Source organism: Neovison vison, chromosome 7 (assembly GCF_020171115.1).
Source record: "Neovison vison isolate M4711 chromosome 7, ASM_NN_V1, whole genome shotgun sequence".
NCBI lineage: Eukaryota > Metazoa > Chordata > Mammalia > Carnivora > Mustelidae > Neogale > Neogale vison.
This window is the reverse complement of record NC_058097.1, coordinates 78,847,972-78,920,060: the sequence shown is the minus strand read 5'-3', so window position 1 is coordinate 78,920,060 and position 72,089 is coordinate 78,847,972.

Genomic DNA, 72,089 nt, shown 5'->3' with positions numbered 1-72,089 from the left:
AATTTGGGATTTCTCTCTTTTCTTTCGGATTAGTGTAGCCAGTGGCTTATTGATCTTATTGATTCTTTCAAGAAACCAGATTCTAGTTTCATTTATATGTTCTACTGTATCTCTGGTTTCTCCCTCATTGATCTCAGCTCTAATCTTGATGATTTCCTTGCTTATGTGTGGAGTTGGTTTGATTTGTTGTTGATCCTCCAGTTCTTTAAGGTGTAGAGACAGCTGGTGTGTTCTGGATTTTTCAATTTTTTTGAGCAAGGCTTGGATGGCTATATATTTTCCCCTTAGGACCGCCTTTGCTGTATCCCATAGGTTTTGGACCGAAGTGTCTTCATTCTCATTGGTTTCCATGAATTGTTTCAGTTCTTCTTTGATCTCCTGGTTGATCGAAGCATTCTTAAGCAAGGTGGTCTTTAGCTTCCAGGTGTTTGAGTTCCTTCGGGACTTTTCCTTGTGATTGAGCTCCAGTTTCAAAGCATTGTGATCTGATAGTATGCAGGGAATAATCTCAGTCTTTTGGTATCGGCTGAGTCCTGATTTGTGACCCAGTATGTGGTCTATTCTGGAGAATGTTCCGTGTGCACTTGAGAAGAATGAGTATTCTGCTGTTTTAGGGTGGAATGTTCTGTATATATCTATGAGGTCCATCTGGTCCAATGTGTCATTCAATGCTCTTGTTTCTTTATTGATTTTCTGCTTCGATGATCTGTCTAATTCTGAAAGAGGCGTGTTCAGATCTCCTATGATTAGTGTATTCATATCAATATGACTCTTTATCTTGATTAACAGTTTTCTTAAGTAATTGGCTGTTCCCATATTGGGAGCATAGATATTTACAATTGTTAGATCATCTTGGTGGATACTCCCTTTAAGGATTATGTAGTGTCCTTCTGTATCTCTGACTACAGTCTTTAGTTTGAAGTCCAATTTATCTGATATGAGAATCGCTACCCCAGCCTTCTTTTGAGTCCCATTGGCATGAAAGATGCTTCTCCACCCCTTCACTTTCAGTCTGTGTGTATCTTTAGGTTCAAAATGGGTCTCTTGTAGACAGCATATGGATGGGTCCTGTCGTTTTATCCAATCTGCAACCCTGTGCCGTTTTATGGGTGCATTTAGGCCATTCACATTGAGAGTGATTATTGATAGATACGTTTTTATTGACATCGAGTTACCTTTGAAGTCTTTCTTTCTGTAGACTGTCTCTATATTTCTGTTCAATGCTATTCTTGGGATTTTTCCTCTTTTATAGAACCCCCCTTAATATTTCCTGCAGTGTCGGCTTGGTGGTTGCATAGTCTTTTAAGCCTTGCCGGTCTTGGAAACTCTTTATCTCTCCATCCATTTTGAATGTCAGTCTTGCTGGATAAAGTATTCTTGGCTGCATGTTCTTCTCATTTAGTGCCCTGAATATATCTTGCCAGCCTCTTCTGGCTTGCAGGGTCTCTGTGGACAGGTCTGACGTTATTCTGATGGGCTTCCCTCTGTAAGTAAGGAGCCTCTTTGCCCTGGCGGCTTTCAAAAGATTATACCTACAATTATAATTCCTCAATTTGACTATCAGGTGTCGTGATGTTTTTTTGGAGTGTATAATCTTGGGTGGAGACCGTTCAGCCTCTTGTACATGAACGCTGGTTTCACTCTCGAGATTCGGAAAATTTTCATGAAGGACTTGTTCCACGATATCTTCTAGACTTCTTTCTTTCTCCTCCCCTTCAGGAATTCCAATAATTCTGACGTTGGAACGCTTCATGGCATCATTTATTTCCCTGATTCTGCTTTCGTGGGATCTAAGCTGTTTGTTCCAGGCTTCCTCCTGATCCTTTCTCTCTATCTGTTTGTCTTCCAGATCACTAATTCTATCTTCTGTCTCAGTTACCCTAGCTTTGAGAGAGTTTAGATTGGATTGGAACTCATTGAGAGCATTGTGGACCTCCTCCCTGGTAGCTTTAAGCTCCGCCCTAACATTGTGAACATCCTGTCTGGTCGCTTTCAGTTCGGCCCTAATCAATTCTGTTTGGTCATCCATGGCTTTCTCCAACCTAGCTATTGCCTGGATAATTGTTAGCCTGAATTCTCTTTCCGACATATTGTCTATGTTGATAGCCGTTAGCTCTGTTGCAGAAGGTCCATCCTCTGTATTTTTCTTCTGTTGGGCATTCATCCTCCTAGTCATTTTGGTGGGAGAAGACTGAACAGATGTAGCTGGATGTATCAACTCTGGTGCAGTCAAGGTGCACCCTGGAACACTTCCTGATCTCCGTCTCAGAGAGAAGCCTCAGTCTGGGTGCAGAAGCTGAATAAATTCCCCGTTGGACGCTGGCAGTGCAGGTTCCAAGTTAAAGACCCTTGGGGCGCAGGATCTTTTGGTCGTCCCCAAAGCCAAGGCAGTGGTGGCTCTCTGGGAGCTCCTGACCGCCAGAGAGGTTCCAAGCAGCAGTCGCAAACTGAGATTTTGCCGCCGGCCAGGGCTGCGAGTGCCCGGCTTGCGCGCACCTCTTTTCAGAGACGGCTGTGGGTCGGGCGCGCGTCTGGGGCACTGAGAACGGGGCGCTGGTCCGGAAGCCGCAGGCTGGGCTTTTGCGCGCCTCTGTCCGGGGAAGAGTTTCGCGCATGCGCGGCTTAGACTTTGAAACAATGGCGCAGGTCAAGAAGCGCTCCCGGGCCTTCGAAACCCAGGAGAGCTGGAGGGACGTGCGCGCACATCTCAAGCTTTTTGGTAGGGCTAGCCCGCGTTCTGCAGACCGGCGCAGCTCCCATCCCCTCAGGAGCCGGAACCCCGACGCTCTGGGGCGCGCTGGCAGCTTAGGGACCAGTAGCCGGTTTCTCCGCCGCACTCTCTCTGCCTCCGCGCCGGGGAGGCCGTCTGGGACCGGGGAGTTAAGCCCCTGTCCCTAGCCGCCCCAATTCCCACAATTTGCCCCCACGATCCTTTGCTCTTTTGGAGTGCTTTCAACCAGTCTCCAAGTTAATGCTGGTCCCCAGACGCAGGGCACTCTCGCTCCTATCGGGGTATTACTTTCCCACCGGTCGCCTCTCGTGGCTCCCTCCCCCTATTGTTTATCTTCCGATATCAGTCCGCTGTTCCCATTCCGCTTTACCTGCTCACTGGCGTCTTCTGCCCCTGTAGAGATCCAGACGTGTATAATTCTGATCTCAGGCTGATTTCATGGGTGATCGGAGTTCTTTGGTAGGTAATCAGCTCACTTTGGGGTACCAGCTGAAAAGACGCCTCTTCCTAGTACCCCGCCATCTTGTCCCCCCGGTATACACCTGTTGATCTGAAGGTGTTGGACTCTCTTACTCTGAGCCCCCCTTTGTCACCGTTTGATTCTTTTTGCTAAAGGGCCAGAGGCGTCGTGGAAGCCTGACATGACCTGCCCAGTGAAGGTCGTCTCTTTCTTGAGAGCTCTCCTCTGCCTACATCCTCTGGGCTTTGGTAGACAGCAGAAGAACTTGTCGCTTCCTTCAGGATGTGCCTAGAAATGAGCTGGGCAGGGGGTTTTTCTCTGGAATGTGGGTGTCTGGATACGTGGATTCCAATTCTGTTGGGCTCTCTCATCAGGGAAGTGAGGTCACCACTGCCTGGGGGCTCCTTACCGCACTTCCTGCTCCCACTAGATCTCCCCGAGTTTGCCCCTCCCCCAGCTACTCAAGACTCACCCTCCTCCCCATGCCCTGTCCATCCAGTGAGCCCCACACAGCCTCCGCCCAGCCCCTGGGTAGCCTGGGTGCAGCTGTTGTCCCCGCTGGGAGGGCGCAGAGCTGGGTTCAGACCGGGCTTCTGCTCCTGTCCAGGACTGTGTGCCCACACACACCCTGTGTCTCTCAGCGTCTCCCCAGTCTCCCCGTCTGCACATTGGGGGTGTTCTGGCTTCCTAATTCTAAGGATGCCATCAGGTGTAGAACCTCTCCATACATTCCATCCCCGCTCTATCAGGAGGCTATTGCACACACTTGGCAAGACACGGGTGTGACTGTGGCTGGGCGGGGGAATGGAACACGGCCCAGAGAGGCCTGGATCTGCTCTGGGATCCAGGCAAAGCCACCCTCCTCCTGCCTGTGTCCCATCCCTTTTGGCAAGGTTGCAGTGCATGGCTTCTGACCTTGGAGACACAGACTTCCCGGGGCTTCCAAAGGTTGAGGTCCAAGGGCCTCTTCTATGCCCATGTGCTGGCCGGGTTACCTTTAGGGTTAGGGTTAGGGTTAGGGTTAGGTTTAGAGATACACCCACCCCACCATGTCCTGAAATGTGAGGGAGTTTCTTGGGATAGTGTGCTGCTGTAGGCTGTGGATACCATGGTTTGCGGAGAATGCCTGACCTCTCTACGAACTGGCCAGAGGAGGGCTCACTAGGATAGAGTGGACAGCTGAGGCAGAAGGAGCATTTAAGGAATTACAAACAACTTTAATGCGTGCCCCAGCATTGGCCACCCCACATGTTACCAAGCCCATCCACATTGTCCAGGACACCATAAGGGGACTGATCTGATTTCTAAAGGAAACCACTTAGCAGATCAAGCTGCAAAGCAAGCAGCCTGAAAAACAGTGCAAGAGCTGGTTACACTCCTGTCTCTAGCCTTACCAGAAAAACTGGACTATTCAAAGGAAGATTTAAAGTATTTACCAAAATGGGATAAATTAGAATATGAAGGAGACTGGGCTAAGACTAAAAGAGAAAATTTAATTTTTCTTCGAAGTCTAGGTAAGATGATAATAGATCGGATACATCAGGGTACTTATTTGGGGATACACAAACTCAAGCAACGTATAAGCAAGCAATTCCAGGTACCAAACGTGTGACAACAGGAGTGGTAGGCAAAAAAAGGTTACTAGAAGAAATAATTCCTAGGTTTGGGCTGCCTCTCACGATTCAGTCAGACAATGGCCCTGCATTTGTGAGCTCAGTCTCACAGACATTGGCAAAGGCGATGGGCACAATTTGGAAACTACATTGTGCCTATCGGCCCCAGAGTTCTGGGCAAGTAGAGAGAATAAACCGGATTATTAAAGAGACCTTGATAAAAACAATTCTGGAGACTGGCGGTGGATGGCTGGATCTCCTTCCTTCGCCCTCCTCAGGGCACGATGTACACCCTATTTGAACAAGGTGACCCCATTTGAAATAATGTTTTCGACCCCCCCCGCTCTGTCCTCAACTACAAGAGGTTGCCCTAGCAGAAATTACTGATCAGTCTGTACTCCAGTCACTGCAGGCATTACAGTATGTCTTAAAAAAAAAAAAAAAAGCCTATGCTGGGATCTGGATTCCCCACAGTGGGATGGAGTTGGAGATGGAGCCACATCCTTAACAACCCAAGGACTTGGATTGCATATGTCTCTATCAAGTGGGGAACTTGGGGCCTCGCTGAAAGTGACCATATACTGTTATCCTGACCACCCCCAAAACAATAAAAGTAGAAGGCATCAGGGCCTGGATTCTCGAGGGTCACATCAAACGAGCTGAGGATGAATATGTCCCCCAGAGGTGGAAGCCTCAGCCAATGGACCCTGCTGACCAGAGACTAAAGCAAGACTCAAAAGTCTATGAGTTTATTGTTGCTCTTATTGTTACCTGTTTAGGTAAAGTATAGGTAGGAAATTAGATGAAGCGGTAAATGGCTAACTCATCAGCTGACTGTGCACTAGTGTCATTTGTACAAAAGAAAACTAGAGCGATAAAAATGTTAGACTTACATGCTCAATATAACCCCTTAAAGCCAGAAAACATAGAGCTGGCTGAAAAGTCAAGGATTTGACTAACCTCCAAAGAAAAGAGGGAATGTAAGGGCCTGGTTGGCCAGAGGGTGTCATTTTGTGTTTATGTAGTGAACGTAGATTGACCCTATGCACTAAACTTAGATTGACCCTGCCCCTCCCAGAGGAACTTAATTACAGAGCCTAGATACTAAGGCGGGTCAGTCCAGATGAAGACATCCAATCAGTGGGGCACGCATATATCTCCTAGGGTAAATTGAAATTCAGTTGGGCACACGTGTGTTACTTAACTTTTTTTTTTTTTCTGTGTGAGGCAGACATACCAGGCATGTGCAGTACTCTCTGTGTACTGCAATCTCATTGGCCACCTGTGTATAGCCTGCCTAAACTACCTCTATGAAAGTTAGTCTGTGAGCCTAGGAGGGGTCGCCTCTTTGCAAGAGACGGCCCTGACCAGTCAGTTTGATTCTCGATGCTTGACACGAAATAAAGCTTTTCTTGGCCTTCACTCTGTTTCAGTCCTTCTCCTTTGATTATGGAACCTAACACCCCAATTTGCAGGGATTCAAAGAAAGGACTGGGGAGAGATGCCTGAATAACAAGGATGGGTATAGATGATGGACTTGAGCGATGACCGGTCTCAAATGCTGGGTATGGGCCCTGCTCTCTGGGAGGAGGTCACCTCGTTGGGGCTCAGGCTCTGTCAGACAAAGAACTAGTGGCCAAAGCAGCCTATAAATCGGGGTTCCCTCGAGGGTCGAGAAGATTGATCCTCAAGTGGGGTTTCGGGACAGACTCACCAGGTACCACTTCTTTCTATGGGGATGACAGAATGCTGTGATGTGGTTGGATAATTCACTTGACTTCACATGAAGACTTCGCATTTCTTGCTGATGGGTCTCAATGCTAGTTTGTTACCAGGGAGATCTTAGAATGTGCTGTTGGATAAGGGGCCATGCAGTATTCTCACAACTTGAGGGTTTGACACAGGTCGAAGGGCACAGTTTCCTTCTAGGGAGAGGAGATGTTCTGTTGTGTGGCCCAGGGAACACATGTTGTATCCTAAGTTGGTATTCCAGAACAGGCCTCTGAGGACAGATGCCTGAAAACCTAATCTAGGGTTCCAGTGATGTCCTAGGAGCATGTCAGTTTCAATCTTCTGATTCAGGACCATTGACTTGGGTGTCTGCCTTGATGGAGGTGATCGGGGTGTTTCAGACTCACATTTACTCCTAATTTTCTCCTAATCTGGAGGGTTTGGGCAACTGTGACGGCTAAAGATTTCTTGGGGATGGAGATACAGTCCTGTGGTGTGGCTCCAGAGATCAGATCCTGGAGGCCATGAGAGCCATGGTTTTGAGAGAGAAGTCTGCAAACACAAACTTGAGTTAGGGTTAGTGGCTATGTGATCACAAGCCCAGTGCATAGCCCTGGAGGACAGAATGTCAGGAATTGTAATTAGGGTGACTCTAGGTGATCACACAGGATTTTATATCTGGACTGTGAGTCCACAACGGCCTCAGAATGCAGGTGTTGTCTCATGAATCCATGAGAGGTTTTTCCTCTCAAAGAATCCTGGAAGCTCCCAATGGTTTGGTGGCTTTTTCCAGAAAGGGAAGAGTGTTGTTTTCCATCTTAGAGGTGTCCCAAAACTGGGATTCCAGAGACGGTCTCTGTGTCTGGGCGCCTGGATAATCCAACAATGTGTTATGATTTGGGCCCAGGGGCACCCAAGGCCTACAATGTGGTATCCTGGTGGTGTAACTGAGAGGGCTTGTTTGAAAGCATGCTCACGTTTAGGGTCACAATGCCAGTTTGTACCCACGGCGGCTCTCAAGAGTGGGCGTGGTGTCATTGGCCATGTAGCTGGCTCCCACTTTGAGGGTTAGACACCCATCCCAACAGCCAGGTTTCCTGCCATGGGAAAGGCGGAGTTCTCCATTGTGCTTCCGGTTCCCCCATTGGCAGGGATTCCAGCAAAGGTCTGTTGACAAATGCCTGAATACCAAGGATGAGTAGAGATGATGGCCTTGGGCCATGGACGGTCTTACATGCTGGATTCATACCCCGCTGTCTGGAAGGCTGACATGAGGTCGGGGCTCAGGGTCTGTCAGACACAGCACTAGTGGCCAGGGCAGTCTATAAATCAGGGTTCCCTCAAGGCAGGAGTACATTGATCCTCATTTGGGGTTCCTGGGCAGACTCACCAGGCACTTCTTCTATTTATGAGGAAGGTAGAATGCTGCGTTGTGGCTCCAGAATCCCCTATCAAGTGGGCCTGGGGACAGTAGGGTTAGGATGGAATTGTAAACACAAGCTACAGTTAAATTCAGTGCCAGACAGAAGGCAGTACAAATGGGCTGCTTCTTATTCGAGATATCCATCATGTCAGTAAGGGTGGATGTCAGATGTTTGCTCACCCTGGAGTTTGTGTCTATGATGACCAACAAATGGAGGGTTGGTATCCAGAGGCCATGGAGGATTTCCCACGCTGAGGCTTGTGAGATGCTCCAAACAGCAAGGTTTCTTTCTACTGGACAGTTGGAGTTTGGCGTTTTAGCTCCAGGGTCCCCCATATGGAACTTTGGGTAACAGAGCTCTCTTGCTTGGATGTCCGGAAAGTGTATCTCAATGGACCACGCAGCTGAGGCACATTGCAGTTTTGTTCTGGTGGCTCTGGCATGAAGTACCAAGGCCTTGAGTTGCCATGGAATGTCTTGCACAGGGGTTGCAATGCTGGTTTGTTACCAGGGAGATCTTAGACTGTACTGGTGGCTAAAGTGCCATTCAGGAGTCTCCTAAATTCAGGGTTTGACACAGGTCCAAGAGCACGTTTTCCTTCTGGGGACAGGAGTTTTTCTGCTGTGCAGCTTAGGGAACATATGTTGTATCATAAGTTGGTATTCCAGAACAGGTCTCTGAGGAAAGATGCATGAAAACCTAATTGGGTTCCAATGAGGTCCTAGGGGCATGTGTGTTTCAATCTTCAGACTCCGGACCATTGACTTGATTGTCTGCCTAGATGTCGGGACTAAGGGCATTTCAGACTACGCAGTTGCATCTAGAGCAGCCTCCAATATTGGGGTGGGCTCAGGGGCCTTGCAGGTTTTTCTAATCTGGAGGGCTTGGGCAAGTGGGTTGGGCAAATTTTCCTTGGATATGGCAGGCAAAGTCCTGTGGTGTGGCTCCAGAGACACCATCCTGGAGGGAATGTGATCCATGGTCTGAGAGAGAAGTCTGCAAACACAAACTAGGGTTAGGGTTAGTGGCGATGTGGTCATAGACCCAGAGCATAGACCTGGAAGGCAGTTCGTCAGGAACTGTAATTAGCGTGATGCGAGGCAGTAGCACAAGCTTTTATATCTGGACTCTTGTCCCAGATGGCCTCGGAATGCAGATGTTGTGTCATGGGTACATGGGAGATTTTTCCTCTCAGGATCCTAGCAGCTCCCAATAGTTTGGTGACTTTTTTGGGGAAGTGAAGTGTGCTGTTTTCCATTTAGGAGTGACCCAAAACAGGGATTCCAGAAACAGGCTCTGGTTCTGGGCCCCTGGAATATCCCAACAAGGGTTAGTATTTGTGACTACGGGCATACCAGGCCTTCAATGTGGCATCCTGGTTGTGCTACTGAGAGGGCTTGTTTGAAAGCATGCTCAGGCTGAGGGTCCCAATGCCTGTTTGTGCCCAGGGTGGCTCCCATGAGTGACCGTGGCCTCATGGGCCATGCAGCTGGTTAACACTCGGACGGTGAACACCCATGCCAACAACCAGGTTTCCTGCCATCGGGAAGGAGGAGTACTCCTGTGCTTCAGTTTTCCCCATAGTCAGGGATTTGAGCTATGGTCTAGGGAGAGATGTCTGAATATCCATGTTGAGTAGATGTGAGGGCTTCAAGCCAAAACAGGTCCCACCTGCAGAATATGGGGCCCACTGTCTTCATGGCTGAGTGGAGGTTGTGACTCAGGCTGTGTCAGACAGAGCCTGGGTGCCCTCAGTGACCTATGATATTAAGGTTCCGTCAAGGCTCATGCAAGTGGATCCTCATGTGGGTTTTCTTGTAGACTCACCAGGCACTTCTTTCTGTGGGACAGGCAAAATGCTGCATCATGGCTTCATAATTCCCTATCAAGAGGCCTTAGGGACCAGGAGGGTGAGGATGGAATGGTAAACACAAACTATAGTTCAATCCAGTGCCAATCATAAGGCTGAGCTATCCAGCACCTGAGTAAGAGCAGGTGTCAGATGTTTGCTCACACTGTAGTTTGTGTCTATGACGACCAACAAATGGAGGGGTGGCACAAGAGGCCATGGAGGATTTCCCATGCTGTGATTTGTGAGATGCTCCAAACAGCAAGGTTTCCTTTTACTGGACATGGGGATTTTGGTTTGTTTGCTCCAGGGTCCCTCATATGGAAAGTTTGGGTAGCAGAGCTCTCCCATGTCGATGCCTAGAAAGCATACCCTCATGGTCCATTGCATCTGAGGAAATGGCAGGTTCGATCTGGTGGCTTTGGGGCTAAGTTCTAAGCAGCCTGAGTAGACATGGAGTTTCTTGCTGTTGTATCACAATGCTTGTTAGGGATCCATGGAGAAGTTAGAATATTGGTGTGGTCAGAGGGCCATGCAGGATTCTTCTACACTGTGTCTTGGTTCCACCTACCAAGAGCAACGTATACTTCTGGGGACAGGAGGGGTTCTGTAGTGTGGCTTAGGGACCACATGTTGGAATATAAGTTGGTATTGGGTAACAGGCCCCTGAGGATAGGCACCTGAAAATCTAAGCTCTGGTACCTATGAAGTCCTAGAGTCATGTCAGGTTCAATCTGCTGACTCAGGGCCTTTGACGTAGATGTCTGTTTAGAGGCAGGTGCTCATTGTGTGTCAGAATGCGCATATGGGTCCAGAGCGTTCTTCAAAATGGAGGTGTGCTCAGGGGTTTTATACTTTGCTCCTAATCTTCAGGGTTTTGGCAACAGTGAGGATAGAGTTTCCTTCAGGAGGGTAGACACAGTTGTGCGGTGTGGCTCCAGAGGCCCCATCCTGAGGGCATGTGGGCCAGGGCATTGGGGACAGAAATATGGAAATGCGAGTCAGATCCTTGTTCTGGGCACCTGGAAAACACGAATGTGGGTGAGGATTTGGACCTAGGAACCTGGCAGGCCCACTCTGCAGGCTCCAGGTCTAGCTACCGAGGGAGTTTGTTTGAAAGTAGGCTCACGCTGAGAGTCACAATGCCTCTTTGTGCCCAAGGCGGCTCCCATGAGTGGCCGTGGTCTCATGGGCCATATAGCTGGTTCCCACTCTGAGGGTTGGACACCCATTTCAACAGCCAGGTTTCCCGCCATCGTGAATGATGAGTATTCTTTTTTTTTTTTAAAGATTTTATTTATTTATTTGACACAGAGAAATCACAAGTAGATGGAGAGGCAGGCAGAGAGAGAGAGAGGGAAGCAGGCTCCCTGCTGAGCAGAGAGCCCGATGTGGGACTTGATCCCAGGACCCTGAGATCATGACCTGAGCCGAAGGCAGCGGCTTAACCCACTGAGCCACCCAGGTGCCCAATGATGAGTATTCTTGAGCTTAATGATCCCCTATAGGCAGGGATTTGAGCTATGGTCTGGGGAGAGAGGCCTGAATACCCAGGTTGAGTAGAGATGATGACTTCAGGCCATGGCATTTCCCACCTGCAGAATACAGGGACCACTGTTTGCATGGCTGTCTGGAGGTCATGGCTCAGGCTGTGTCAGACAGAGCCTGAGTGCCCATAGCAGCCTTTGATATTAAGATGCTGTCAATGGCCAGTCAGGTGGATCCTCATGTGGGGTTTCAGGCAGACTCAACAGTCAACGTCTTCTTTCTTTGTGATAGGCAGAATGCTGCATTGTCCTCCAAAGTTCCCTATCAAGAGTGTTTGGGGATGAGGAGGGTGAAGATGGAATTGTAAACAAAATCTACAGTTCAATTCAGTGCCAAGCGGAAGGCAGTCCCAGTGTGCAGATGCTGATGCGTGGTATCCAGGACCAGAGTAAGGGCGGATGTCAGATGCTTGCTCACACTGGAGTTTGTGTCTACATTGACTGCCAAATGGAGGGGTGGCATCAGGAGGTCATGGAGGATTTCCCACCCTGGGGCTTGTGAGATGCTCCGAATAGCAAGGTTTCTTTATACTGGACAGGGGGAGTCTGGTTTGTTTGCTCCAGTTTCCCCCATATGGAAAGTTTGTGTGAGGAGCTCTCCCGCATGGATGCCTGAAAAGCACAACTTCATTAACCACTGCATCCGAGGAACATGGCAGGTTCGATCTGGTGGCTCTGGGGTGAAGTTCCAAGTGACTTGAGTTTACATGGAGTTTCATGCTGTTGGATCACAATCCCGGTTTGTATCCAGGGATCATTAGAATGTTGGGGAGGTCAGGGTTCATGAAGGACTCTCCTACACTGAGTAATGGACACACCTACCAAGAATAAGGGATCCTTCTGGGGATAGCAGGGATTCTGTTGTGTGGCTCAAGGACCACATGTTGGAATGTAAGTTGGTATTGGAGAATATGTGTCTGCGGACAGGCGCCTAAACATCTAAACTAGGGTATTGATGAAGTCCTATAATCATGGCAGGTTAAAACTTCTGATTTAGGGCTTTTGACTTGGATGTCTGCCTGTAGGCAGGGGCTCATTCTGTGCCTGAACGTGAATCTGGGTCCAGAGCCTTCTTCGAAATTGAGGTGGGCTCTGGGGATTTTTACTTTGCTCCTAATCCTCAGGGTTTGGGCAACCGTGAAGGGCAGAGTTTTCTTCGGGAGCGTAGTGACAGTCGTCTGTTGTGGAACCAGAGGACCCATTCTGGAGGGCATGTGAACCAGTGATTTGGGAACAGAAATCTGCAAAAGCTAATTAGGGTTAGAGTGAGGGCTGAGGTGATCACAGGCCCGATGTGCAGGCCCTGAGGGCAGCTCATAGAGTACTGAAATGAAGGTGTCATGGAGGTGGTAGCACAGGCTTTTCTGTCAGGTGTATGTCCAGGATGGTCGCAAAAGGTAGGGGTGGCTTCATGAGGCCATGGGAAATTCTTCGTCTCTGGGTATTCTGCTCAGATCCCAAGAGTGTGGTGTCTCTGGGGGAAGGGAAGACTGTTGTTTCCGTCTCAGAGGACACCCAAAGAGGGATTCCAGAGACAGGTTTTGGTGTGGGCGCCTGGAAAACACGAACAAGTGTGATCATGTGGCCCTAGGGACCTGGTAGTCCCACTCTGTGTGCTCATGATCCAGCTACTGTGGGGTTTTGTTTGAAAGCAAGCTCACGCTGTGGATCACAATGCCTGTTTGTATCCAGGGAGTCTTCCATGTGTGACCATGGTCTCATGGGCCATGCAGCTGCTTCCCACTCAGAGGGTTGGGAAGGGGGAGTACTCTTGTGTGTCAGGTTCCCCCATAGGCATGGATTTGATCTACGGTCTGGGATGAGTTTTGAATATCCAGGTTGAGTAGAAATTTGGTTTGGGGCCACAGGAAGTCACACCTGCAGGAAATGGGACCCACTCTCTGGATGGCTGACTGGAGGTCATGGCTCAGGCTCTGTCAGACAGAGCCTTGGTGCCCATGGAAACCTATGATATTACAGTGTTGCTGAGGGTCATACAGGTAGATCCTCATGTGGGGTTTCTGGGCAGACTCACCAGGCACTTCTTCTTTTGATGGAGCATGTGGAATGCTGTGTTATGTCTCCAGAATTCCCTATTAAGAGGGCATGTAGACTAGGAGGGTGAATTGTAAACACAAGCTACTGTTAAATTCAGTTCCAAGCGGAAGGCAGTTCCAGTGTGCAGCGGTTGATTCAAGTTACCCAGCACCTGAGTAAGGGCGGATGTCAGATGTTTGCTCACACTGGAGTTTGTGTCTATGATGACGGACAAATGGTGGGGTGGCGTCTAGAGACCATGGAGGCTTTCCCACTCTGTGTCTTCTGAGATGCTCCAAAGAGCAACGTTTCCTTCTACTGGACAGGAGGAGTCTGGTTTGTTTGCTCCAGTGTCCCCAATATGGAAAGTTTGGATAGCAGAGCTCTCCCACATTGATGCCTGGAAAGCACACCTCCATTGACCATTGCAGCTTAGGAACATGGCAGGTTCGATCTGGTGGTTCTGAAACGAAGTTATAAGGGGCCTGAGTTGACATGGAGTTTTATGCTGTTGGATCACAATGCTGGTTTTTAACAAGGGAGACGTTGGAATGTTGAGGTGGTCAGGGGCCCATGCAAGATTCTCCTATACTGAGTCTTGGACACAGCTACCAAGAGCAATGTATCCTTCTGGGGACAACAGGGGTTCTGTTGTGTGGCTCAAGTACCACAAGTTGGAATATAAGTTGGTATTGGAGAACAGGCCTCTGGGGACAGTCGCCTAAAAATCTAAACTAGGGTAATGATGAAGTCCTATAGTCATGGCAGGTTAAAACTTCTGATTTAGGGCCTTTGACTTGGATTTCTGTCTGGAGGCAGGTGCTCATTATGTGTCAGAATGTACACTTGGGTCTGGAGCATACTGGGAAATTGAGGTGGTCTCAGGGGGTTTTTACTTTGCTCTTAATTTTCAGGGTTTGGGCAACCGTGAAGGGCAGAGTTTCCTTCAGTAGAGTAGGCACAGTATTCCATTGTGATTCCAGAGGCCCCATCCTGGAGGGCATGAGGGTCAGGGTTTTGGAGACAGAACTTGCAAACGCAAACTACAGTTAGGGTGAGGGCCGAGGTGATCACAGGTCCGATCTGCAGGCCCTGAGGGCAGCTCATAATGTACTGAAATTAAGGTGTCATGGAGGCTGTAGCTCATGCTATATTGTCTGAATTCTGTGTCCAGGATGGTCGCAAAAGGTAGGGTTGGCTTCATGGCGCCATGGGAGATTTTTCGTCTCTGGGTATTCTGCCCAGCTCCCAAGAGTTTGGTGTCCCTGGGGGAAGGGAAGACTGCTGTTTTCAGTCTCAAGTTAACCACAAAAAAAAAAAAATATTCCAGAGACAGTTTCTGGGTCTGGGCGCCTGGAAAACACCAACGAGAGAGATGATTTGGCCATAGCCACCTGGCTGGCCTGCTCTGCGGACTCCTGGTCCAGCTACCAAGGACATTTGTTTGAAAGCAGGCTCACGCTGAGGGTCACAATGCCTGTTTGTGCCCAGGGAGACTCCCATGTGTGACCATGATCTCAAGGCCCATGTAGCTGTTTCCCACTCTGAGGGTTGGACAAGCATCTCACAGGCTATATTTCCTGCCGCCGGGAAGGAGAAGAACTCTTGTGCTTTAAGTACTCCCATAGTCAGGGATTTGAGCTACGCTCTGGAGACAGATGCCTGAATAATCAGGTAGAGCAGAGATGTTGATTTTGTGCCAAGACAGGTCCCATCTGCAGGATACGGGACCCACTGTCTGCGTGGCTAACTGGATGTCATGGCTCAAGCTATGTCAGACAGAGCCTTAGTGCCCATGGCGGCCTATGATATGAGGGTTTCGTCGAGGGTCATGCAGGTGGATCCTCATGTGTGCGTTCTGGGCAGACTCACCAGGCAATTCTTCTTTCTATGAGGCAGGCTGAATGCTGCGTTGTGGTTCCAGAATTCCCTATCAAGAGGGCTTGGGGACCAGGAGGGTGAGGATGGAATTGTAAACACAAGCTATGGTTAAACTCAGTGCCAAGCGGAAGGCTGTTCCAGTGTACAGCGGCTGATTTGAGACATCCAGCACCCGAGTAAGGGCAGATGTCAGTTGTTTGCTCACACTGGAATTTGTGTCTATGATAATGGACAATGGTGGGGTGGTGTCAAGATGCCATGGAGGATTTCCCACGCTGTGGCTTGTGAGATGCTCCAAAGAGCAAAGTTTCCTTCTACTTGACAGGAGGAGTCTGGTTTGTTTGCTCCTAATCCTCAGGGTTTGGGCAACAGTGAAGGGCAGTTTCCTTCAGGAGTGCAGGCACATTCGTCCGGTGTGGGACCAGAGGCCCCATTCTGGACCGCGTGTGGGCCAGGACTTTGGGAACAGAAATTGCAAATGCGAACTAGTGTTAGGGTGAGGGCTGAGGTGTTCACAAGAAAGTTCAGCAGACCCTGAGGGCAGCTCATAGTGTACTGAAATTAAGGTGTCATGGAGGTGGTAGTGCAGGCTTTTCTGTAGGGATTGTGTGTCCAGGACAGTCGCAAAAGGTAGGGGTGGCTTCATGAGGGCATGGGAGATTCTTCGTCTCTGGGTTTTCTGCCCAGCTTCCAGTGTTTGGTGTCTCTTGGAAAAGGGAAGACTGCTGTTTTCCATCTCGGGGACCCACAGACGAGGGATTTGAGAGACAGGTTCTGGGTCTGGGTGCCTGGAAGGCACAAACGATGGTGAGGATTTGGCACTAGGGACCTGGCCAGTCCACTGGATGGACTCCTGGTCTAGCTACCAATGGTGTTTGGTCAAAAGGAGGGTCACGCTGAGAATCACAATGACTGTGCCAAGGGCGTCTCCCATGAGTGACCCTGGTTTCATGGGCAGTGCAGCTGATTCCCACTCTGAGGGTAAGACACCCATCTCAACAGCCAGGTTTCCTGCCATCAGGAAGGAGTAATAATCCTGTGTTTCAGGTTCCCCCATAGGCAGGGATTTGAGCTACGGTCTGGGACAGATGTCTGAATATCCAGGTTGTGTAGAGATGATGGCTTCGGGCCATGGCAGGCCCACCTGCAGGATATGGGGTTCACTCTATGCGTGGCTGCCTGGAGGTCGTGGCTCTGGCTGTGTGAGACAGAGTCTTAGTGCCCATGGTGGCCTATGATATTATGGTGTTGTCGAGGGCCATGCAGGTGGTTCCTCATGTGGGGTTTCTGGGCAGACTCACCAGGCACTTCTTCTTTCTGTGGGGAAGGCAGAATGCTGAGTTGTGGCTCCAGAATTACGATCAAGAGGGCTTGGTGACCAGGAGAGTGAGGACGGAATTGTTAACACAAGCTATGGTTAAACTCAGTGCCAAGCGGAAGGCACTTCCAGTGTGCAGGGGCTGATTTGAGACATCCAGCACCTGAGTAAGGGCGGATGTCCGATGTTTGCTCACACTGGAGTTTGTGTCTATGATGATCGACAAATGGAGGGGAGGCGTCATGATGCCGTGGAGCATTTAACACCCTGGGGCTTGTGAGATGATACAAACATCAAGGTTTCCTCTTAGTGGACTGGTGGAACCAAGTTTGTATGCTCCAGGGTCCCCCATGTGGAAAATCTGGGGAGCAGAGCACTCCTACATGGATGCCTTGAAAGCACAACTCCAGTGTCCATTGTAGATGAGGAAATGACAGTTTCGTACTAGTGACGCTGGGGCGAAGTTCAAAGTCGCCGGTGTTGACATGGAGTTTCATGCTGTTGGATCACAATGCTGGTTTGTATCCAGGGAGACGTTAGCATGTTGGGGCGGTCAGGGGCCATGCAGGATTCTCTTACAATGAGTCTTGGACACAGCTACCTAGAGCAAGATAGCCTTAAGGGACAGGAGGGTTCTGTTGTGTGGCTCAGGGACCAGATGTTGGAATATAAGTTGGTATTGAAGAACAGGCCTCTGGGGACAGGCACTTGAAAATCTAAGCTAGGGTACTGATAAAGTCCTAGAGGCATGTCAGGTTCAATCTTCTGGCTCAGGGCCTTTGACTTGGATGTCTACCTGGAGGCAGGGGCTCATTGTGTGTCAGAATGCACCCTTAGATCCAATGTTTTCATTGGAATTAGGTAAGCTCATGGGCTTTGTACTTTGCTCCTAATCTCCAGGGTTTGGTCAACTCTGAAGGTCAGAGTTTCCTTCGGGTGTGTAGGCACAGTCGTCTGGTGTGGCTCCAGAGGCCCCATCCTGATGGGCATGTGGAACAGGGCTTTGGGACAGAAATCTGCAAACACGAACTAGGGTTAGGTTGAGGGCTGAGGTGATCATAGGCCCGATCTGCAGGCCCTGTTGGAAGCTCATAGTGTACTGAAGTTAAGGTATCATGGAGGCGGTAGTGCAGGCTTTTCTGTCTGCTTTCTTTGCCCTGGACTTTTGCAAAATGTAGTGGTGGCTTCATGGCGCCATGGGAGATACTTCAGCTCTGGAGATTCTGCTCAGCTCCCAAGAGATTGTTGTCTTTGGGAGAAGAGAACACTGCCTTTTCCATCTCAGGAAACCCCCAAAAGAGGGATTCCAGAGACAGTTTCTGGTCGCCTGGAAAACACCTACGAGGGGGAGTGTTTGGCCCTAGGGTGGTAGGCACTCTCTGGGGGCTGCTTGTCCAGCTACCAAAGGGTTTTGTTTGAAAGCAGCCTCACGCTGAGGGTAACAATGCAAGTTTGTTCCCAGAGTGGCTCCTATGAGTGGCTGTGGTCTCATGGGTCATGCAGCTGGTTCCCACTCTGAGGGTTGGACACCTATCTCAACAGCCAGGCTTCCTGCCTTCGGGAAGGAGGAGTACTCTTGTGCTTCAGTTTCCTCTGTAGTCAGGGATTTGAGCTACAATCTGGGAAAGATGTTTTAATATCCAGGTTGAGTAGAGATGATGGCTTTGCGCCATGACAAGTCCAACCTTCAGGATATGGAGCCCACTATCTGCAAAGCTGACTCTAGGTCATGGCTCAGGCTGTGTCAGACAGAGTCTTAGTGCCCATCTCAACAACCAGGTTTCCTACCATTGGGAATAAGGATACTCCTGTGCTTCAGGTTCCCCCATAGGCAGGGATTTGAACTACAGTTTAGGAAAGATGCCTGAATACCCAGGTTGAACAGAGATGACAGCTTCCAGCCACAGCACGTCCCACCTGCAGGATATTTGGCCCACTCTCTGCGTGGCTGCCTGGAGGTCGTGTCTCCAGCTGTGTCAGACAGAGCCTGAGAGCCCATGGTGGCCTAAGATATTAGGGTGCCATCGAGGGCCATGCAGGTGGATCCTCATGTGGGGTTTCTGGGCAGACTCACCAGGCACTTCTTCTTTCTATGGGGAAAGCAGAATGCTGCGTTGTGTCTACAAAATTCCCTATCAAGAGGGCTTGGGGATCAGGAGGCTAAGTATGGAATTAAATACACAAGCTACGGTTCAATTCAGTGACAAGTGGAATGCACTTCCAGTGTGCAGCGGCTGATTCGAGACATTCAGCCCCTGAGTAAGGGCGGATGTCAGATATTTGCTCACACTGGTGTTTGTGTCCAGGATGACAGTCAAATGGTGGGTTTGCGACAAGAGACCATGAAGGATTTCCCACTCTGCTGCTTGTAAGATGCTCTAAACAGTAAGGTGTCCTTCTCCTGACAGGGGGAGTCTGGTTTGTTTGCTCCAGTGTCCCCCATATGGAAATTTTGGGTAGCAGGGCTCTCCTGCATAGATGCCTGGAAAGCACACCTCCATTGACCATTGCAGCTCAGGAATATGGCAGGTTCTATCTGGTAGTTCTGGGGTGAAGTTCCAAGGGGGCTGAGTTGACATGGAGTTTGATGCTGTTCGATCACAATGCTGGTTTGTATCCAGGGAGGCACTGGTATGTTGGGATGGTCAGGGCAATGCAGGATTCTAATACACTGAGTATTGGACACAGCTACCAAGAGCAAGGTATCCTTCTGGGGACAGGAGGGGTCTGTTGTGTGGCTCAGGGACAACATGTTGAAATATAAGACGGTGTGGGGAACAGTCGTCTCGGGACAGGTGCCCGAAAACCTAAGCTAGGGCATCGATGAAGTCCTAGGGGCATGCCAGGTTCCATCTTCTGACTCAGAGCCTTTGACTTAGATGTTTGCCTGGAGGCAGGTGCTCACTGTGTGTCATAATGTACACTTGGGTCGAGACCATTCTTGGAAATTGAGGTGGGCTCAGGGGCTTTGTACTTTGCTCCTAAGCTTCAGAATTTGGGCAACAATGAAGGTTTCCTTCAGGAGGGTAGGCACAGTCATCCGGTGTGGCTCCAGAGGCCCCATCACGGAGGGCTTGTGTGACAGAGTTTTGGAGACAGAAATCTGCAAATGCGAACTAGGGTTAGGGTGATGCCCGAGGTGATCACAGCCCCGATCTGCAGGCTCTGAGGGCAGCTCATTGTGTAGTGAAATTAAGGTGTCATAGAGAAAATTGGGCAGACTTTTCTGTCTGGATTGTGTGTCCAGAACGCTTGCGAAATGTAGGGCTGGATTCATGGGGCCATGGAACATTACTCATCTCTGGGATTCTGCCCATCTCCCAAGAATTTGCGGTCTCTGGGGGAAGGGAAGACTGCAGTTTTCCATCTCAATGGACCCCCACAAGAGGGATTCCAGGGACAGTTTCTGGGTCTAGGTGACTGAAAAACACCAACGAGGGTGAGATTTGCCCCTAGGGGCCTGGATGTCCCACTCTGTGGGCTCCTGGTCTAGCTATTGTGGGGGTTTGTTTGGAATCAGGTTCACGCTGTCAGTCTCAATGCCTGTTTGTGCCCAGGGTGGCTCCCATGTGTGGCCGTGGCCTCGTGTCCATGCAGCTAGTTTCCACTCTGAGGTTTGGACACACATCCTAACAGCCATATTTCCTGCCATCAGGAAGGAGGAGTACCCTTGTGCTTCAGGTACCCCATAGGCAGGGATCTGAGGTATGGACTGGACACAAAGGCTTGAATATCCAGGTTGAGTAGAGATGACAGCTTTGGTCCACACCAAGTCCCACCTGCAGGAAATGGGGCCCACTGTCAGGGTGGCTGACTGGAGGTCGTGGCTCAGGCTCTGTCAGAGAGAGCCTTAGTTCCCCTGGTGCCCTAAGATATTAGGTTGTCGTCGAGGGCCCTGCAGGTGGATCCTCATGTGGGGTTTCTGGGCAGACTCACCAGGCAATTATTCTTTCTGGGGGCAGGCAGAATGCTGTGATGTTGCTCCAGAATTCCCTATCAAGAGGGCTTGTGGACCAGGAGGGTGAAGATGGAATGTTAAACACACACAACTGTTAAAGTCATTACCAAGCCGAAGGCAGTTCCAGTGTGAAGCGGTTTTTCGAGCTATCCAGCCCCAGAGTAAGGGCAAATGTCAGATGTTTGCACACACTGGAGTTTGCTTCTCTGATGAGCGACAAATAGAGGGTGGTGTCAAGAGGTCATGGAGGATTTCCTACGCTGGGGCTTGTGAGATGCTCCAAACAGCAAGGTTTCCTTCAACCGGACAGGGGGATTCTGGTTTGTGTGCTCCAAGGTCCCCCATGATGAAAGTTTGTGTAGCAGAGCTCTCTAAAATGGATGCCTGGAAGGCACACCTCCATTGACCATTGCAGCAGAGGAACATGGCAGGTTCGTTCTGGTGGTTCTGAGGCGAAGAACCAAGGCATTGAGTTGACATGGAGTCTCATGATGGTGGGTCACAATGCTGGTTTGTTACCACGGAGATCTTAGAATGTGCTAGTGTCTAAGGGGCCATGCAGGATTCATCTACCCTGAGGGTTTAACACAGGTCCAAGAGCACGGTTTCCTTCTGTGGATAGGAAATGTTCTGTTGCGTGTCTCAGAGACCACATGTTGAATCATAAGTTGGTATTGCAGAACAGGCCTCTGAGGACAGGGGCCTGAAAACCTAATCTAGGCTTTCAAAGAAGTACTAGGGGCTTGTCAAGTTCAAACATACGACTCAGGCCCATTGACTTGGGTGTCTGTCTAGATGTAGGTGATCAGTGTGTTTCAGACTGCACATTTGAGTCCAGAGCGGCCTCCAATATTGGGATGGGCTCAAGGGCCTTGCAGATTTCTCCCATCTGGTGGGTTTGGGCAACTTTGACGGTACAGTTTCCTTGGGGATGGCAGGCACAGTCCTGTGTTGTGGCCACAGAAATCCCATCCTGGAGGGCATGTAAATCATGGTTTTGGGAGAGAAGTCTACAAACACAAACTTGGCTTAGGGATAGTGGTGAGTTGATCACAGGCCCAATGCATAGACCTGGAGGGCAACTCATCAGGAACCGTAAATCGGGTGACTCGAAAATGGTAGCACAGGCTTTTGTATTTGGATTGTGTGTCCAGGATGGCCTCAGAATGCAAGTGTGAACTCATGGGTCCATGGGAGATTTTTCCGCTCTAAATGTCCTGGCGGCTCCCATTATTTGGTGGCTTTCTCGGGGAAAGAAATAGTGCTGTTTTCCATCTTAAGCATGCCCCAAAACAGGGATTCAAGAGATGGGCTCTGGATCAGGGAGCTTGGAAAATCCCACCAAAGCTTAGGATTTGGGCCAAGGGACATACCAGGCCTGCAATGTGGGAACCTGGTGGTGCAACTGAGAGGGCTTGTTTGAAAACATGCTCAGGCTGAGGGTCACAATGCCTGTTTGTGCACAACGTGGCCCTCAGAAGTGGGCGTGGTTTCATTGGCCATGCAGCTGACTCCCACTTTGTGGGTTGGACACTCATCCCAACACCAGGCTTCCTGCCATGGGAAGGAAGAGTTCTCTATTGTGCTTCAGGTTCCACCATTGGCAGGAATTCCAGTAAAAGTTTGGGGACAGGTCCCTGAACACCAAAGATGGGTAGAGATGACAGACTTTGTCCATGACCAGTCTCACATGCTGGATATGGGGCCCGCTCTCTAGGTTGCTGACACTAGGTAAGTTCTCAGGCTCTGTCAGACACAGCACTAGTGTCCAGGAAGCCTATAAAGCAGGGTTCTTTTGAAGGCCAAGCAGATTGAATCTCATCTGGGGTTTCTGGGCAGACCCACCATGTACTTTTTCTTTCTATGGGGAAGGAAGAATGTTGCGTGGTAGCTCCAGAATGCCCTATCAAGAGGGCTTGGGGACCAATAGGGTGAGGATGGTACTGTGAACATATGCTAGGGATCAATTCAGTGCCATGCAGAAGGCAGTTCCTTTGTGCAGCGGCTTATACAGGATATCTAGTACCTAAGGGTGGATGTCAGATGTTTGCTCACACTGGAGTTTGTATCTATGATGACCGACAAATGGAGGGGTGGTGTCAAAAGGCCTTGAAGGTTTTCCAACTCTGAGGCTTGTGAGATGCTTCAAACAGTAAGGTTTCCTTCGACTGAACAAGTGGAGTTAGTTTGTTTGCTCCAGGGCCACCATGTGGAAAGTCTCGGTAGCAGAGCTCTCCCGTATTGATACCTGGAAAGCACACCTCCATTGATCATTGCAGCTGAGGAACATGCAGATCTGTCTGGTCGCTCTGGGGTGAAGTATCAAGGCCTTGACTTGACAGGGAATCTCTTGCAGAGGGGTCACAATGGTGATTTCTTATTAGGGAGATCTTAGAATGTGCTGTTGGTTAAGGTGCCATGCAGGATTTTCCTACTCTGAGGGTTTGGGAGAGGTTGAGGAGCACGGTTTCCTTCTGGGGACAAGATATCTTCTGTTCTGGGGCTCAGGGACCACATGTTGTATCATAAGTTGGTATTCCAGAAACTTCACTGAGGACAGATGCCTGAAAACCTAATCTAGTGTTCCAATGAGGTCCTAGAGTTATGTAAGTTTCAAACTTCTAACTCAGGACCATTGACTTGGGTGTCTGCCTGTATGTAGGTGATCAGGGTGTTTCACTCTGGGCATTGCATGCAGAGGGACCGTCAATATTGAGGTGGAATCTGGGGCCTTGCAGGTTTCTCCAAATTTGAAATATTTGGGCAACTGAGACAGGCACAGTTTCCTTGGGGATGGCAGGCACAGTCCTGTGCTCTTGCTCTAGAGACACCATCCTGGAGGGCAAGTGAGCCATGGTTTTGGGAAAGACGTCTGCAAGCACAAATTTGGGTTAGGGTTAGTGGCGAGATGATTGCAGGCCCAATACGTACACCTGGAGGGTAGCTCATGAGGAAATGTAATTAGGGTGAATCGGAGACGGTAGCACAGGCTTTTGTATCTGGCTTGTGTGTCCAGGATGGCCTCGGAATGCAGATGTGGTCTCATGGGTGCATGGGAGATTTTTCCCCTCTTAGGATCCTGGTGGCTCCCCAAGTTTGGTGGCTTTTTCAGGGACAGGAAGTGTGCTGTTTTATGTCATTGGGTTGCCCCAAAACAGGGATTCCAGAGACGGGCTCTCAGACTGGGTGCCTGGAAAATCACACCAAGAGTGATTATTTGGGCCTAGGGGAGTACCAGGCCTACAATGAGGGATTCTGGCTGTGCCTCTGAGAGGGCTTGTTTTAAAGCATGCTCAGACTGAGGGTCACAATGCCTGTTTGTGCCCAGGGCGGCCCTCAGGAGTTTGCATGATCTCATTGTTCATGAAGCTGGCTCTCACTGTGTGGTTTCGACAAACATCCCAACTGCCAGGTTTCCTGTCATGGGGAAGGAGGAGTTCTCTATTGTGCTTCATGTTCCCCTATTGGCAGGTATTCCAGCAAAAGTCTAGGGAAAGGTGTCTGAATCCAGTGATGGATAGAGATGACGGACTTGGGCCATGGCCGGTCTCACATGCTGGATATGGGGCCCGCTCTCCCGGTGGCTGACACTAGGTCGTGTCTTGGGCTGTGTCAGACACAGCACTAGTGTACAGGACAGCCTATAAATCAGAATTCCTTCGAATGCCAAGCAGATAGATTCTCATGTGGGGTTTCTGGGCAGACTGTCCAGGCAATATTCTTTCTATGGGGAACGCAGAATGCTGTGTTGTGGCTCCAGATTCCTCATCAAGTGGGCTTGGGGACCAGTAGGTTGAGGATGGAATTGTCAACACATGTTACGGTTCCATTCAGTGCCAAGCGGAATGTGCAGTGGCTAATTCGAGATACCCAGCACCTGAGTATGGGCGGATGTCAGATGTTTGCTCACACTGGAGTTTGTGTCTATGATGACTGACAAATGGAGTAGTGGCATCAAGAGGCCATGGAGGATTTCCCACGCTGGGGCTTGTGAGATGCTCCAAATAGCAAGGTTTTCTTCTACCAGACGGGGGGCGTCTGGTTTGCTAGCTCCAGAGTCCCACATGTGGAAAGATTGGGAGCCGAGCTCTTCTGCATAAATGCGTGGAAAGCACACCCCCAATGACCACTGCAGCTCAGGAACATGACAGGTTCCTTCTGGTGGCTCTGGGGCGAAGTACCAAGGCCTTGAGTTGACACTGAATCTCTTGCAGATGGGTCACAATGCTGGTTTGTTACCTCGGAGATCTTAGAATGTGCTGGTGGCTAAGTGGCCATGAAGGATTCTCCTACCCTGAGAGTTTGACACAGGCCCAAGAGCACAGTTTCCTTTTGGGGACAGGAGATGTACTGTTGTGTGGATCAGGGACCACATGTTCTGTCATAAGTTGGTATTCCAGGGAAACCGTGCTCTTCAACCTGTGCCAAACCCTCAGTGTAGGAGAATACTGCAGGGCACATTAGTCACCAGCACATTCTAAGATCACCCTGGTAACAACTAAGCATTGTGCCCCATTCCTGAGGACAGTTGCCTGGAAACCTAATCTAGGGTTCTAATGAGGTCCTAGGAGCATGTCATGTTCAATCATCTGACTCAGAAACATTGACGTGGGCGTCTGCCTTGATGTACGAGATCAGATGTACAGACTGCACATTTGCGACCAGAGCAGCCTCCAATAAGGGGGTGGGCTCAGGGGCCTTGCAGGTGTCTCCTATTCTGGAGGATTTGGGAAACTGTGACAGGCAAATTTTCCTTGGCAATAGCAGGCACAGTCCTGTGATGGGGCTCTAGAGAGCCCATCCAGCAGGGCATTTGAGCCATGGTTTTGGGAGAAAATTCTGCAAACAAAAACTCCGGTTAGGGTTAGTGGTGAGGTGATCGCATGCTGAATGCATAGACCTGGAGGGCAGTTCTTCAGGAACTGTAATTAGGGTGACTCGAAGACAGTAGCAAAGGATTTTCTATCTGGATTGTGTGTCCAGGAAGGCCTTGGAATGTAGGTATGGTCTCATGGGTCCATGGGAGACTTTACCTCTCTAAGGCTCCTGGAAGCTCCCAATAGTTTAGTGGCTTTTTCGGGGAAGGGAAGAGTGCTGCTATCCATCTTAGGGGTCGCCCAAAACAGAAATTACATAGATGGGCACTGGGTCAGTGTACCTAGAAAATCCCACAAAGGGTTAAGATTTGGGCCTAGGGGCGTACTGCGCCTACAATGTGGGATCCTGGTGGTGAAACTGTGAGGGCTTGTTTGAAAGCATGCTCAGGCTGAGGGTCACAATGCCTGTTTGATCCCAGGGCGGCCTTCAGGAGTGGGCGTGGTCACGTTGGCGATACCTCTGGCTCCTACTCTGAGGGTTGCACACACATCCGAACAGACAGGTTTCCTGCCATTGGGAAGGAGGAATTCTCTATTGTGCTTCAGGTTCCCCCATTGACTGGGATTCCAGCAAAGGTCTAGGGACAGATGCCTGAACACCAAGGATGGGTAGAGATGACAGACTTGAGCCATGGCTGGTCTCACATGCTGGATATGGTCCCCGGTCTCTTGGTTGCTGAGGCAATTTGGGCTCAGGCTCTGTCAGACTCAGCACTAGTGGCCAGGGCAGCCTACAAATCCGGGTTCCCTCGAGGGTCGAGCAGATTGATCCTCATGTGGGCTTTCTTGGAAGACTGGCCGGCACTTCTTCCTTCTATGAGGAAGGCACAATGCTCTGATGTGGCTTGAGAATTACTTATTCAGAGGCCATGGAGACCTTGAGGGTGAGGATAGAACTGTAAACACAAGCTACGGTTAAATTCAGTGCCAAGCGGAAGGCTGCTCCAGTGTGGAGTGGCTTTATCGAGATATCCAGCACCTGAGTAAGGGTGGATGTCAGATGTCTGCTCACACTGGAGTTTGTATCTATTATGACCGAGTAAAGGAAGGGTGGTGTCAAAAAGCCATGGAGAATGTCCCACGCTGGGGCTTGTGAGATTCTCCAAACAGCAAAACTTTCTTCTACTGGAGTTGGGGAGTCTGGTTTGTTTGCTCCAGTGTCCTCCATGTATATAGTTTGGGTTTCACAGCTCTCCAGCATGGCTGCCTTGAAAGCACACCTCCATTGTCCACTGCAGCTGAGGAACATGACAGGTTCATTCTGGTGGCTTTGGGTGAAGTACCAAGGCCTTGAGTTGACACTGAATGTCTTGCAGAAAGGCCACAATGATGGTTTGTTACCAGGGAGATATTCGAATGTGCTGGTGGGTAAGGTGCCGTACAGGATTCTCCTACCCTGAGGGATTGGCACAGTTCGAAGAGCACAGTTTCCTTCTGGGGACAGGAGATGTTCTCTTGTGTGGCCGAGGGCCCAAATGTTGTATCATAACTTGGTAATCCAGAACAGGCCCCTGAGGACAAATTCCTGAAAACCTAATCGAGGGTTCCAATGTGGTCCTAGGGGCATGTCAGGTTTAATCTTCTGACTCAGGACCATTGACTCTGCTGTTTGCCTGGATGTAGGCGATCAGGCTTTTTTCAGACTGTGCATTTCCATCCAGAATGACCGCTGATATAGGAGTGGGATCAGGGCCTTGTTGCTTTCTCCTAATCTGGAAGGATTGGGCAACTGTGACGGGCACAGTTTCTTTGGGGATGGCAGGCATAGTCCTGTGCTGTGGCTCCAGAGACCCCATCCTGGAGGCCATGAGAGCCATGGTTTTGCGATTGAAGTCTGCTTACACGAATTCGGTTTAGGGTTAGTGGAGTGGTGGTCGCAGGCCCAATGCATAGACCTAGAAGGAAACACGTCAGGAAAAGTAAATAGGGCGGCTGGAAGGCGGTACAGCAGGGTTTTCTATCTGGATTGTGTATCCAGTATGGGTTGGGAATGCAGGTATGTTCTCATTGGACCATGGGAGACTTTTCCTCTCTAAGGATCCTGTGGCTCTCCATAGATTGGTGTCTTTTTTCAGAGAAGGGAAGAGTGCTCTTTTCCATCTTAGGGGTGCCACAAAACAGGGATTCCCGAGATGGGCTCTGGGTCTGGGCTCCTGCAAAATCCCACCATATGTTAGGATTTGGGCCTAGGACATACCAGGCAAGCAAAGCAGGATCCCACTAGTGCAATTGAGAGGGCTTGTTTGAATGCATGCTCAGGCTGAGGGACACAATGCCTGTTTGTGCCCAGGCCAGCCCTCAGGAGTGTGCATGGTCTTATTGTCCATGCAGCTTTCTCCCACTTTGAGAGTTGGGCACCCATCCCAACAGCCAGGCTTCCTGCCATGGGAAAGAAGAGTTCTCTATTTCTCTTCAGGTAACCTCATTGGCAGTGTTTCCAGCAAAGGTCTGAGGACAGATGCTTGAATACCAAGGATGTGTAGAGATGACGGACTTGGGCCATGTCCTTTCTCACATACTGGTAATGGGACCCATTCTCTGTGTTGCTAACACTATTTCGGGGCTCATGCTCTGTCAGACACAGCACTAGTGGCCAGGGCACTCTTTAAATTGGGGTTCCCTCGAGGGCTAAGCCGATGATCCTCATGTTAGGGTTTCTGGGTAGATTCACCAGGCACTTCTTTCTATAGTGCAGGCAGAATGTTACGTTGTTGCTCAAGAATTTCCTATCAAGACGGCTAGGGGACCAGTAGGGTGAAGATGGATGTGTATACACAAGCTGCAGTTGAATTCGGTGCCATGCAGAATCCACTTCCAATATGCAGCGGCTTATTCGAGATACCCAGCAGCCGAGTAAGGGCAGATGTCAGATGTTTGCTCACACTGGAGTTTGTGTCTATGATGACCGTCAAAAGGAGGGTTGGCGTCATTATCCCATGGAGGATTTCCCACACCAAGGCCTATGATATGCTCCAAACTGCAAGGTCCTTCTCCTTGACAGGTGGAGACCGGTTTGTTTGCTCCAGGGTCCCGCATGTGGAAAGTATGGGTAGCAGAGCTCTCCGACATGGATGCCTAGAAAGCTCATCTCCATTGACCTTTAAAGCTGAGGAACATGACAGGTTCATTCTGGTGGCACTGGGGCGAAGTTCCAAGGCCTTGATTTGACATGGAATCTCTTGCAGATGGGTCACAATGCTGGATTGTTACTAGGGAGATCATAGAATGGGCTGTTGGCTAAGGTGCTGTGCAGGATTCTCCTACACTGAGGGCTGGCAAAGGTCGAAGATCATGGTTTCCTTCTGGGGACAGATGTTCTGGGGTTTGGCTCAGAGAAAACCCGTTCTATCTTTAGTTGGTATTCCAAAACAGGCCCCTGAGGACAGATGCCTCAACACCTAATCTAGGGTTCCAATGAGGTCCTAGGGTATGTAAGTTTCAATCTTCTGACTCAGGACCATTGATTTGGTTGTCTGTCTGGATGTAGGTAAGCAGGGCGATTTAGACTACGCATTTGCATCCAGAACGGCGAACAATATTGGGAAGGGTTCAGGCGCCTTGCAGGTTTCTCCTAATTTGGAATGTTTGGGCAACTGTGACGGGCACCGTTTCCTTGGGGATGGCAGGCACAGTCCTGTGGTCTGGCTCCAGGGACCCTATCCTGGAGTGCATGTGAGCCATGGTTTTTTTTTTTTTTTTTTTTAACGAAGTCTGTAAACAAAAATTCGGTTTAGGGTTAGTGGTGAGATTATCACAGGTCCAATGCATAGACATGGAAGGCAGCTCGTCAGGAACTGTAAATCAGATGACTCGAAGGTGGTAGCACAGGCTTTTGTATCTTGATTGTGTGTCCAGGATGGCCTCCCAATGCAGGTGTGGTCTCTTGGTTTCATGCCAGATTTGTCCTCTCTATGTTTCCTGGTGGCTCCCCATAGATTGGTGGCTTTCTCTGGGAATGGAAGAGTGCTGTTTTCCATCTTAGGGGTGCCCCAGAACAGGGATTCAAGGAAGGGCTCCGGGTTTGGGCCCTTGTAAAATCCCACCACGTGTTAGGATTTGGGCCAAGGGGCATACCAGGCCTGCATTGTGGGATCCTGAAGGTGCAACAGAGAGCGTTTGTTTGAAAACATGCTCAGGCTTAGGGGCACAATGCCTGTTTCTGCCCAGGGTGACCCTCGTCAGTGGGTGTGGTCTCATTGGCCATTTAGCAGTTCCCACTCGGAGGGTTGGACACCCTTCCCAACAGCTAGGATTCATGCCATGGGGAAGGAGGAGTTCTCTATTGGACTTCAGGTTCCCCCATTGGCAGGGATTCCAGCAAAGGTCTGGGGACAGATGCCTGAATACCAAGGATGTGTAGGGGTGATGGTATAGGGCCATGGCCAGTTCCACGTGCTAGATATGGGTCCCGCTCTCTGGGTGGCTGAGACTAGGTAGGGGCTCAGGCTCTGTCAGACGCAGCACTAGTGGCCAGGGCAGCCTACAAATCGGAGTTCCCTCGAGGGTCGAGCAGATTGATCCTCATGTGTGCTTTCTGGGCAGACTCACCAGGCACTTCTTCTTTCATGGGGAAGGCAGAATGCTTCGTTGTGGCTCTAGAATTCCCTATCAAGAGGCTTTTGGTACCAGTAGAGTGAGGATGGAATTGTAAACACATGCTTTGGCTCAACTCAGTGCTAAGCCGAAGGCAGTTCCAATGTGCAGCAGTTTATTTGAGATATCCAGCACCTGAGTAAGGGCGGCTGTCAGATATTTGCTCACACTGGAGTTTTTTTCTGTGATGACTGAGAAATGGAGGGGTAGCATCAAGAGGTCATGGAGGATTTCTCATGCTGAGGCTTGTGAGATGCTCCAAACAGCAAGGTCTTTCTCCTGGACAGGTGGAGTCTGGTTTTTTTGCTCCAGTGTCCCCCACGTGGAAAGTATGGGTAGGAGAGCTCTCCCATATTGATGCGTGGAAAGCACACCTTCATTGTCCTTTGCAGCTGAGGAACATGACAGGTATGTTATGATGGCCTAGGGCGATGGACCAAGGACTGGAGTTGACATGGAATCTCTTGCAGATGGGTCACAACGCTGATTTGTTACCAGGGAGTTTTTAGAATGTGTTGGTGGCTAAGGTGCCTTGCAGGATTCTGCTACCCTTAGGGTTTGGTACAGGTCAAAGAGCACGGTGTCTTTCTGGGGAAAGGAGATGTTCTGTTGTGTGGCCCAGGGGGAACATGTTGTATCCTAAGTTGGTATTCCAGAAAAGACCACTGAAGGACAGATGATTTAAGATTTAAGTTTAAATCTTAAACTAGGGTTCCAGTGCGTTCCTAGGGGCATTTCAGTTTCAATCTTCTGACTCAGTACCATTGACATGGGTGTCTGTCTGGATGTAGGTGATCAGGTCGTTTCAGACCGTGCATTTGCTTCCAGAGCGGCTGCCAATATTGGGGTGGGATCAGGGTACTTGCAGGTTTCTCATAATCTGGAAGGTTTGGGCAACTGTGATGTGCACAGTGTCCTTGGGGACGGCAGCAGTCCTATGGTGTGGCTCCAGAGACCCTATCCTGGAGGGCATATGAGCCGTGGTTTTTGGAGAGAAATCTGCAAACCCAAATTCGGGTTAAGGATAGTGGGTTGGAGGTCGCAGGCCCAATGCATAGACTTGGAGAGGACCTCATTAGAATCTGTGATTAAGGTGATGGGAAGGCGGTAGCACAGGGTTTTCTATCTGGATTGTGTGTCCAGGATGGCCTCGGTATGCAGGTGTGGTCTCATGGGTCCATGGGACACTTTTCTTCTCTAAGGATCCTGGTGGCTCCCCATAGTTTTGTGGATTTTTCAGGGAAGGGAAGAATGCTCTTTTCCATCTTAGGGGTGCCACAAAACAGGGATTTCAGAGACCAGCTTTGGATCTAACTCAGAATTCTGCATGCCCCACAGGAAGAAGAATTGTGTTATGAGTATGCCCAGAAACCCACATGGGGATCCACCTGCATGACCCTCGATGGCACCCTAATATCATAGGCCACCAAGAGCACTCAGGCTCTGTCTGACAGAGCCTGAGCCACAGACTATAGTCTGGCATGTGGTAAGTGGGACCCATAACCTGCTGGTGGGACCTGCCTTGTCCCGATGCCGTCACATCTACTCAACCTGGATATCCAGGCATCTCTCCCCAGACTGTAACTCAATTCCTGAGTATGGGGGAACCTGATGCACAAGAGTACTCCTCATTCCAGATGGCAGAAAACCTGGCGGTTGAGATGGGTGTCCAACCCTCAGAGTGGGAAACAGCTGCATGGCCCATGAGACAACGGCCACTTTTGGTAGCCACCCTGGGCACAAACAGACATTGTGACGCTCAGCATTTGCCTGCTTTCAAACAAACGCCATTGGTAGCTAGGCTAGGACCCAGCCAAGGGTTCCTGCAGGGTCCCTAGAGCCACATCCTCACCCTCGTTTGTGTTTCATGGCACTCAGACCCCGAAACTCTCTCTGGAATCCCACTTTTGGTATTTCCTGAGATGGAAAACAGCAATCTTCCCTTCCACCAGAGACACCAAACTCGTAGGAGTTGGGCAGAATCCCCATAGACGAAGAATCTCCCATGGTGTCATGAAGCCACCGGTACAATTTGCGACCGTCCAGGACATACAATCCCGACAGAAAATCCAGCGCTACCGCCTCCAAGACACAGTAATTTCAGTACACTATGCACTGCCCTCAGGGCCTGCATATCGGGCCTGTGATCACCTCAGACCTCACCCTAACCCTAGTCCGCGTTCGCAGATTTCTGTCCCCAAAGCCCTGGCCCACATGCCTTCCAGGATGGGGACTCTGGAGCCACACCAGACAAGTGTGACTAACCGCCTGAAGGAAACTCTGCCCTTCACTGTTGCCCAAATCCTGAAGTTAGGAGCAATGTACAAAGCCCCTGAGTGCACCAAAATTTAGAGGAAAACTCTGGACTGAAATGTGCATTCTAGCACACCATGAGCACCTGCCTCTAGGCAGATATCCATGTCAAAGGCCCTGAGTCCGAATATTGACCCTGACATGTCCCTAGGACTTCATCAATACCATAGATTAGATTTTCAGGCGTCTGTCCCCACAGGCCTTTTCTCCAATACCAACTTAAATTCCAACTGGAGGTCCGTGAGCCATACAACAGAACCCGTCCTGTCCCCAGTAGGATAGCTTGCTCTTGGTAGCTTTGTCCAAGACTCAGTGTAGGAGAATCCTGCATGGACCCTGACCACCCCAATATTCTACGTCTCCTGAATACAAGCCATCATTAAGATCCAACAGCATGAAATACCATGTCAACTCAGGCCACTTGGAACTTCGCTCCAGAGTCACTGGAATGAACCTGCCATGTTCCTCAGATGCAATGGTCAATGGAGGTGTGCTTTCTAGGCATCCATTTTAGAGAGCTCTGCTACTAAAATGTTCCATATGGGGACTCTGGAGCAAACAAATCAGACTTCCCCTGTCCAGTACACGAAAACCTTGCTGTTTGGAGCATCTCACAAGACCCAGCGTGGGAAATCCTCCATGGCCTCGTGACGCCACCACTCCATTTGGTGGTCATCATAGACAGAAAGTCCATTGTGAGCAAGCATCTGACATTAGCCCTTACTCAGGTGCTGGTATCTCGAATCAGCCACTGCACACTCGAACTGCCTTCCACTTGGCACTGAATTTAAACGCAGTTTGTGTTTACAATTTTATCCTCACCCTCCTTGTCCCCAAGCCCACTTGACAGGGAATTCTGGAGTCAAAATGCAGCATTCTGCCAACCCCACAACAGATGTGCCTGGTGAGTCTGCCAAGAAACCCCACATGAGGATCCACCTGCATGGCCCTCGATGGCACTCTAATATCATAGGCCATCATGGGCAATCAGGCTCTGTCTAACACAGCCTGAGCCTCGACCTTTAGACAGACCCACAGACAGTTCACCTCATATCCTGCAGGTGGGACCTGTTGTGGCCCGGGGCCGTCACATCTACTCAACCTGGATATTCAGGCGTCTCTCCCCAGACCATAGCTCAAATTCCTGCCTATGGAAGAACTTGAAGCCCAGGAGTACTCCTCCTAACCGATGGCAGGAATCCTGGCTGTTTCGATGGGCATCCAACCCTCACAGTGGGAACCAGCTACATGTCCCATGAGACCACAGCCACTTATGGGAGCCAACCTGGGCACAAACAGGCATTGTGACCCTCAACGTGAGCCTGCTTTCAAACTAACCGCCTTGGTAGCTGGACCAGAAGGACACAGGACAGGCCTGACAAGTCCCTAGGGCCAAATCCTCACACTCGTTTGTGTTTTCCAGGCACCCAGACCCATAAACTGTCTCTGGAATCCCTCTTTTGTGGGTCCCCTGAGACGGAAAACAGCAGTCTTCCCTTCCTCCAGACACACCAAACTCTAGGGAGCTGGCAGAACCCCCAGAGACGAAGAATCTCCCATGGACCCATGAAGACTCCCCTACATTTGGCGACTGTCCTAGACACACAATCCAGGCAGAAAAGTCTGCGCTACTGCCTCCATGAAACCTTAATTTCAGTACACTATGAGGTTCACTCACGCCCTGCAGATTAGGCCTGTGATCACACTGGCCCTCACACTAACCATAGTTTGTGTTTGCAGATTTCTGTCCCCAAAGCCATGGCCCACATGCCCTACAGGATGAGGCCTCTGGTGCCACACCGGACAAGTGTGCCTACCCTCCTGAAGAAAACTCTGCTCTTCACGGTTGCCAAAATCGTGAATATTAGGAGCAAAGTACAAAGCCCCTGAGCCCAGCTCAATTTTGAAGAATGCTCTGGACCCAAGTACATATTCTGACACACAATGTGCACCTGCCTCCAGACAGACATCCAAATAAAATGCCCTGAGTCAGAAGTTTGAACCTGACATGGCTCTAGGACTTTATCGATACCCTAACTTAGGTTTTTAGGCTCCTTTACCCAGAGTCCTGCTACCCACTACCAACTTATATTCCAACATGTGGTCCCTGAGCCACACAACAGAAGCCTTTTTGTACCCAGGAGGACACCTTGCTCTTGGTAGCTGTGTCCAAGATTCAGTGCAGAACAATACTGCATGGGCCCATGATCACCCATACATTCTAACGTCTCCCTGTATAAGAGCCAGCATTGTGACCCAAAAGCATGAAACTCCATCTCAACTAAGACCTCCTGGAACATCGCCTCAGAAGCACCATATAGAACCTGCCATGTTTTTCAGCTGCAATGGTCAATGGAGTTGTGCTTTCAGGCATCCATGAGGAGAAGCTCTGCTACACAACCTTTTCATATTGGGGACACTGGAGCAAACAAACCAGACTCCACCTGTCCAGTAGAAGTAAACAATGCTGTTTGGGGCATCTCACATGTCACAGAGTGGGAAATCCTCCATGGCCTCATGAGGGCACCCTTCCATTTGGCAGTCATCATAGACACAAACTCCAGTGTGAGCAAATATCTGATATCCACACTTACTCCAGTGCTGGATATCTTGTATCAGCTGCTACACACTGGAACTGCCTTCTGCTTGTCACTGCATCAAACCGTAGATTGTGTTTACAATTCCATCCTCACCTTCCTTTTGCACATGCCCTCTTGATAGTGAATTCTTGAGCAACAACACAGCATTCTGCCTGTCCCACAGAAGAAGAAGTGCCTGGTGAGACTGCACAGAAAACCCACATGAGGATCTACCTGCGTGGTCCTCGACGGCACCCTTATATCATAGGCTGCCATGGGCACTGAGAATATGTCTGACACAGGCTGGGCCACGACCTCAAGACACCACTTAGACAGTGGAACCCATATCCTTCAGAAGGGACCTGCCGTGGAGCGAAGCCATCACATCTACTCAACCTAGATATTCAGGCATCTCTCCCCATACCGTAGCTCAAATACCTGCCTATGGGGGAACCTGTAGCCCAGGTGTACTCCTCCTTCCCGATGGCAGGAAACATGGCTGATGAGATGGGTGTCCAACCCTCAGAGTGGAGCCAGCTGCATGGGCCATAAGACCACGGTCACTCACAGGAGCTGTCTTGGGTACAAACAATCGTTGTGACCCTCAGCATGAGTCTGCTTTCAAAAAAACCCCCAATAGCTGGTCCAGGAACCTGCAGACCAGGCCTTCCAGGTTCTTAGGGCCAAATCCTCACCATCTTTCATTATTTCAATGCTCCCACCCAGACACTGTCTCTGGTATCCTTCTTTTGGGAGTCCCCTGAGACCGAAAACAGGGAGTCCCCTGAGACCAGGAGGACACAGGGCAGGCCTGACAAGTCCCTAGGGCCAAATCCTCACACTCATTTGTGTTTTCCAGGCACCCAGACCCATAAACTGTCTCTGGAATCCCTCTTTTGTGGGTCCCCTGAGACGGAAAACAGCAGTCTTCCCTTCCTCCAGACACACCAAACTCTAGGGAGCTGGCAGAACCCCCAGAGACGAAGAATCTCCCATAGCCCCATGATCCACCCCTATATTTTTCGACCGTCCTGGATACACAATCCAGACAGAAAAGCCTGTGCTACTGCCTCCATGACACCTTAATTTCACTACAATATGAGCTGCTCTTAGGGACTGCAGATCGGGCCTGTGATTACCTTGGCCCTCACCTTAACCCTAGTTCGCATTTGCAGATTTCTGTCCCCAAAGCCCTGGCCCATATGCCCTCAGGAAGGGGACTCTGGAGCCACACCAGACGACTGTGCCTATCCTTCTGAAGGAAACTCTGCCCTTCACTGTTGCCCAAACTCTGAAGATTAGGAGCAAACTAAAAGCCCCTGAGTCCACCTCCATATTGAAGAACATTCTGGACCCAAGTGCACATTCTCACACACAATGAGCACCTGCCTCCAAGCAGACATTAAAGTCAAAGGCCCTGAAAGAGAAGATTGAACCTGACATTCCTCTAGGACTTAATCAATACCCGAGCTTAGGTTTTCAGGTGGTGTCCACAGGGGCCTGTTCCCCAATACAAACTTATATTCCAACATGTGGTCCCTGTGCCACACTAAAGAGCTCCTCCTGTCCCCAGAAGGATACCTTGCTTTTGGTAGATTTATCCCAGATACATTGTAGGAGAATCCTGCATGGCCTTCTGATCAATCAACATTCTAGTTTTTCCATGGATACCAACCAGCATTGTGATCCATCAGCATGAAACTCCATGTCAACTCAGGTGGCTTGGAACTTATCCCCAGAGCCACCAGATCGAATATGCCATGATACTCAGCTGAAATGGACCATGGAGGTGTGCTTTCCAGGCATCCATCCGGGTGAATTCTACTACCTAACTTATCACATGGGGGACCCTGGAGCAAACACACCAGACTCCACCTGTCCAGTAGAAGGAATCCTTGCTGTTTGGAGCATCTTACAAGCCCCAGCGTTGGAAATCCTCCATGGCCTCTAGACGCCACCTCTCCATTTGTCGGTCATCATAGATACAGACTCAAGTGTGAGCAAACATCTGGATATCCTCCCTTACTCAGGTGCTGGATATCTCACAGAATATGCTGCAGATAGGGAGAGCCTTCCACCTTGCACTGAATTTAACCATAGCTTGTGTTTACAATTCCATTCTCACCCTACTGGTCCCCAAGCCCTCTGGATACAGAATTCCAGAGTCACAACAAGGTATTCTGCCTTCCCCATAGAAGGAATAAGTGCCTGGTGAGTCTGCCCAGAAAACCCACATGAGGGTCAATCTGTGAGGCCCCTGAGGGAACCCCGATTTCTAGGCTGCCCTGGACTCTCGTTCGGTGTCTGTCAGAGCATGAGCCTGAAGCACAACAGAGAACTTGACCTTTTCCATGGCAGGAATCCTAACTGTTGGGATGGGTGTCCAGCTCTCAGAGTTGAAGCCAGCTTCATGGCCAATGAGACCACAACCACACTTGAGGGCCACCTAGGGCCCAAACAGGCATTGTGCCCCTCAGCCTGAGCATGGTTTCAAACAAGCCCTCTCAGTTGCACCACCAGGATCCCGGTTTGTAGGCCAGGGACACCCCTAGGCCCATACCTAGCCCTGGTGGGATATTCCAAGCATTCAGACCCAGAGCCCGTCTGTGGAATCCTGTTTTGGGACTCCCCTAAGATGGAAAACAGCACTCTTCCTTTCCCTGAAAAACCCACCAAACTATTAGGAGAGGCCAGGATCCTTAGAGAGTAAAATCTCCCATGGACTCATGGGACCACAACTGCATTCCAAGGCCATCCTGGATACAAAATCCAGATATAAAAGACCGTGCTACTGACTTCGTGTCATCCTAACAGTTCCTGATGAGCTGCCCTTGAGGTCTACGCATTGGGACTGCGATCACTTTGCCATTATCCCTAACCCGAGTTTGTGTTGCAGACTTCTCTCCATATCCATGGCTCACATGCTCTCCAGGGTGGGGTCTTGGAATCACACCACAGAACTGTGCGTGCCATACCCTAGGAAAATGTACACATTGCAGTTTCCCAAAACTCCAGATTAGGAGAAACCTGCAAATCCCCTGAGCACACCGTAATATTGGAGGCTACTCTGGACGCAAATGCACAGTCTGAAACACTCTGATCACCAACATCTAGGCAGACACCCAAGTCAACTGTCCTGAGTCTGAAGATTGAACCTGACATGCCCTCAGGACTTCATTGGAACCCCAGATTAGGTTTTCAGGCATCTGTTCTGTTCTGGAGGCCTGTTCTGGAATATGAACTTATGATACAACATGTGGTCCCTGAGCCACGCAACACTACATCTCCTGGCCCCAGAAGGGGACACAGCTCATCGACCTGTGTTAAGCCCTCAGGGTATTAGAATCCTGCATGGCGCCTTAGCTACCAGCAAATTCTAAGATCTCCCTGGTAACAAACCAGCATGGTGACCCATCTGCAAGAGATTAAATGTCAACTCAAGGACTTGGTACTTCGCCCCAAAGCCACCAGAAGGAACATGCCATGTTGCTCAACTGCAATGGTTATTCGGGTTGTGCTTTCCAGGCATCCATGCGGAAGAGCTCTGCTATCCATACTTTCCACATGGGGGACTCACGAGCAAACAAACCAGACTCCTCCTGTCAGTAGAAAAAACAACCTTGCTGTTTGGAGCATCTCACAAGCATCAGCGTGGGGAATCCTCCATGGCCTCTTGATGCCACCTCTCCATTTGTCAGTCATCATAGACACAACCTCCAGTGTGAGCAAACATCATTCATCTGCCCTTATTCAGGTGCTGGATATCTCGTTCGTTGGCCATCATATATACAAACTCCAGCGTGAGCAGACATCTGACCTCGCCCATACTCAGGTGCTGTAGATCTTGAAAAAATCGCTGCACATTGGAACGGCAATGTGATCGGCACTGAGCTTAAATGTAGCTTCTTTATTCTGACTTCTGTCCTCACACTCCTCGCCTGTAGGCCCCAATGTAGCCTTCTGCCTGCCCACCAGATAGAAGTGCCCTAAGGGTCTGTGAAGAAAATCCACATGAGCATCCACCTGCATGGCCCTCTATGGCACCCTAATATAATTGGCCACCCTGTGCACTAATGCTCTGTCTGACACAGCCCGAGCCCTGAACACCTGGCAGCTACACAGATAATGGACCCCATATCCTACAGGTGTGAGATTCCTTGACCTGAGTCTTTCATCTAAAACGAACCTGGGTATTCGGGTACCTGGTCCAGAACATAGCTCAAATTCCTGCCCATGGGGGACCCTGAAACACAACGGATTACTCCTCCTTCTCCATGGCAGGAAAACTAAATGTTGAGATGTCTGTCCAACCCTCAGATTGGGATCCAGGTCAATCAGGATGAGGAACTGGGCACAAATAGGCATTGTGACCCTCACCCCGAGAACCATTTCCAACAAGACCCTCCGGGAGCTGGATCAGAACCCCACAGAGCGGGCCTGTCAGGCCCCTAGGCTCAAATCCTAAGTCTTGGTGTGGTTACCTAGGCTCCAGGACCCAGAAACCATCTCTGGATTCCATGTTGTGACAGGAACCCTGACATGGTAAAATGCAGTCTCCCGTTCCCCAGTAAGACACCAAACACTTGGGTGCTGGGCAAAACCCCAGATAGGAAGAAACTCCCTTGGGCACATGAGAACACCCATCCATTCCATGGCCATTCTAGACGCAATCCAGACAGAAAAGCCTGTGCTCCTGCCTCCCAGCCGCCCGAATTTCAAATCCAAGGAGCTGTCCTCAGGGTCTGCAGATCGGGCCTGCCATCACCTCACCCCGAACTTGTACCCAATTTTGTGTCTGAAGATTTTGGTCCCAGAGCCCTGAACCACATGCCCTCCAGGATGGGGCCTCCAGAACCACAGCACATCACTGGGCCTGCTCTTCGGAGGAAACTCTGCCCATCTTAGTTGCCCAAACTCTCCACATTAGGAGAAACCTGCAAGGCCCCTGAGCTCACCCCAATTTCATAGGTCGCTCTGGAAAAAAATGCACTGTCTGATACAGCCTCAGCACCTACCTCCAGAAAGACAAAAAGGTCAATGGCGCTGAGTCCGAAGATTGAATCTGCCATGCCCCTAAAATCTCATCAGAAGATGAGGCCTCTGTCCCTAGAGGTCTGTTCTGGAAAACCAATATATGGTCCAACCTATGGTCCGTGAGCCATACAAGAGAACCCCTCCTGTCCCGAGAAGGAAACCTTTCTCCTGGGAACTGGGTCTAACACTTTGGATAGGAGAATCCATCATGGTCCCAGGGCCTCCGCTACATTCTAAGGTCTCCCCGGACATGAAGCAGCATTGGGACCCGTTAGTCTGAGAATTTCTGTCAACTCAGATCACTTGGAACTTGGAAGCAAAGACAGAGAATCAAGCCTGCCCTGTTCCTCAGCTGTAATGGTAACTCGAGGTGGGCTTCCCAGGCCTCCATTCAGAGACCTGTGCTATCGAATCTTCCATATGGGGAACCTGGAGCTCTCTAAGCAGACTTCCCCTGTCCTGCACTAGGACACCTTGCTGTTTGGAGCCACTCACAAGCTCTAGTTGGGAAAACCTCCAAGGCTTCTTGAGAAAACCCCACCATTCATTGGCCATCATGGATACAAACTCCAGCTGAGCAGACATCTGACCCTCGACCATACTCAGGTGCTGGAGATCTCGAAAGAAGCGATGTACATTGGAACGGCCATGTGCTCGGCACTGAGCTTAACCATAGCTTGTGTTTTCAGGCTTCTGTCCTCAGATTCCTCACCTGCAAGCCCTCCATATTAGGAATTCTGGAGCAACAACGCAGCCTACTGTCTACCCACCAGAAAGAAGTGCTCTAAGTGTCTGCGCAGAAACCCCACATGAGGATCCAGTGGCACAGCTCTCAACGGCACCCCAATAACATGGGCTGCCCTCTGCCCGAATGCTCTGTCTGACACAGCTCGAGCCCCGACCTCCCGTCAACCACCCAGACAGTGTTCCCCATATCCAGCAGGTGGGTCCTGCCTTGGCCCGAGGCCGTCATCTTGAATCAACCTGCGTAATCAGGTACCTGTCCCAAAACGTAGAACATATTCCTGCCCATGGGGGACCCTGAAGCAGAAATTAGTACTACTCCTTCCCCATGGCAGGAAAACTGAATGTTGAGATGACAGTCCAAGTCTCAGAGTGGGAGCCAGGTGCATGGCCCATGAGACCACGCCCACTCAGGATGGGCAGCTGGCACAAGCAGGCATTGTTACCCTCACCCTAAGACCCTTTCCAACAAGCCCCCTAGCGAGCTGGACCAGGAGCCCACAAAGTGGGCCTGTCATGCTCATAGGCCCAAATCCTAAGCCTTGGTGGGGTTATCCAGGTGCCCGGACCCAGAACCAATCTCTGGAATGCCTGTTTGGATGGGACCCCTGAGATGGAAAACCATGCTCTCCAGAAAGACACCAAACTCTGGGGTGCTGGGCAGAATCCCCAGAGAGGTAGAATCTCCCATGGACCCATGAGGCCACCCCTCCATTTCGTGGCCATCTTAGACACACAATCCAGACAGAAAAGCCTGTGCCTCTGCCTCCCAGCCGTCTGAATTTCAAATCCTGAGCACCTTCCCTCAGGGTCTGCAGATCGGGCCTGCCATCACCTCCCCCCTAACTCTTACTTGAGTTTGTGTCTGAAGACTTTGGTCCCAAAGTCCTGACCCACATGAAATCCAGGATGGGGCCTCCAGAACCACATCACATCACTTGGCCTGATCTTCTTAGGAAACTCTGTCCGTCTCAGTATCCCAAGCCTTCCAGATTAGCAGAAACCTGCAAGGTCCCTAAGCCCACCCCAATACCATAGGCCACTCTGGAAAAATGCACAGTCTGACACAGCCTCAGAGCATACCTCCAGGAAGACATTCAGGTCAATGGGAAGGGATGAATGCCCTAAGACCATGGTGGGTCCAAGGTGCCTCGTGTGCGGCCAACTGTGTCGGTATCTATCGGGAGATCTGGGCTCAGGCTATGTAACATAGAGCATTAGTGCTTAGGGTAGCCTATGCAATTGGGGTGTTGCCGAGGGACGAGCAGGTTGATCCACGTTTTGGGTTTCTTGGCAACGCCATAGAACATGAATTTCTTCCGGTGCGCAGGCAGAGTGCTTCGTTTTGGCCCCAGTATTCCCAATCAGGAGGGCTTGTGGGCCAGGAGTGTAAGGATGAAAGTCTGAAAACAAGCTAGGGTGAGGTATGGGGCCAAGGGCACGGCAGGCACACTCTGCAGAGGCTGAATTGAGATCTCCTGCATCTGAAGTCAGGGTTAGGGTCAAACCTTGGCTGAGGCTGGAGTTTGTTTCCATGATGGCCATTTCATGAAGCGGGGACCTCATGAGGCTAAGGAGGTTTTCCCATGCTAAGTTTGTGAGTTGCTCCAAACCACAAGGTTTCCTACTGAGTGACAGTCGAGTAGTGTTGGATGGCTCCAGGACGTCCCATACAGAAGGACTGGAGAGCAGGGATCGAAGGATGGATGCCTGTACAGCATACCTCACATTTCCATTGGCTATTTGGGACAAGACATGTGTGAACTGCTGGCTCTGGGGCGAGCTACCCAGGGGGCTGAGTTGAAACGGACTCTCCTGAGGATGGGTCATAATGTGGGTTTGTGTCCATGGAGACCTGGGAATGTGCTGGTGGCTCAGGGGCCCTGCAGAGTTCGCCTACCTGAAGGGTTTGATACAGCTCCAATAAGGAAGCTCCCAATGTGGAGACGAGAGAGGTTCTGTTTGGTGCCTCAGAAAAGCCACAGATGCTGGTCTTCAAAACCAGTCCTCTGAGGAGAGACACTTGGAAACCAAAGCTAGGGTTCAGATTAGGGCCTAGGGGCCTGTCTTTTTCAATCTTCTGTCTCTGGGATACACCGTCTGAGTATCTAGCTGGAGATAGTTGCTCAGCTGGTGCCAGAGTGCCCCTCTTAGTCCAGGGCAGCCTACACTATTCAGATGACATTGGGAGCCTTGGATATTTCTCCCTAATCTGTAGGGTTATGGCCAATTGATTGGGCACAATTTCCTTGGAGAGGATAGGCACAGTCTTTTGGTGTGGATCTATAGACGCTAGCCTGGAAGGTGTGTGGGTCCGTGCTGTGAGCACAGAATTCTGAAAACAGAAATTCGGTTCAGATGTGGCACCGAGCGTATGACAGGCCTGATCTACAGACCATTAGGGGAGCTCCTCGGCTATTGAACGAAGGGCAAGTGGAAGGGTGTCCCTCAGGCTTTTGTCTCTGGATGTTGTGTCCAGGATATCCGTGAATTGTAGGGTGGCCTCAGGGGCTATGGTTGAGTCTCCCTCTCTGGGGATTTGGCCCAGCTTCCAAGAGTTTGGGGTCATTTTGTGGGAAGGGTGGAGTCCTGATGTCTTGCTCAGGTGTCTCTCCAAGAGAGGGATTCCAGAGCAGAGCCCCAGGTACAGGCAACTGGAAAACCCGAACTCTGGTGAGGATTGGGAACACAGAGGCTTGGTAAGCTCCAGATGCTGTCCATTGGTCCAGGCTCTGAGATACCTTACTTCGACATGGGGCTCATGCTGAGGGTCACAATGCGAGGTTGTTCCCAAGAAGGCACTGAAGTTTGGGCGTGGCCTCAGGAGCTAAGAAGGTTTCTCCTACCCTGAAGGTGTGCCTCCATGCCAACAGCAAGCTTTACAGCCATGGGGAAGGAGGAGTTCTGATTTGTTTCAGGTACCCACCTGTGTGGGGATTTGATATAATGTCTAGGTTTCGATGTCTGAAAATCCAGGTTGGCAAAAGATGACGGCCTAAGGCCATGGCGTGTCTGAACTGCTGGGTGTGGGGCCAGCTGTCTCCTTGTCTGGCGGGACGTTTGGGTTCAGGCTGTGTCAGACAGAGCATTAGTGCCCAGGGCAGCCTATCCAATTGGGGTGCGGTCTAGGCTCGAGCAGATGGATCCTCATTTGGGGTTTCTGGGGAGCCCCATTGGACAACGTTTTTATTCTGGTGGACAGGCAGGGGGCTGCATGGTGGTTCCGGAATTCCCAGTATGTAGGACTTGTTTCCCAGGAGTGTGAGGAAGGAAGTCTGAAAATACAAGCTAGTGTGAGGTTTGGGTCTGAGAGAATGGCAGGCCCACTCTGCAGAGGCTGAATCGAGATGTCCTGCATCTGAAGCCAGGGCGAGTATCAGACGTTGCCTCAGGCTGGAGTTTCTGTCCATGATGGCCCCTTCCTGAAGGGGGAGGGGCTGTCATGAGGCCAGAGACATTTCCCTCTGCTGGGAGTTGTGAGCTGCTCCAAACCTCAAGGTTTCCTTCTGCAGGACAGTTGAGTCTTTGGATGGTTCCAGGACGCCCCATATGGTAAGTCTCGAGAGCAGGTGTCTAAGCATAGATGCCTGGAAACACCACCTCACTTTCCCAATGATTGGATGGGATAAGGTAGGCTCAATCTGCGGGATCTTGGGCGTGCTACCCAGAGGGTCATAATATGGGTTGGTGGCCATGGAGACCTTGGAATGTGGTGGTGGCTCAGGGTCTTTACAGGATTCTCCAAACCGAAGGGTTTGACACAGCTCCAACAAGGTAGCTTCCCATGTGGAGACAAGAGGTGTTCTGTTTGGTGCCTCAAGCCCCATATGCTGTTCTTCGAACCCAGCCCTCTGAGGAGTGACACCTGGAAACCAAAGCAAGAGTTCAGATTAGGGCCTACGGGCCTGTCCGGTTCAATCTACCATCTCTGTGGACATCTGTCTCCCTGTCTGCGTGGAGGTAGTTGCTCAGCTTGTGTCAGGATGCCCCTGTGTGTCCAGGGTGGCTTACAATAGTGGGATGTCCTCGAGGACCTTGAGGTTTCTCCTATTTTGTAGGGTTGTGGCCCATGGAATGGGCACAGTTTCCTAGGAGAGAGCAGGCACAGTCCTGTGGTGTGGATCCAGAGGCCCCATCCTGGAGGCTGTGTGTGCCAGGGCTGTGGGGACAGATGTCTGAAAACACAAACTCGGCTCAGGTTTGGGACGGAGATTATGCCAGGCCTCATCTACAGTCTGTGAAGGGATCACCTCGGGATATGAAAGGGGAGTGCATGGGAGGCGGTTCCTCAGGCTTTTGTCTCTGGATATTTTGTCCACAATGGCCATTTAATAGAGGGGTGGCATCATGGGCCGAGGAAGAGTATTCCCTCTCTGGTGATTTGCCCAGCTCCCTAGAGTTTAGGGTCATTCTGTGGAAAGGGAGGAGTCCTGTTTTCTGCCTCAGCTGTCCCCACCAGTAGAGGAAATCTAGAACAGAAGAGTGGGTACTGATAACTGGAATACCCACCCTCTGATTAGGCATGGGGTCCTATGGTCATGGTAAACCCCATATGCGAGCTAGTGGTCCAGCCACTGAGTGGCGTTACTTGAATACAGAACTCATGCTGAAGGTCACGATGCGTGTGTGTGCCCAAGGCGGCCCTCAAGCATGGGCATGGCCTCATGGGCCATGCAGGTTTATCCTACACTGAAGGCTTGACTCCCTGGCAACAGCAGGTTTTTTCATGGGGACGGAGGAGATCTGGCTTGTGCATCAGATACCCCCCTGTGCAGGGATTGGAGAAAAGGTCTAGGTGCTGATGCCTGAAAAACCAGGTTGGGAAAGGATGATGGCCTAAGGCCATGGCGGGTCAGATGTGCTGGGTGTGGGGCAAGCTGTCTCAGTGTCTGTTGGATGGTCTGGGCTCAGGCTATGTAAGACAGAGCATTAGTGCTTAAGGGTAGCCTAAGCAGTTGGTGTGTTGCCAAGGGCTGAGGAGTTTGATCCTCATTTGGGGTTTCTGGGCAACACAGAATATGCGAGATATTGGTCCAGCCACTGTGTGGCTTTACTTGTATACGGAACTCACGATGAGGGTCACAATGCGTGTGTGTGCCCAAGTCGGCCCCCAAGCACTGGCCTGGCCTCTCAGACCACACAGGTTTTCCTGTTCTGAGCATTGGACAACATGCCAACAACAAGGTTTCTTGCAATGGAGAAGGAGGAATTCTGATTTTTGCATCACGTTCACCCCTGGACAGTGATTGGAGATAAGATCTACGTTATGAAGACTGAAAACCGAGGTTGGGAAGAGAGGACTACCTAAGGCCATGGCAGGTCCGATGTGTTCAGTTCGGGGCCAGCTGACTGCGTGTCATTTGAGATGTCTGGTCTCTGGCTGTGCCAGACAGGGCATTAGTACAAAGGATAGGCTGTATAATTTCTTTACAGTCGGATGGAGTGCATTAGATAACCTTTTGGGGTTTCCTCATTAGCAGCATAGGGCAAAGTTTTTCTTCTGGAGGGCAGGCAGAGTGCTGCATTGTGGCTCTGGAATTCCCAAACTGGAGGGCTTGTGGGCCAGGAATGTGAGGACGCAAGTCTGAGAACACAGGCTTGGCTTGGGTTTCTAGGCAAGTGCACGGCAGGCATACTCTGCTGATCTGAATCAAGATCTCATGCATCTGAAGTCAGGGTGAGGATCAGACATTGGCTCAGGTTGGAGTTTCTGTCCATGTTGGCCCCTTCATGAAGGGGGGGGGGTGCATTGCGAAGCCATGGAGGTTTTCCCACGATGGGAGTTGTGAGATGCTCCAAACCGCAAGGGTTTCTTCTGCGGGATAATTAAGACCTGTTGGATGGCTCCAGGACATCCTTTAAGGAAGTTCTCCAGAGCAGGGTTCTAAGGATGGATGCCTGGGCAGCCAGCCTCACATTCCAATTGTCTCCTAGTGACAAGCCACGTTTGATCTGCTTGCTCTGGGGTAGCAACCGAGGTGGCTGAGTTGAAATGGACTCTCCTGAGGATGGGTCATAATGTGGGTTTGAGTCCATGGAGACCTTGGAATGGGGCAGTGGCACCAGGGCCCTGAAGGATTCTCCTAACCAGAGGTTTTGGCACAGCTCCAATGAGCAAGCTTTTCATGGGGTGATGATAATTGTTCTTATTTGTGCCTAAGGAAACCACCGTATGCTGGTTTTGGAAACCAGGCCTCTGAGGACAGATGCCTGGAAACCAAAGCAATGGATCGGATTAGGGCCTAGGGGCCTTTTCGGTTCAATCTTCTTCTCTGGGGACATCTGTCAACGGGTCTGAGTGGAGGTAGCTGCTCAGCTGGTGTCTGATCACACCTGTTTGTCCTGGGCAGCCTATAATATTGGGATGGCCTCGGGACTTTGGAGTTTTCTCCTAATCTGTATGGTTGTGACCAATGGAATGGGCAGAATTGGCCTGGAGAGGGCAGGTACAGTCCTGAGTTGTGGCTCTAGGTGCCCCAGCCTGGAGGGTGTGTGGGCAGGCCAGTGGGAACAGAGTCTGAAAACATAAACTCCGCTTAGGATTTGGGACGTAGGTAAGGCACGCCCGATCTACAGACCATGAGGAGAACTCTTCAGGATATGAAAAAAAGGTGAATTTGAGGTGCTTGCTCAGATTTTGTCTTTGGATTTGTGTCAACAATGTTGGTGGAATGTTGCATGGCCTCATGGGCCATGGACATTTTTCCTTCTCTGAGAATTTGGTCCAATCCCAAGAGTTTGGGTACATTCTGTGGGATGGAAGGAGTCCTTTCTGTTTTTTTTTTTTTTAACCTCCTGTGTCCCACCAAAAGAGGGATTCCAGAGCAGAGCCCTTGGGAGGGGCAACTGGACATCACCACCTCTGGTTAAGTTTGGGGGCCTAGGGGCATGGCAAGTCCCATATGCGTGCTCTTTTTCCAGACACTGAGAGGCATTCCTTGAGGACAGAGCTCACTCTGAGGGTCACAGTGCCTATTTGTGCCCAACGAGGCCCTCAAGCATGGGTGGGGCCTCATGGGCCACGCTGGTTTCTCCTACACTGAATGTTGGAGAACATGCCAAGGTTTATGGCCATGAAGAAGGAGGAGTTCTGATTTCTGCATCACATTCACCCTTGGACAGTGATTGGAGTTCAGGTCTAGTTTCTGAAGCCTGAAAACCGAGGTTGGGAAGAGATGAGGACCTAAGGACCTGGTGCATCCGATGAGCTCAGTGTGCAGCCAGCTGTTGAGTGTTTGTCCGGAGGTGCAGGGTCAGGCTGTGTCAGACAGGGCATTAGACAGGGTAGACTGTATAATTGGGGTGCATTCTAGAGGCATGCAGGTTGATCCTCATTTGGGGTTTCTGGGTAGCTCCATAGGGCAAATATTTTCTTCTGGAGGGCAGGGAGAGTGTGGCATTGTGTCTCCAGAATTCCCAAACTGGAGGGCTTGTCGGCCAGGAGTGTGAGGATGGAAGTCTGAGAACACAAGCTAGGCTTAGGTTTTGTGGCGAGGTCATGGCAGACACACTCTGCAGAGCTGAATCGAGATATCATGTACCTGAAGCCAGGGTGAATATCAGACATTTGCTCAGGTTGGAGTTTCTGTCCGTGATGGCCCCTTTATAAAGTGGAGCATCTCTAGAGGCCATGAACATTTTCCCACAATGGGAGTTGTGAGATGCTCCAAACCGCAAAGATTCCTTCTGTGGGACACTCGAGACCTGTTGGATGGCTCCAGGATGTCCCATATGGAACGACTCCAGAGCAGGGTTCTAAGGATGGATGCCTGGGCAGCCTGCCTCCCATTCAGTTGTCTCCTAGCAACAAGACACATTTGATCTGCTGGCTCTGGTGGAGAAACCAAGAGGGTTGAGATGAAATGAACTCTCCTGAGAATGGGTCATAATGTGGGTTTGTGTCCATTGAGACCTTGGAATGATGCACTTGATCTGGGGCCCTTAAATATTATCCTAACGGAGGTTTTGACAGAGCTCCAAAGAGTACGTTTCCTATGGGAGGTGAGATTTTTCTGATGAGTGCCTCAGTAATCCCCCATATGCTGGTATTGGAAACCAGGCCACTGAGGACAGATGCCTTAAAACAAAAGCAATGGATCCGATTAGGGCCTAGGTGCCTGTCCAGTTCAATCTTCTTCTTTGGGGATATCTCTCTCTGGGTTTGAGTGGAGGTAGTTGCTTAACTTGTGACCAATCACCCCTGTTTGTCCTGGGTGGCAGACACTATTGGGTTGGCCTCGGGAAGTTTGGAAGTTTCTCCTAATCTGTAGGGTTTTGGCCATTGGAATGGACAGGATTCCTCCGGAGAGGGCAGGCACAATCCTGAGGTGTGGCTTCAGGGGTCCAAAGTTGGAGGTTTTGTGGGCCAGGACTGTGGGGACAGAAGTCTGAAACGCAAACTCGCTTATATTTGGGGACGTAGGTATGGCAGGCATGGCCTACAGACCTCGAGGAGAACTCTTGGGTATATGAACAAAGGGCGAGTGTGAGGCGCTTGCTCAGGTTTTTGTCACTGTATTTTGTGTCGACAATGGCTGTGAATGTCGGGGTGGCACCAATCAGGACAAATTAGGAGAAAACTCCAACGTCCCTGAGAGATGGACACCCATTCCAATGGCTAGGTTTCTAGCCATGGGGAAGGAGGAATTCTCTCTTGTGCTTCAGGTTCCCCCATTGACAGGGATTCCAGCAAAGGTCTTGGGACAGATGCCTGAAAACCAAGGATGCATAGAGATGACAGATTTGGGCCATGGCCATTCTCACATGCTGGATATGGGCCCTGCTCTCTGGGTGGCTGACATGAGGTCTGGGCTCAGGCTCTGTCTGACATAGCACTAATGTCCAGAAAAGCCTATAAATTGGGGTTCTCTCGGGGGCCGTGCAGATTGAGCCTCATGTGGGGTTTCTGTGCAGACTCACGAAACACTACTTTCTATGGGGCAGGCAGAATGCTGCGTTGTGGCTCCAGAATTCCCTATCAAGAGGGCTTGGGGACAAGTAGGGTGAGAATGCAATTGTAAACACCAGCTATGCTTAAACTGAGTGTCAAGCGGAAGTCAGTTCCAATGTGCAGCAGCTTATACGAGATATCTAGCACCTGAAAAAGGGCAGATGTCACATGTTTGCTCACAGTGGAGTTTGTGGCTATAATAACCGACTAATGGAGGGGTGGCTTCAGGAGGCCATGGAAGATTTTCCACGCTAAGGATTGTGAGATGCTCCAAACAACAAGGTTTCCTTCTAATGGACAGGAGGAGTCTGGTTGGTTTCCTCCAGGGTCCCCCATGTGAAATGTTTGGGTAGCAGAGCCCTCACACATGGATGACTGGAAAGCACACATTCCATGACCATTGCAGCTGAAGAACATGACAGGTTCGTTTTGGTGGTTCTGGGACCAGGTACCAAAGCCTTGAGTTGACTTGGAATCTCTTGCAGAAGTGTCCCAATACTGGTTTGTTACAAGGGGGTTCTTAGAATGTACTGTTGGCTAAGGAGCCATGAAGGATTCTCCTATTCTGAGGGTTTGGCACAGGTCGATGTGCACAGTTTCCTTCCTGGGAAAGGAGATGTTCTGTTTTGTGGCTCAGGGTACATATGCTGTATCCTAACTTGCTATTCAAGAACAGGCCTCTGAGGACAGATGCTTGAAACCTAATCTAGGGTTTCAATGATGTCCTAGGTGCACGTCAGGTTCAGTTATCTGACTAAGGACCATTGACTTTAATGTCTGTCTGGAAGTAGGTGATAAGAGTGTTTCAGACTGTGCATTTGCATCCAGAGCTACTTAGAATATTGGGGTGGGCTCAGGGGCCTTGCAGGTTTATCCTAATTTGGAGGCTTTGGGCAACTGTGATTGGCACTGTTTCCTTGGGGATGGAACACCTAGTCCTGTGTAAGGCTCCAGAGACCCCATCCTGGAGGACATGAGAGCCATGGTTTTGGGAGGGAAGTCTGGAAACACAAATTTGGGTTAGGGATAGTGGCAAGGTGATCACAGGTCCAATGCATAGACCTAGAGGGCAGCACATCAGGAATCGTAATTAGGGTGACTTGAAGCTGGTAGCACAGGCTTTTCTATCTAGATTGTGTGTCCAGGATGGGCTTGGAATGTAGGTGTGGTGTCATGGTTCAATGGGAGACTTTTCCTCTCTAAGGATCCTGGTGGCTCTCCATAGATTGGTGGCTATTTCAGAAAAGAAAAATGTGTTCTTTTCCATCTTAGGGGTGCCCCAAAACAGGGAAGAGTTCTGTTTCCCATCTTAGGTGTACCCCAAAACAGAGATTCCAGGGATGGTCTCTGGGTCTGGGCACCTGGAAAATCCCACCAAGTCTTAGGATTTGGGCCTAGGGGCATTCCAGGCCTGCAATTCAGGATCCTAGTGGTGTAACTGAGAGGGCTTGTTTGAAAGCATAGAGAAGGGCCTGGTGAGTCTGCCCAGAAACTCCCCATGAAGATCAATCTACTCGGCCCTCGAGGGAACCCAGATTTATACTTTGCCCTGCCTACTAGTGCTGTGTCTAACAATGCCCGAGTCCTTACGTCATGTCAGCAAACCACAGTGCGGGGTTCATATCCAGCATGTGAGACCTGCCATGGCCCAGGGCTGTCATCTCTACACATCCTTGGTATTCATGCAACTGCCCCAGTCCTTTACTGAAATCCCTACCAATGGGGGCACCTGAAGCACAAAAGAGAACTCCTTGTTCCAAAATGGCAGGAATCCTGACTGTTGGGATAGGTGTCAAACCCTCAGAATGGGAACCAGTTGCATGTCCTAGGAGACCACGTGCACACTTGAGGGCTGCCCTGAACACAAGCAGGCATTGTGACCCTAAGTCTGAGCATGCTTTCAAACAAACACTCTCACTTGCAACTCCAGGATCCAGCATTGCATGACTGGTATGCACCTTGGCCCGAATCCTAAATCTTGGTAGGATTTTCCATGGGCCCATTCCCAGAGTCTGTCACTGGAATCCCTGTTTTGGGGTACCCCTAAGATGAAAAACAGCACTCTTTGCTTCCCTTAGAAAGCAACCATACTATTGGGAGCCACCAGGATTTTTCAGAGAAAAAATCTCCCATGGACCCATGAGACAACACTTGCATTCAAGGCCATTGTGGATACAAAATACAGATACAGTAGCCTGTGCTACTGCCTTTGAGTCACCTGATTTACAATTCCTGACGTGCTGCCCTCCAGGTCTATGCACTGGGCCTGTGATCACCTCACCACTAACCCTAACCCAAGTTTGTGTTTGCAGACTTCTCTCCCAAAACCATGGCTCACATGCCCTTCAGGGTGGGGTCTCTGGAGTCACCCCACAGGACTGTGCCTGCCATCCCCAAGGAAACTGTGTCCATCACAGTTGCTCAAACCCTCCAGATTAGGATAAACCTGCAAGGCCCCTGACCCCACCCCAATATTGGAGGCTGCTCTGGATGCAAATGCGCAGTCTGTAACTTCCTGATCACCTCCATCCAGGCAGACACCCAAGTCAATGGTCCTTAGTCAGATAATTGTACCTGACATGCACCTAGGACCTCATTGGAAGCCTAGAATGGCTCTCAGGCATCTGTCCACAGATCCCTCTTCTGGAATACCAACTTATGATACAACGTATGGTCCCTGAGTCCCACAACAGAACATCTCCTGTCCCCAGATGAAAGCCACACTCAGGACCTTAGTCAAACCCTCAGGGTATATGAATCCTGCACAGCCCATTTGCCACCAGAACATTCTAAGATCTCCCTGATGACAAACCAGCATTGTGACACATCTTCATGAGACTCCATGTCAACCCATGGCCTTGGTATTTTGACCCATAGCCACAAGAACAAACCTGACATGGTCCTCAGATGCAATGGTCAATGCAGGTGTGCTTTCCAGGCATCCATGCCGAAGAGTTCTGCTATCCAGACTTTCCACATGGGGAAACCTCGAACAAACAAACCAGACTACACCTGTCCAGTAGGAGGACACCTTACTGTTTGGAGCATCTCACGAGCCTCAGCGGGGGAATCATCCATGGCCTCTTGACGCCACCCTCCATTAGTCGGTCATCATAGACACACACCCCAACATGAGCAAATATCTGACATCCACCCTTACTCAGGTGCTGGATATCTCGAATAAGGCACTGCGCATTGGAACTGCCTTCCACTTGGCCCTGAATTGAACCGTAGCTTCTGTTTAAAATGCCATCACCACCCTACTGGTCCGCCAGCCCTCTTGATAGGGAATTCTGGAGCAACAACCCAACATTCTGCCTTACTCATAGAAAGAAGTAGGGCCTGCTGCATCTGGCCCAGAAACTCTACATGAAGATAGATCTGTTCAGCACTCGAGGGAACCCCGATTTATACACTGCTTTGGTCACTAGTACTGTGTGACAGAGCCAGAGCCCTGACCTCGTGTTAGCCACCAAGGATGTGGGACCCATATCCAGCATGTGAGACAGGCCATGGACCAGGGCCATCATTTCTAGCAATCCTGGGTATTCAGGCATCTGTCCCCAGACCTTTCGTGGAATCCCTACCAATGGGGTACCTAAAGCACAATAGAGAACTCCTTCCCCATGGCAGAATTCCTGGAAGTTGGGATGGGTATCCAACCCTCTGCGTGGGAGCCAGCTGCATGTCCAATGAGACCATGCCCACTCCAGAGGGCTGTACTGGGCAGAAGAAGGAATTGTGATTCTCCGCCTGAGCATGCTTTCAAACAAACACTCTCAGTTGCACCTCCAGGACCCGCATTGCAGGCCTGGTAGGCCCCTAGGCCCAAATATTAAAATTTGCTGGGATTTTCCAGGTGCCTATACCTAGAACCCATCTCCGGAATCCCTGTTTTGGGGCACCCCTGTGATGGAAAACAGCACTCTTCCCTTCCTCGGTTAAGGCACCAAACTATTGGGAGCCGCCAGGATCATTAGAGAAGAATAATCTCCCATGGACCCATTAGACCACACTTGCATTCCGAGACCATCCTAGACACAATATACAGACACAAAAGCCTGTGCTTCTGCCTTCGAATCATCCGTTTTACAGTTCCAGACGAACTGCCCACAAGGTCTACACAATGGGCCTGCGATCACCTTGCCATTAACCCTAACCTGAATTTGTGTTTGAAGACTTCTCTCCCAAAACCATGGCTCACATGCCTTCCAGGATGGGGTCTCTGAAGCCACACCACAGGACTGTGCCTTCCATTCCAAAGGAAAAAGTGTCCATCACAGTTGCCCAATAATCTTCAGATTAGGAGAAACCTGCAAGGCCCCTGAGCCCAGCCTAATATTGGAGGCCACTCTGGACACAAATGCACAGTCTGAAACAGCCTGATCACCATTTTTCCAGGAAGATGTCAAGTAAATGGTCCTGAGTCAGAAGATTGAACCTGACATGCCCCTATCACCTCATTGGAACCCTAGATTAGGTTTTCAGGCATGTGGCCTGAGAGTCCTGTTCTGGAATATCAATATGATACAACATATGGTCCCTGAGACCCACAATAGAACATCTCCTGACAGCAGACAGAATACGTGCTCTTGGACCTGTGTCAAACCCTCAAGGTAGATCAATCCTGCACGGTCCCTTAGCCACCGGCGTTTCTAAGGTCTCCCTGGTAACACACTGGCTTTGTAACCCATGTTCATGAGATTCCATGTCAAAATAAGTCCTTGGTAGTTCTCCCTAGAGCCACCAGAATGAACCTGCCATGTTCCTAAGTTGCAATGGTCAGTGGAGTTGTGGTTTCCAGGCATCCATACTGGAGTGCTCTGCTACACAAACTTTCCACATGGGGGAACCTGGAGACAACAAACCAGAATGCCCCTGTCTGGTAGAAGGAAATCTTGCTGATTGGACCATCTCACAAGCCCCAGCGTGGGAAATCCTACATGGCCTATTGACGCCACCCCTCTATTTGTTGGTCATCATAAACGCAAACCCCAGCATGAGCAAACCTCTGACATCCGCCCTTACTCAGGTGCTGGATTTTCGATTCAATCGCTGCACACTGAAACTGCCTTTCGCTTGACTGAATTTAACCATAGCTTGGGTTTAAAATTCCAACCTCAACCTCCTGGTCAGTAAGCCCTCTTGAGAGAGAATTCTGGAGCCACAATGCAACATTCTGCCTTCCCCATAGAAAGAAGAAAGGCCGGGTGAGTCTGCCCAGAAACTCCACATGAGGAGCGATCTGCTCGGTTGTCGAGGGAACCCCGATTTACAGACTGCCCTGGGCACTAGTGCTGTGTCTAACAGAGCCTGAGCCAAGACCTAGTGTCAGCCACCCAGAGATCAGGGCTCATATCCAGCATGTGAGACTGGCTATGGCCTAAGTCCGTCATCTCTTCCTATCCTTGGTATTCAGACATCTGTCCCCAGACCTTTGCTGGAATCCCTGCCAATGGGGGAACCTGAAGTACAATAGAGAACTCCACCTTCCCCATGGCAGGAATCCTGGCTGTTGGGAGGGGTGTTCAACCCTCAAAGTGGGAGCCAGCTGCATGGCCAAGGAGACCAAGCCCACTCATAAGGACCACCCTGGCTCAAGCAGGCATTGTGACCCTCAGCCTGAGCATGCTTTCAAACAAACACTTTCTGTTGTACTACCAGTATCTCGCATTGCATGCCTGGTACACACCTAATTCCAAATCCTAACCCTTGGTGGGATTTTCCAGGGGCCCAGACACAAAGCCCGTCTCTGGAATCCCTATTTTGGGGCACCCGTAATATGGAAAACAGCACTCTTCCCTTCCCCGTAAAATCCACCAAACTACTGCTAGCCACCAGGATCCTTGAGAGGAAAAATTTCCATGTACCCATGAGACAACACCTGCATTCCGTGGCCATCCTGGACATACAATCCAGATAAAAATCGTGTGCTACCACCTTCGAGTCATCTGATTTACAGTTCCTGACGAGCTGCCTTCCAGGTCTATACATTGGGCCTGCAATCACCTCGCCATTAACCCTACCCCGACATCACCTTACCTGATTTCAACCTTTATTACAAAGCTGTGATCACCAATACAGCATGGTACTGGCATAAAAACAGACACATAGACCAGTGGAACAGAGTAGAGAGCCCTGATATGGACCCTCAACTCTATGGTCAATTAATCTTCGACAAAACAGGAAAAAATATACAGTGGAGAAAAGACAGTCTCTTCAATAAATGGTGCTGGGAAAACTGGACAGCTATATGTAGAAGAATGAAACTTGACCATTCTCTTACACCGTACACAAAGATCAACTCAAAATAGATAAAAGACCTCAACGTGAGACAGGAATCTATCAGAAGCTTAGAGGAGAACATAGGCAGTAATCTCTTTGATATCAGCCACAGCAACTTCTTTCAAGATACGTCTCCAAAGGCAAAGGAAACAAAAGCGAAAATAAACTTCTGGGACTTCATCAAAATCAAAAGCTTCTGCACAGCAAAGGAAACAGTCAAAAAAAGAAAGAGGCAACCCACGGAATGGGAGAAGATATTTGCAAATGACAGTACAGACAAAAGGTTGATATCCAGGATCTATAATGAACTCCTCAAACTCAACCCACATGAAACAGAAAAACACATCAAAAAATGGGCAGAAGATATGAACAGACACTTCTCCAATCAAGACATACAAATGGCTATCAGACACATGAAAAAATGCTCATCATCATTAGCCCTCAGGGAGATTCAAATTAAAACCACATTGAGATATCACCTTACACCAGTTAGAATGGCCAAAATTAACAAAACAGGAAACAACATGTGTTGGAGAGGATGTGGAGAAAGGGGAACCCTCTTACACTGTTGGTGGGAATGCAAGTTGGTGCAGCCTCTTTGGAGAACAGTGTGGAGATTCCTCAAGAAATTAAAAATAGAGCTTCCCTACGACCCTGCAATTGCACTTGTGGGTACTTACCCCAAAGATACAGATGTCGTGAAAAGAAGGGCCATCTGTACCCCAATGTTTATAGCAGCAATGGCCACAGTCGCCAAACTATGGAAAGAACCAAGATGCCCTTCAACGGATGAATGGATAAGGAAGATGTGGTCCATATACACTATGGAGTATTATGCCTCCATCAGAAAGGATGAATACCCAACTTTTGTAGCAACGTGGACGGGACTGGAAGAGATTATGCTGAGTGAAATCAGTCAAGCAGAGAGAGTCAATTATCATATGGTTTCACTCATTTGTGGAGCATAACCAATAGCATGGAGGACAAGGGGCGTTAGAGAGGAGTAGGGAATCTGGGTAAATTGGAAGGGGAGGTGAACCATGAGAGACTATGGACTCTGAAAAACAGTCTGAGGGGTTTGAAGTGGCGGGGGGTGGGAGGTTGGGGTACCAGGTGGTGGGTATTATAGAGGGCAGAGCTTGCATGGAGCACTGGGTGTGGTGAAAAAATAATGAATACTGTTTTTCTGAAAATAAATAAATTGGGAAAAAAAAAAAATTCCCCGGGTTTGTGTTTGCCGACTTCCCTCCTAAAACCATGCCTCACATGACCTCCGGGTTCTGGTATCTAAAGCCACACCACAGGACTGTGCCTGCTATCCTCAAGGAAACTGTTCCCATCACTTTTTTTTTTTCCCATCACTTTTGCCTAATACCTCTAGATTAGGAGAAACCAGCAAGTCCCCTGAGCCGAGCCCAATAATGGAGGCTGCTCTGGACGCAAATGCACAGTCTGAAACACCCTGATCACCTCCATTCAGGCAGACACCCAAGTCAATGGTCCTGAGTCAGAAGATTTAACCTGACATGCCCCGAGGACTTCATTGGCACACTAGATTAGCTTTTCAGGTATCTGTCCTCAGAGGCCTGTTTTGGAATACCAACTTATGATAAAACATATGGTCCCTGAGCCACAGAACATAACATCTCCTCCCCGAGAAGGAAGCTGGGCTCTTGGACCTGTGTCAAACTCTCAGGGTAGTTGAATCCTGCATGGCCCCTTAGCAACCAATACATTCTATGATCTCCCTGGTAACAAACCAGCATTGTGACCCATCTTCATGAGACTCCATGTCAACTGAAGGCCTCGATACATCGCCCCAGAGCCACCAGAACGAGCCTGCCATGTTCCCCAGCTGCAATGGTCAATGGAGGGGTGCTTTCCAGGCATCCATGTGGGATGCTCTGCTACACAAACTTTCCACATGGAGAAACTAGAGAAAACGAACCAGACTCCCCCTGTCCCATAAAAAGAAACTTTTCTATTTGGAGCATCTCACTAGCCCCAGCGTGATAAATCCTCCATGGTCTCTTGATGTCACCCCTCCATTTGTGGTTCATCATAGTCACAAACTCCAGCGAGAGCAAACATCTGACATCGGCCCTTACTCAGGTGCTGGGTATTGGAAACAGCACCTGCACTCTGGAACAGCCTTTCGCTTCGCAATGAATTTAATCAGAGCCTTGTATTACTATTCCATCCTCACCCTACTAGTCCAAAATATCTCTTGATAGGGAATTCTGGGGCCACAATGCAGTATTCTGCCTTCCACATAAAAAGAAGAAGGACCTGTTGAGACTGCCCAGAAACTGCACATGAGGATCAATCTCTTCGGCCCATGGGGCAACCCTGATTAATAGTTTTCCCTGGCACTAGTGCTGTGTCTGTCAGAGCCTGAGCCCTGACCTCGTGTCAGCCACCCAGAGGTCGTGTCAGCCACCCAGAGGTCGGGGCCCATATACAGCATGAGAGTTAGGCCATGTCCCTGGGCCGTTATCTATACTCATCCTTGATATCCAGGCATCTGTCATTGAATGACACATTGGACCAGATGGACCTCATAGATATATACAGAACATTCCACCCTAAAACAGCAGAATACTCATTCTTCTCAAGTGCACACGGAACATTCTCCAGAATAGACCACATACTGGGTCACAAATCAGGACTCAGCCGATACCAAAAGACTGAGATTATTCCCTGCATACTATCAGATCACAATGCTTTGAAACTGGAGCTCAATCACAAGGAAAAGTCCCGAAGGAACTCAAACACCTGGAAGCTAAAGACCACCTTGCTTAAGAATGCTTCGATCAACCAGGAGATCAAAGAAGAACTGAAACAATTCATGGAAACCAATGAGAATGAAGACACTTCGGTCCAAAACCTATGGGATACAGCAAAGGCGGTCCTAAGGGGAAAATATATAGCCATCCAAGCCTTGCTCAAAAAAATTGAAAAATCCAGAACACACCAGCTGTCTCTACACCTTAAAGAACTGGAGGATCAACAACAAATCAAACCAACTCCACACATAAGCAAGGAAATCATCAAGATTAGAGCTGAGATCAATGAGGGAGAAACCAGAGATACAGTAGAACATATAAATGAAACTAGAATCTGGTTTTTTGAAAGAATCAATAAGATCAATAAGCCACTGGCTACACTAATCCGAAAGAAAAGAGAGAAATCCCAAATTCATAAAATTATGAATGAAAAGGGAGAGATCACAACTAACGCCAAGGAAGTAGAAACAATCATCAGAAGTTATTACGAACAGTTATATGCCAATAAGCTTAGCAACCTAGATGAAATGGATGCATTCCTGGAAAAATATAAACTACCAAAATTGAACCAGGAAGAAATCGACAACCTGAATAGACCGATATCTAATAACGAGATTGAATCAGTGATCAAAACTCCCAAAAAAACAAGAGCCCAGGACCTGACGGATTCCCTGGGGAATTCTACCAAACCTTCCAAGAAGAAATAACACCTATTCTCCTGAAGCTGTTTCAAAAAATTGAAGCAGAAGGAAAACTTCCAGACTCTTTCTATGAAGCCAGCATTACCCTGATCCCCAAACCATGCAAGGACCCTACCAAAAAGGAGAATTTCAGACCAATATCACTGATGAATATGGATGCTAAGATTCTCAACAAGATCCTAGCTAACAGGATCCAACAGCACATTAAAAAGATTATCCACCATGATCAGGTGGGATTCATCCCTGGGCTACAAGGATGGTTCAACATTCGCAAATCAATCAATGTGATACAACAAATTAATATGAGAAGAGAGAAGAACCACATGGTCCTCTCAATTGATGCAGAAAAAGCATTTGACAAAATCCAACATCCGTTCCTGATTAAAACGCTTCAAAGTATAGGGATAGAGGGAACATTCCTGAACCTCATCAAATCTATCTATGAAAGATCCACAGCAAATATCATCCTCAATGGGAAAAAGCTTGCAGCCTTCCCATTGAGATCAGGAACAAGACAAGGATGCCCACTTTCACCACTCTTGTTCAACATAGTATTAGAAGTCCTAGCAACAGCAATCAGACAACAGAGAGAAATAAAAGGTATCCAAATTGGTAATGAAGAAGTCAAACTCTCTCTCTTCGCAGATGACATGATTCTTTATATGGAAAACCCAAAAGACTCCACCCCCAAACTACTAGAACTCATACAGCAATTCAGCAGCGTGGCAGGATACAAAGTCAATGTGCAGAAATCAGTGGCTTTCTTATACACTAACAATGAAAATACAGAAAGGGAAATTAGAGAATCGATTCCATTTACTATAGCACCAAGAACCATAAGATACCTGGGAATAAACCTAACTAAAGAGGTAAAGGATCTATACTTGAGGAACTATAGAACACTCATGAAAGAAATTGAAGAAGACAGAAAAAGATGGAAGACCATTCCATGCTCTTGGATCGGAAGAATAAACATTGTTAAAATGTCTATACTGCCTAGAGCAATCTATACTTTTAATGCCATTCCAATCAAAATTCCACTGGCATTCTTCAAAGAGCTGGAGCAAATAATCCTAAAATTTGTATGGAATCAGAAGAGACCCCGAATCGCTAAGGAAATGTTGAAACACAAAAATAAAGCTGGCGGCATCACCTTACCTGATTTCAAGCTTTATTACAAAGCTGTGATCACCAAGACAGCATGGTACTGGCATAAAAACAGACACATAGACCAGTGGAACAGAGTAGAGGGCCCTGATATGGACCCTCAACTCTATGGTCAATTAATCTTCGACAAAACAGGAAAACATATACAGTGGAAAAAAGACAGTCTCTTCAATAAATGGTGCTGGGAAAACTGGACAGCTATATGTAGAAGAATGAAACTCGACCATTCTCTTACACCATACACAAAGATCAACTCAAAATGGATAAAAGACCTCAACATGAGACAGGGATCTATCAGAATCTTAGAGGAGAACATAGGCAGTAATCTCTTTGATATCAGCCACAGCAACTTCTTTCAAGATACGTCTCCAAAGGCAAAGGAAACAAAAGCGAAAATAAACTTCTGGGACTTCATCAAAATCAAAAGCTTCTGCACAGCAAAGGAAACAGTCAAAAAACAAAGAGGCAACCCACAGAATGGGAGAAGATATTTGCAAATGACAGTACAGACAAAAGGTTGATATCCAGGATCTATAATGAACTCCTCAAACTCAACCCACACGAAACAGACAAACACATCAAAAAATGGACAGAAGATATGAACAGACATTTCTCCAATCAAGACATACAAATGGCTATCAGACACATGAAAAAATGCTCATCATCATTAGCCCTCAGGGAGATTCAAATTAAAACCACATTGAGATATCACCTTACACCAGTTAGAATGGCCAAAATTAACAAAACAGGAAACAACATGTGTTGGAGAGGATGTGGAGAAAGGGGAACCCTCTTCCACTGTTGGTGGGAATGCAAGTTGGTGCAGCCTCTTTGGAGAACAGTGTGGAGATTCCTCAAGAAATTAAAAATAGAGCTTCCCTACGACCCTGCAATTGCACTTGTGGGTACTTACCCCAAAGATACAGATGTCGTGAAAAGAAGGGCCATCTGTACCCCAATGTTTATAGCAGCAATGGCCACAGTCGCCAAACTATGGAAAGAACCAAGATGCCCTTCAACGGATGAATGGATAAGTAAGATGTGGTCCATATACACATGGAGTATTATGCCTCCATCAGAAAGGATGAATATCCAACTTTTGTAGCAACGTGGACGGGGCTGGAAGAGATTGTGCTGAGTGAAATAAGTCAAGCAGAGAGAGTCAATTATCATATGGTTTCACTTATTTGTGGAGCATAACCAATAGCATGGAGGACAAGGGGCGTTAGAGAGGAGTAGGGAATTTGGGTAAATTGGAAGGGGAGGTGAACCATGAGAGACTATGGACTCTGAAAAACAGTCTGAGGGGTTTGAAGTGGCGGGGGGGTGGGAGGTTGGGGTACCAGGTGGTGGGTATTATAGAGGGCACAGCTTGCATGAAGCACTGGGTGTGGTGAAAAAATAATGAATACTGTTTTTCTGAAAATAAATAAATTGGGAAAAAAAAGGTGTATACCTAGTTCTCCTCCCCGTGTGTGTGTGTGTTTGTGTAAAGAGAGCTCATCGGGGGAGGGGACAACCTGAGGAGGAGCAGGATGATGAAGGGTCAGATGCCTGGTGGGCAGGTTATGTCCATGCCACAGGTTAAGGCTGGCTAGGTGGGATAGGGTGTGGGGATGCAAACTTCTGTCCAGGGTTTATCCTGAGACACGGAAGGGACAGGTCAATGACCCAGAGTGGGACTAATCCTAACACTAACCCCTATCACTGACAATGACCCTGACTGAGAGTCTGACCCAAACCCTAATTGAAGCCCTGTTCCTGACCTTGACCTTGACCGTGATCCTGACCCAAATGATAACCCTAATTCCTAGCCTAATGCTGCCCCTTATCCGGACCCTGAACTTAAACCTAACCCTGACCTTACCCTAACCCTGACTCATCCCTAAACGTGACCCTGACCCTGACGATAATAGTAACCCAGACCCTCACCTAACCCTGACCCTAACCCTAACCCTGACCCTACCTTAACCCTAATGCTAACCCTGACCCTAACGAAGTCTAACCCTAAACCTGACCCTAACCCTAACCCTAAACTAAACCGTAACCCTAACACTAACCACTAACCCTGACCTGGACCCTGACTGTGAGCCTGACCCTAACCCTAATCCTAGCCCTGACCCTGACCCTGACCGTGAGCCTGACCCGAACACGAACCCTAAACCTAAGCCTGATGCTGACCCTGATCCGGACCGTGAACATAAACCTAACACTGGCCTTACCCTAACCCTGACCCAGATCCTAACCATGACCCTGACCCTGACCTAAACATGACCCTACCCTAACACTGACCGTGACAGTGAGCCTGAACCTAACCCTATCCCTAATGGTAACCCTAACCCTGACCCTAATACGGACCCAGAACCTAAACCCAATGCTGACCGTAACCGTAACACTAACCCCTACCTTACACAAACGCTAACCCTGACCCTAACGCTGTCTAAACCTAACGCTAAACATAACCCTACTTCTAACCCGAACACTAACTCCAAACCCAAACCTTTCCCCTGAACCTATCCCTGACCCTAACCCTAACCCGATCCCTAACCCTGACCGAAACCTAACCCTGACCCTGACCGGAACCTTGTCTAAACCAAAACCTGACCCTGAACCTAAATCTAACCCTGGACCTGACCTTCCCCCTGACCCTGACCCTGACCCTGAACCTGATACTAAACCTAGCCCTCATCCTAACACTGACCCTGACTCTGACCCTGACCCTAACGCCAACCCTGACTCTGTATGTGAGCCTGACCCTAAACATAACCATAAATGTAAACCTGACCCTGACCCTAACACGAGCCATGATCCGAAACCTAATGGTGACCCTAAAACCAAAACTAACACCTAACCCTAACCCTGACACTGACCCAAACCCTGTCTAAAACTAACCCTCAACCTAACTCTAACCCTAACTGTAACCCCTAACTTTAACCCTATCACTGACACTATCCCTCACCTGACCCTATCCCAACCCTGAACTTTGCCTAACCCTGACCCTGACCCTAACCTTGAAAGTAAACCAAACACTGACGCTGACACTAAACTGAACCCTGGCCCTGAACTTAACCCTGACATTGGCCCTGACCCTAAACCTAAACCTGACCCTAACTCTAATTCTAACCCTAACCCAACCCTGACCCTGACCCTAACCCTAACTGTAACCCTCACCCTAACCCAAAACCCCAACCCAAACCCTGAACTTCCCTGTCCTCCTTCCCATCCACTGACTCAAGCCAGGGCTAAATGCAAGGACAGACTGGACCTCTGTCCCAGGGAACAACAAGGAAGACAAAGCAGAGGGAGAGAGAAGTTGAAGGGGTCCACTGATTTCGTGCCCCGACTTGGCCTCTACTGATGTCTCCAAGTCATCTGGCTCAACCCCACCTTGAGCAGGACCCTGGGTGCGATTCTGAATTCCAGGCAAGCTGGGTGGGGGGTACTCGATGACCTTTGGATCCCTAGATGTCCAACCTGCCTGGCCATGCACCCTGAGCCTTGCTCCCAGGATAGGCATGGTTCCGGTGCTCAGCAGACTTTGGGGCCACAGAGCACCTGGCAGTGGTGAGGGAACATGGGAAACCAGTCAAAGACAGCGCCATGGTCCCATACACATCCACCACAAGGCTGGGTCATGGTACAGGTGCTGTGTGCAGGTCTCCTGTGCACACCTGGCCCTCACAGAATGGAGGTCTTTGGTGCACCTTTCCTCCGCCTCCACCTACCCCTGGAGGAATGACCAGGTTCAAGCATTTCCACGTCCATCGCTCAGGGACAGTTGGGAATCTGCAGTCAAGAGAGGCAGCGACTGGCCCAGGACAAAATATGGGTACAGAGTCCAAGGAGCAGACTTTCCCTCCAGTCCTAGGCAATCCCTGACCCTCCTATGAGGTTTCCTTGGGGGGTGAGAGCTCCTCAGTTCCTTGGGGAGAGCTACCCACACCATCCAATGTGGGGACATGACCTCGGGCATCCCCAGACAGCTAGAGGCATATGTGTTGCAGCTCACACATGCACACACACACACACACACACACACACACACACACACACACACACCCTTCTGCCCAGCTAGAGGTCAGAGGTGGAGACACCATGGGAAAATGGTGGGTAACAAGGGGGAAAGAAGAAAGAGGTTGGAAACAGCTCGGCCATGGTGTCAGGGGCATCAGGTCTTCAGGCCTGGTCCGAGATCCAAAGAATTGGGAGGGGATACAGGATGGGATGGTGGACAAGGGGTTCCCAAGGGGCCCAGGGGCTTTGCCAGGGCAATGGGTGGGGACAGTTTCTGGGGCCTGGTGTCCATCACCACCCTGGACTACTGGAAGTAGGAAGAGGTAACCCCCCCAGTGTGGACAGGGCTACAACACCGAAGGCCTCCCCTTATTCTTCTATTAATGGGGCCATAGAGACAGGGTGTCCCTAGTCTCCCACAGGCTTGTAGAAGAGCCTGTTGGCCTTGAATCTCTATCTGAGACCCACTGTTCAGCCAGTATTGGGAAATGATTTGTACTCCCTTGAGGTCCTTCTGATCAGAAGGCAGCCTGGGGCCTTGGGGGGGTTGACATTGTGGGCTTGCAGAATGTGGCAGAGCACTAGGCCCCTGGCCTGGGGACCAGGGTCAGGACTCTCTTTGTTGCAGCCTCTGGGTCCCCATTGGGAAGAGGTTCCAGAGTCAGTGCTCTGCTCAGGGTGAGAAAGCCTTACATAGCAAGGAACCAAGCACCAGCCCAGGAGAAGGAAACAGGGGCAAGGGAGACTTTGGAGGTTTCTCCCATCAGCCCTGGAGCCACAGATCCTGCTCCTGTGAGACACACAAAAAGAGGGACAGACACAGATGCAGACACAGAGACAAAGACAAAGAGAGACAGACACTGGACACAGGAGAGAGGGAACCAGCAGAAGTGCCAGACTTTCCTCCATCAGCTTGGAAATGACAGCCAAACCTTTGGTCCCCTTCTCAGGACCACGGGCCATCCACCCTGGGAGGATGGATTCGGGAATGCCCAGGGACCACTGTGAGGGCTGGCCAGAACATGGGCGCAGACGAGGCCCTTGGACCTAAACCTATGGAAGCCCTGGGAAGTCTGTGTCAACAAGGTCAGAAGCCATGCACTGCCACCTTGCCACATAGGCAGGAGGAGGGTGGCTTTGCCTGGATCCCAGAGCATACCGAGGCCTCTCTGGGCTGTGTTCCATTCCGCTGCCCAGCCCCAGGTCACCCTGCCTGCCAAGAGCGTGCACCAGCCTCCTGATAGAGCGGGGATGGAATGTATGGAGAGGTTCTACCCCTGATGACATCCCTAGAAGTAGAAGACAGAAAAATCCCAAAGTCCAGAGGGGGAGACTGGGGACGCCCTGAGAGCCACAAGGTGTGTGCGGGATCACAGTCCTGGGCAGGAGCAGGGCCCAGTCTGAACCCAATACTATGTCCTCCGAGCGGGGACAACAGCTGCACCCAGGCCTCCCAGGTGCTGGGGGGAGGCTGTGTGGGGATCACTGGATGGATAGGGCATGGGGGGGGAGGGTGAGCCTTGGGTAGCTGGGGGAGTGGCGCCCTCAGGGAATTCTGGTGGGAGCAGGAAATCTGGTAATGAGCCCTTAGTCAGTGGTGATCTCACTTCCCTGATGACAGAGCTCACTGGAATTGGAACCCACGTATCCAGGCACCCACATTCCAGAGAAAGGCACTCTGCCCAGTTCATTTCTGGGCACATCCTGAAGTAAGTGACATGCTCTTGTGCTGTCTACCGAAGCCCAGAAATGCAGGCAGAGGAGATTTCACCCATCAGACACATCTGCGCAATGGGCAGGTCATGTCAGGCTTCCCCGACGCCTCTGGCCCTTTGGCAAAAAGAATCAAAAGGTGTCACCAGGGGGCTCAGAGTAAGAGTCCCACACCTTCTGATCGACCTTTGTAGCCCTAGGTCTCCTCCCTTTTCTGTGTGTGTGTGTGTGTGTATGTGAGTGTGTGTGTGTAAAGAGAGCTCATTGGAGGTGGAGAAGCACCAAGCAGGAGCAGGCTGATGAAGGTTCTGAAGCTTGGTGGGCAGGTCATTTTCACACCCAAGGTTAAGGCTGGCAAGGTTGAATCGGGTGTGAGGGCTGCACCCTTCTGCCTAGGGTTTATCCTGAGACCCTGCAGGGATGGGTCAATGAACCAGGTGGGGGGCTAAACCTAACACTAATCCCTAACCCTGACCCTTACCTGGACCGTGAGCCTTACCCAAACCCGAACCCTGAATCTAAGCATGACGCTGACCATGATCTGGACCCTGAACCTAAACCTAACCCTAACCTTACCCTAACCCTGACCCAGACCCTAAACTTGACGCTGACCGTGACCTAAACCTGATCCTAAACCTAAACCTGACTGTGACTGTGAGCCTGACCCTAACCCTAACCCTAAAGGTAACCCTATCCCTGACACTAATACGGACCCCAAACGTAAACCTAACGCTGACCCTAAACATAACACCAACCCCTACCCAAACCCAAATCCTAACCCTGACCCTAACGCTGTCTAACCCAAACCCTAACCATAACCCTACCCTAACCATAACCCTAACCTAACCCCAATCCCAAACTTTTTCCCTGATCTTTACCCTGACCCTGACCCTAACCCTAACTCTAACCAAAGCCAAACCTAACCCTGAACCTGACCCGAAACTTGCCCCTAAACCAAAAACTGACCCTGACCCTAAATCTGACCCTGGCCAAGACCTTCAACCTGACCCTAACTCTGACCCTGACGCTAAACCTAACCCTGACTCTAACACTGAACCTGACCCTGACACTGACCCTAACACTAACACTGACCCTGACTGTGAGCCTGATCCTAAACTTAACCCAAAACATAAACCTGACCCTGACCCTAACACAGGACAACACCCGAAACTTAATGCTGACTCTAACCCTAACACTAATCCCTAACCCTAACCCTGACCCTGACTCAAACCGTGTCTAAACCTAACCCTCAACCTAACTCTAACCCTAACCCTAAACACTAACTTTAACCTTATCCCTGACCCTATTCCTCACCCTAACCCTATCCCTAACCCTAAACTTAGCCTAACCCTGAACCTGAACCTAACATTGAACCTAAACTGAACACTGACCCTGACCCTAAACCGAACCCTGGCCCTGAACTTAACCTTGATTCTGGACCTGACCCTAAACAAAACCCTGACCCTAACCCTAACCCTGGCCATGACCCTGACCTTGATTCTGACTCTAACCCTGACCCTGACCCTAACTCTTACCCTAAACCCTGACCCTCTACCTGACCCTGACCCTAAAAGGAACCCTCAACCGAACCCAAACCCTTCACCCAAACCCTAACCTTCCCTATCCTCTTTCCCACCCACTGACACAAGCCAGGGCTAAATCCAAGGACAGGCTGGACCTCTGTCCCAGGGAACAACAAGGAAGACCAAGCAGAGTGAGAGAGAAGTTGAAGGGGCCCACTGATTCCCTGCCCTTACTTGGCCTCCACTGATGTCTCCAAGTCCTGAGGCTCAACACCAGCTTGAGTGGGACCCTGGGAGGGATTCTGAATTACAGGCCAGCTGGGCAGGGGTACTCGATGACCTTTGCATCCCCAGATGTCCAACCCGCCTGGCCATGCACCCTGAGCCTTGCTTCCCAGGATAGGCACAGTTCCAGTGCTCAGCAGACTTTGGGATCACAGAGCACCTGGCAGTGGTGAGGGAACTTGGGGGACCAGTCAGGGACAGCACCATGGTCACGTATACATCCACCACAAGGCTGGGTCATGGTACAGGTGCTGTGTGCAGGTCTCCTGTGCACACCTGGCCCTCTTGGAATGAAGGTCTTTGTGCCTGGTGCACCTTTCCTCCACATCCACCTACGTCTGGAGGAGCACCCAGGTTCAAACATTTCCATGTCCATCGCTCAGGGACAGTTGGGAACCTGCGGTCAAAAGAGGCACAGACTGGCCCTGGTAAAAAGAAAGGTACAGAGTCCAAGGAGGAGAGCTTCTCTCCAGTCCTAGGCAATCCCAGACCCTCCCATGAGGTTTGCTTGGAGGGTGAGAGCTCCTCAGATCCTTGGGGAGAGCTACCCACAGCATCACATGTGCGGACCTGACCTTGGGCATCCCCAGACAACTAGAGGCGTATGTGTTTAGGCGAACGCATACACACACACACACACACATACACACACACACACACACACACACAACCCCTGATCTGTCCAGCTAGGGGTTAGAGGTGGAGAAACCCGGGGCAAATGGTGGGTAACAAGGGGGAAAGAAAAAAGAGGTTGGAGACAGCTCAGCCATGGGGTCAGGGGCATCAGGACTCCTGGCCAAGACCGAGTTCCAAAGCATGGGGAATGGAGACAGGACGTGCTGAAGGTCAAGGGGTCCCCAAGGGGCCCAGGGGCTTTGCCAGGGCACTGGGTGGGGATAGTGTCTGGGGCCTCGTGTCTATCACCACCCTGGACTACTGGAAGTAGGAAGAGGTAACCCCCCAGTGTGGACAGGGCTACAACACCGAAGGCCACCCCTTACTCTTCTTTCAATGGGGCCATAGAGACAGGGTGTCCCTAGTCTCCCACAGGCTTGTAGAAGAGCCTGTTGGCCTTGAACCTCTATCCCTGATGCACTGTGCTCCCAGGCTTGGGAAAATGCTTTCTACTCCCTCGAGGTCCTTCTGAGCAGAACACAGCCTGGAGGTTCGGGGGCCTGACATTGTGGGCTTGCGGATATTGGCAGAGCACTAGACCCCTGGCCTGGGGACTAAGGTCAGGACCCTCCTTGTTGCAGCCTCAGGGTCCCCATTGGGAAGAGGTTCCAGAGTCAGGGCTCTGCTCAGGGTGAGAAGGCCTTACTTAGCAAGCCAGCCAAGGAGAGGGAAACAGGGACAAGGGAGAATTCAGAGGATTCTCCCATGGGCCCTGCAGCCCACAGACCCTACTCCTGTGAAACACACAATCACAAAGGCAGACGCAGACACAGACACAGAGACAAAGACAAAGACAGAGACAGACACTGAGCACAGGAGAGAGGGAAACAGCCGAAGTCCCAGACTTTCCTCCATCAGTTTGGAAATGACAGCCAAACATTTGTCCCCTTCTCAGTCCCAAGGGCCATCCACCATGGGAGGACGGATTCGGGAATGCCCGCGGACCACTGTGGGGGCTGGCCAACACATGGGCGCAGACGAGGCCCGTGGACCTCAACTTAATGGAAGCCCTAGGAAGTCTGTGTCACCAAGATCAGATGTCATGCACTGCAACCTTGCCACGGGTGATGGGACACAGGCAGGAGGAGGGTGGCTTTGCCTGGATCCCAGAGCATATCGAGGCCTCTCTGGGCTGTGTTCCATTCCCCCGACCAGCCCCAGGCTCACTAGTGCCTTGCCAAGTGTGCACCAGCCTCCTCGTAGGGCGGGGATGGAATGAATGGAGAGGGCCTACTCCTGATGGCATCCCTAGAAGTAGAAGCCAGAACACCCCCAATGTGCAGACGGGGAGACTGGGGAGACCCTGAGAGCCACAGGGTATGTGCAGGCTCACAGTCCTGGGCAGGAGCAGGAGCCCGGTCTGAACCCAACACTGTGCCCTCCCAGCGGGGAAAACAGCTGCACCCAGGCCTCCCAGGGGCTGGGGGGAGGCTTTGTGGGAGTCATTGGATGGACAGGGCATGGGGTGGAGGGTGAGCCTTGAGCAGCTACGGGAGGGGCACCTTCAGGGAGCTCTGGTAGAGCAGGAAGTGTGGTAAGGAGCCCCTCGGCAGTGGTGACCTCACTTCCCTGACGACAGAGCCCAACAGAATTGGAACCCACGTATCCAGACACCCACATTCCAGAGAAAACCCTCTGCCCAGCTCATTTCTGGGCATATCCTGAAGGAAGAGACATGTTCTTATGCTGTCTACTGAAGCCCGGAGGATGCAGGCTGAGAGCGCTCGCCCACCAGACACATCCCCTCCCTGGGAAGGTCATGTCAGGATTCCTGAGGCCTCTGACCCTTTGGCAAAAAGAATCAAAAGGTGAACCAGGATGACTCAGAGTCAGAGAGTCCCACACCTTCTGATCGACCCGTGTAGACCTAGGTCTCCTCAACATTTGTGTGTGTGTGTGTGTGTGTGTGTGTGTGTGTGTGTTTGTAAAGGGAGCTCATCAGGGGTGGAGACGCCCTGAGCAGGAGCAGGCTGATGAGGGGGCAGATGCCTAGTGGGCAGGTCATGTTCACACCCAGGTTACGGCTGACTAGGTGGGATCGGGTGTGGGGGCTGCACCCTTCTGCACAGGGTTTATCCTGAGACCCTGCAGGGATGGGTCAGTGACCCTGGTGCTGGGCTAAACCTAACACTAACCCCTAACACTGACACTGACCCTGACTGTGAGTCTGAACCAACCCGAACCGTAGCCCTGACACTGAACATGACCGTGATCCTGACACGAACCCTACCCTAAACCTAAGCCTGACGCTGACCCTGATCCGGAACCTGAACTTAAACCTAAGCCTGACCTTACCCTAATCCTGACCCAGTCTCTAACCGTGACCCTGACCCTGACCTGACCCTGACCTAACCCTGATCCTAACCCTAAACCTCACTCTGATGGTGAACCTGACCCTAACCTTAACCCTAAAAGTAACCCTAACCCTGACCCTAATACGTACCCAGAACCTAAATGTAACACTGACCCTAACCGTAACACTAACCCCTACCCTAACCCAAACCCTAACCCTGACCCTAACACTGTCTAACCCTAACCCTAACCCATAAACCTACTTCTAACCTAACCCTAACCCCATGCCCAAAACATTCCCCTGAACCTAAACCTGACCCTCACCCTAACACTAACCCTAACCCTAACCCTGAGCTAAACCTTACCCTGAACCTGACCCGAACCATGCCTCTAAACCAAAACCTGACCCTTACCCTAAATCTGACCCTGGTCCTGACCTTCACTCTGACCCTGACTCTGACCCTGACACTAAACCTAACCCTGACCCTACACTGAAACTGACCCTGACCCTGACCCTGAACCTAACACTAACCCTGACCCTGACTGTGAGCCTGATCCGAAACTTAACCCTAAACGTAAACCTGACCCTGACCCTACCATTGGCCATGACCCGAAACTTAATGCTGACACTAACCCTAACACTAACCCCTAACCCTAACCCTGACCCTGACGCAAACACTATCTAAACCTAAGCCTCAACTTAACTCTAAAGCTAACCGAACCCCTAACTTTAACCTTATCCCTGACCCTATTCCTCACCCTGAACCTATCCCTAACCCTGAACTTTGCCTAACCCTGACCCTGAAACTAACATTGAACCTAAACCGAAACCTGACCCTGACCCTAAACCGAACCCTGGCCCTGACCTTAACCCTGACCCTGGCCCTGAACCTAATGCTAACCCTGACCCTAACCCTAGCCCTGGCATTGAGCCTGACCCTAACTCTAGCCCTAACCCTGACACTGACACTGACCCTAACCTTAACAGTAACCCCCACCCTAAACCAAA